At 34.6% G+C, this 72,089-nt stretch overlaps 1 protein-coding gene across 1 annotated transcript; it reads left to right on the top strand.

Annotated features, from left to right (window-relative positions):
• The first annotated feature begins 19,165 nt into the window (after positions 1 to 19,165).
• On the top strand, positions 19,166 to 67,997 carry LOC101048843 (histone H1.8-like). Its single transcript, XM_074395655.1, has 2 exons — positions 19,166 to 19,229; positions 67,381 to 67,997. The coding sequence occupies exons 1-2, from the start codon at positions 19,166 to 19,168 to the stop codon at positions 67,995 to 67,997; spliced, it is 681 nt and encodes a 226-aa protein (XP_074251756.1).
• The last annotated feature ends 4,092 nt before the right edge of the window (positions 67,998 to 72,089 follow it).

The raw sequence follows: 72,089 nt of genomic DNA, 5'->3' as shown, positions 1-72,089 counted from the left end.
ATTTTAAGGATATTTATTTTTATGTAAGTTTCCAAAATATCCTCAAGACTGAAGAATCAAAAAGATCCTTAATTACTTGGAAACCTAGATATTTCATAAAATGCACTTGAGAACTCTACGGGGTACTGCAAATGAAAAAGCTGTGAAGGGAAAACTGAAGTCACGAACTTGCTCCCCTCTACTCACAGCAAAAAACGTCATGTCTTCATTTGTTGATGTATAACAGATTACATTTAGATTGAAGCCAAAACTATCAAAGATTTAAACAATTCATTTTTTTGAAGCATGTCCTTCTTGCATGATTGTTATCCTAACCCTTGGATTAAGTGAACCAAGAGAAAATGGGATGCTCCCTGATGCACTGTCTTTGGCATAAAGAATTTCTTGGGTGCAGCATTTTCTCCAACACCATCTGCCCATTGTAGTCAGAAGATAGTGCCCCTGCCGTTAAGATATCTGTGTTCTATTCTCTAGGACCTGTGAATATGTTCTGTTGTATGTCAGTTTTCTGACCTTAAAGTACATTATCATGGATTTTCCAGGAGAGTACAGTGTAAAAGTAAGAGCTTTTGAATGTTCAATAACAAGGCAGAAAAGTTTGTCTCAGAATCAGAAAGAGAGAGAGAGAGAGAGAGAGAGAGAGAGAGAGTAGAATATGCTGCACTGCTGTCTTTAAAGACAAAGGGGACGGATGTGGTGAGTCATGGCTGTAATCCCAGCACTTTGGGAGGCTGAAGCTGGTGGATCACCTGAGGTCAGGACTTCGAGACCAGCCTGACCAACATGAAGAAACCCCATCTCTGCTAAAAAAAAAAAAAAAAAAAATACAAAATTAGCCAGGCCTGGTGGTGCATGCCTGTAATCGCGGCTACTCAGGGGGCTGAAGCAAGAGAATCCCTTAAACCTGGGAGGTGGAAGTTGTGGTGAGATGAGATCCTGTTACTGCACTCTAGCCTGGGCAACAAGAGTGAACTCCATCTCAGAAAAAAATAAATTAAAAAAAAATAAAAGAGATGGAGGAAGGATCCATAGGGGAAGGAGTGCAGGCAGCTTTGAGAAGCTGGACAATGCAAGGGAACAGATTCTCTGCTGGAACCTCCAGGCCTGCAGATGCACACATTGGAGACCAGTGAAACACCCATTTCATACGTGGGACCTCCAGAACTGTAACATAATTAGCTTTTGTTATTTTAAGCCATGGAGTTTGTGGTTTGTGCTTATTTGTTATAGCAGCAATTGGAAATGACTAGTGAGGTAATTTCTATGGATTTAACCCTTCTATCATGAGCCAATTTTATTAGTAATGTTTTCCCCTCCGTAGCTTTTGCTTATGTTTCTAAATCTCTGGCATTTAGCACTCAAGTATCAATACACAATCAATCTATATCCTCCTCTCTCCGTTTAGTTTATGGTTGTTCTTCTTCCTCCAGGGTTGAAGAGTTTCTTCATTCCATCCAGTTTGCCAGCTTCACTCACTGCTGTACTGGAAAAGCAGCTTGATTACTTTGACAGGGCTTCAACTTTGAAGCCCAGCAATCCTTTGGGGTAATCTCTATGGTAACACATATAGGTTGTAAAATGAGTTGTTGCAACAGAAACCATTTACCTCTCATGATGCCTAGAAGAGCCCCAATGTTTAAAAGCAACGTTTTCAGGCTAGGCACAGTGGTTGATGCTTGTAATCCAGCACTTTGGAAGGCTGAGGCAGAGGGACCATCTAAGGTCAGACATTCCAGACTAGTCTGACCAACATGGTGAAACCTTGTCCCTACTAAAAATACAAAATTAGCTAGGTGTGGTGGTGTGCACCTGAAATCCAAGCTATAAGGGAGGCTGAAGCAGAAAAATCACTTAAACCCAGGAGGAAGAGGTTGTAGTGAGCTGATTGTGCCACTGCACTTCAACCTGGTCTGTAGAATGAAACTCCATCTCAAAACAAAAACAATGTTTTCATCTTTGCTTGCTGAAGGAGTCATGAAGGGAAATGAGAGGAAGATGATAAATACATGATAACAGAATAAGATGAGACAAGAAGTCCTTTTGTATTACTCACCATTATATTGTTAAAAGAAATGTTTTTCTTTTTCTTTTTTTTTTTTTTTTTTTTTTCTAGACCAAGTCTCGCTCTGTTACCCAGGCTGGAGTGAAGTGGCATAATCTTAGTTCACTGCAGCCTCCGCCTCCTAGGTTCCAGTTATTCTCCTGCCTCAGCCTCCTAAGTAGTTGTTATTACAGGCACCCACCACCATGCCCTGCTAACTTTTGTATTTTTCGTAGAGATGAGGTTTCACCATGTTGGATAGGTTGGTCTCAAACTCCTGACCTCAGGTGAACTGCCTGCCTCAGCCTCTCAAAGTGCTGGAGTTACAGGTGTGAAGCACCATGTCAAGCCTGTATTTTTTTTAATTAAATGTTTATTTGCTATATAATTTTTACTTGAGTCAAACTGTTGCCTATAGAAGGAAAACAAAATGAAAAAAGCAATAAATATTCAACTAAGGATTAAATTAAACCTCAGAAACATTTGTTTTAGCAGTATTGCTGTTTGTTGCAATACATTACTTTGGTTTTGTATTGTGGTTAAAATATTTTAAATTATGTTTCATAAGCCCATATTGCAATTTTGGCCTAAATACAATAGATCAGTGAGCTACTGCTTATTAAAGGTGTGTTGTGTTTTGTCATTAAGTGCTTCAGGTGCACTGTTGCATTGTTTTATTTATCTTCACAACCTCCCAATTAGGTAAGTTATATCTTAATTTTTAGATTAGGAAATTAAGGTCTGTAGAAATTAAATATATGGGTCACATAGTTTTTCAATCTAAAACTTTGACTAATGGTCAGCAGCTCACAGAGATTCAAATAGACAGACTCCCAAAATAATCTGAAAGATAGTACATCTATCAATGTAATCCATCATGTAAACAGAACCAATGACAGAAAACACATGATTATGTCAAAAATGCAGAAAAGGCCTTCAAAAATATTCAATAGCCATTTATGCTAAAAACTCTCAATAAACTAGGTATTGGTGAAATGTATATCAAAATAATAAGAGCTGTATGTGACAAACCCACAGCCAATATCATACTAAATGGGCAAAAGCTGGAAGTATTCCCTTTGAAAACCAGTGCAAGATAAGAATATTTTCTCTCACCACTCCTATTCTACATAGTGTTGGAAGTTCTAGACAGGGTAATCAGGCAAGAAAAAGAAATAAAGCATATTCAAATAAAAACAGAGGAAGTCAAATTGTCTCTATTTGCAGATGACATTATTGTATATTTAGAAAACTCAATTTTTTTAGCCCTGTCCTTAAGCTGATAAACAACTTCAGCAAAGTCTCAGGATACAAAATCAATGCGCAAAAATCACAAGCATTTCTATACGCCAGTAATATACAAACAGAGAGTCAAACCATGAGGAAACTCCCATTCACAACTGTTACAAAAAGAATTAAAAACATAGGAATACAATTTACAAGGGATGTGAAGGACTTCTTGAAGGAGATCTACAAACCACTACTCAAGGAAATCAGAGAGGACACAAACAAATGAAAAAACTTTCCCTGCTCATGGATAGGAAGATTCAAAATTGTGAAAATGGCCATACTGTTCAAACTAATTTATAGATTTAATACTATTACCATGAAGCTACCATTGACTTTCTTCACAGAAGTAGAAAAAAAAAAAACTACTTTAAAATTCATATGGCATGAGATAAAAGCCTGTATAGCCAAGACAATTCTAAGCAAAAGGAACAAAGCTGGAGGCATCATGCTACCTGACTTAAAACTATACTACAAGGCCACAGTAATCAAAACAGGATGGTACTTGTACAAAAACAGATATAGAGCAATAGAACAGAACTGAAGCTTCAGAAATAATACCACACATCTACAACAATCTGATCTGTGGAAAACCTGACAAAAACAAGCAATGGGGAAAGGATTCCCTATTTAACAAATGATGTTGGGAAACTGGCTAGCCACATGTAGAAAACTGAAACTGGGTAACTTCCTTACACCTTATGCAAAAATTAACTCAAGATGGATTAAGGATTTACACATAAGACCTAAAACCATAAAAACCCTAGAAGAAAACCTAGGCAATAGCATTCAGAAACTAGGCATGGACAAAGACTTCATGACACCACCAAAAGCAATGGCAACAAAAGCCAAAATTGACAAATGGGATCTAATTAAACTGAAGAGCTTCTGCAGAGCAAAATAAACTGTCATTAGAGTGAACAAACAACCTACAGAATGGGAGAAAAATTCTGCAATCTACCCAACTGGCAAAGAGCTAATAACCAGAATCTACAAAGAACTTAAACAAATTTACAAGAAAAAAACAAGCCCATCAAAAAGTGGGCAAAGGATATGAACAGACACTTCTCAAAAGAAGACGTTTATGTGGACAACAAACATCTGAAAAATGCTCATAATCACTGGTCACTAGAGAAATGCAAATCAAAACCACAATGAGATATCATCTCACACTAGTTAAAATGGATATCACTAAAAAGTCAGGAAATGACAGATGCTGAAAAGGATGGGAAGAAATAGGAATGCTTTTACACTGTTGGTGAGAGAGTAAATTAGTTCAACCATTGTAGAAGACAGTGTGGCAGTTCCTCAAGGATCTAGAACTAGAAATACCATTCAACTCAGCAATTCCATTACTGGGTATATATCCAGAGGATAATAAATCATTCTACTATAAAGACACATACACATGTATGTTTGTTGTGGCACGTATATGTTTATTGCTTTGCTTCACAATAGAAAAGACTTGGAATCAACCCAAATGCCCATCAGCGATAGACTGGATAAAGAAAATGTGGCACATATACACCATGGAATACTTTTCAGGCAGAAAAATGGATGAGTTCATGTCCTTTGCAGGGACACTGCAAACATAATTCTCTGCAAACTAACATGGAACCAGAAAACCAAACACTGTAAGTTTTCACTCATAAGTGGGAGTTGAACAATGAGAACATATGGACACAGGAAAGGGAATATCACACACCAGTATCTGTCAGAGGGCGGGGACAGGAGAGGGATAGTATTAGGAGAAATACCTAATATAGGTGACAGGTGGATGAGTGCAAACCACCATGCCACGTGTATTCCTATGTAACAAACCTGCACATTCTTCACATTTATCTCAGAACTTAAAGTATAATAATGATAATTTAAAAATGCTTATACATTTTTGTAAACTGTATATAGACACATCGTTGCCTTAGCTATAAAAACGCATATGCAAAAGAAATTATTTAATTGTCTACACTGTGGAATGAGGATCATCTTTGATACTTACAGAAGCCACTATCCTGCTTTATTCTTTATATTTGTGCTGGGAATATTGTTCAAAAACATGATGTTGCTGCTCATTGATCTGCCTTACCCAGAATCATTTGAAGGCCGCCACATTTGAAAGGGGTATTCAAAGAACTGTCTGTGAAGCAACATGGGTTCCAGTGAAGTGGTCCACAAGACATGATATGCAGAAATGAAGAAATACACATAGACTCAGACTTCTGCAGCAACCAGGATATGTATTTATACCTACATGTTTGAAAAGTCTCCTGTATTAAATTTCAATTATCAATGAACAAAAGAAGAAAGCAACTGACCTAAGTCTTGAAATTAAAATTAGCTTTATGCTACATTACCAAAAACTGGTCTGAAATTCATACTTAGGTCAATTTAGTTGAAATGCTTATATGCTATATAATGTTCAGACAACCACTACTATATTTATGATTATAAAATTATCTTCCTTTTTTATTAATGTTTTTATAGATATTGTGTAGATTCTGAGAATTTTCTTTTTTCTAACCCAATTATCAAAAGGAAAATTTACAATCCAAATACACTGCCTCTTTATTTTTCCAGATTTACTGTGTTATGGTTGACAAATAAAAATCACTTACAGTATATTTTAAATGTACAGGCTGAGGTTCACCTATGTGTATACATTGTGAAGCAATTACCATAATTAAGCTAAATAACATAATGATCACATAGTTTCAATTTTCTGAGTGTGGTGAGATGCAGTTCAACTCTCAGCAAATTTCAAGTATAAAACACAGTATTTTAAAATTATAGACACTATGCTGTTATGTTAGATGTCCAGAACTTATTTATCTAATAACTGAATCTTTATATTCTGACAATTATCTCTCTAATTCTCCAACCCCTAGCCCATGAGCCCTTAAGACTCATCATTCTACTCTTTGCTTGTGCAAGTTTGACTTTCTCAGAGTCCACATATAGGTGTGATGGGTCAGTATTTATTTTACTCTGTTTAACTTATTTCACTTAACACAATGTCCTACAACTTCATTCATGTTATCCTACGTGGCTGGAATTTTTTTAGGGCTGAATAATGTTTATGTATATATATATATATAATATATAATAAAAGTTATATGTATGTATAATCATATATACATCATATTTTTATATTGTTTAAATCTATGCATCCATTAATAAATTTTAATTTCTTTCTGTGTCTTGAGTATTGTGAATAATGGTACAATGAACATGGGAGTGCAGATATCTCTTTGGCATACTGACTTCATTTATTTTGATTATACATGCAGAAGTGGCGTTGTTGGATTATAGGGTAGTTCTATTTTTAAGTTTTTCAGAAACTCCTATACTGTTTTCTGCTAACGACTGTAACAATGTATATTTCCAATAATATTATAAAGGGTTCTTTTTCCTGGACATTCTCACCAACAGTTCATCTCTTTTGTCTTTCGGTAATAGCCATTCTAATAGGTGTGAAGTGGTATCTTTGTAGTTTTGATTTGCACTTCCCTGATAATTAGTGAAGTTAGATACCCTTCCATAATCTGTTGGCTACTTTCTTATCTTCTTTGCAGAAATGTCTATTGAGTTTATTCCCATATTTCAATCATGCATTTGTGGTTTTTGCTATTGAGCTGACTGAGTTCTTTATATTATTTGGAAATCAACCCTTTATCAGATACATACTTTTTAAATATTTTTTCTTGTTGTATGGGTTGCTTTTTCAATTTGTTGATTGTTTCTTTAGTTGTGCAGTTATTTTTATTCAGAGGCAATTCTATTTGTCTATTTTTGCTTTTATTGTCTATACCTTTAATGTCATATCCAAAATATAATTGCCTTGAGCAAAGTCAAGAACTTTTCCCTTACGTTTTCTTTAGAAGGTTTATGGTTTCAGATCATACTTTTAAAGTATTTAATTCATTTGAGTTGATTTTTGTATATTGTGTGAGATAAGGTTCCAATTTCATTCTTATGCATGTGGATATCTTCAATAGCCCATTCTTTATAATGAGTAGATCATTCAGACAGAAAATCAATAAGAAAATAGCAAAACTTAACACTATAAATGAAATGGACTTGGCAGACGTATACAAAAATTTTCCCTCAACAGCAGAATAATATACATTCTTCTTAAAGGCACATGAGACATTCTCTATGATATATCACGTTAGGCAATAAAACAAGTTCCAACAAATTCAAGATGGTGGCACCTCTTTTGAAACCTAGGCACCATGGCATAGTCCTGAAAAAGCCTCAGTCCTGGGATTAACCATGGGATTTTAGAGATTATCTAAATGGGTATACAATAGAGGTACCCAGGCCAAAGACCAGTTATAATAACAAGTCAGTCACAATAAAAGAAGAAAATAGTCTAGTAATAAGGCAGTAGTTTATTTATTAAAACTGAAAAAAAATCGGAATTATATTAGTAGCTACAGTAGCTTGATATTGATTATACAGCTCTATAATTTTTCACCTTGATTCTGAAAAGTGGAAGACCAGATTCTGCAAATAGAGTTCCAATGAGAGAACTGAAAGTGGTCTGGCCATTACAGCATTCCTCTATGTATGGCTTCTTGGCAACTAGAAGCATGCTTCTACCCAATTAATTAGTAAATTTAAAATGCTAATTTTCAATAATCAAACCATAGAGAAAAACAATATTCAGCTGAATCCAGTGAAAAAACACAGTTGAGAATGTCTTACATTTCGGTCACTTCAGATGTGCTATCCTTAGAGAAGAGGTTTTCTTTCCCTTCTTCTCTCCCTCACCCCTGTCCGTCCCTCCTTCCCTCCCTCACTCCCTCCATCTCTCCCTTCCTTCCTTCCTTTGCTCCTCTCCTCTTCCCTTTCTTTCTTATTTGCCAAATTAAAAATCCAAAATGTCTATACTACTTACTGACTACAAAGTACATGTAAGCAATACCTCAAAGTTAGAAATACAACTACAATGATGAGAACATCCTAAAGGTTTCAAAACATTTGAGATCTGCTGTACATCTCTTGAAAATGTTGCCAGTACCTGAGTGGGTATTTGTAGACATTTTCAACAGTTCTTACTGTTTTCAAGATGTCACATAAAACGACAAAACAAGTTTCTTACCAATGAGGTAATTCGCATTGAAGACATAACTTTAAAGGAAAAGGAAGCTCAGTTTAAGTGGGCAGTGTGGGAGAATAACAGCAGAAAACTAAAGAGCTAGCTAGCTGATGATGCACTGAAGAGGGGTGCTTGAAATTGCTATAGACAAAAGTGACATTCAGAGAGCATGTAGGAGCTCAACTTCAAGCCCAGTATTAACTTTCTGAAAAGACTGCAGCCAACATGCCATCCTGATATAAAGCCTTCAGAAATTAGGAAACTGTTTATCAACTATGTCATGTTACAGCCCACAAGGTAAAGAGGTGAAGAATTGGAGCTACCAACAGTGACAAGAGATAACATATCTAACTTTTAATCTAACATGAATAGTCGCACCGTCAATAAAGCGATTTTTCTCAGTGACCTTCCCAGAAGGCTGATATTTTTATTTACCACTACATGGAGCCACTTTCAATGGAAACAATTCAATATGTTGGGATTAATCATTATTATCACCTGTCTTGGTCATTAAATTACAATACTACAGATATCAAAAATAACCAAAGTGCTTGAAGTCAACATATATAAAGAAAATGCTTATGTATGACTATTATGTAGAATTCTAAGACCAGTAACTCGACACCATTAACAGACAATTTATAACAAATATGATATTTAAGAATATTGGAAAAGAGCCTTTTTAAAGTTGTTAATGACATCTTTAATGCGGCTGTAACAAGATTTCCTCCTGAAAAAGAGAATGGTATATACAGTCTTTCTTAATTACCAGCTAAGACTTTTACTTAGATTTAATTAGATAACAATAATAACAGCCCACATTTCTTGAGTATTTTACATGTATTAACTCTGTATATTAACTCATGTATTAATTTTATATATTAATGTACTTATTATTTATAAAGATAAAAGGAGGCTGATATAGTTATTCATTCCCTTTATTTGCAAGTACACAAAGAGAATAAATAATTTTTGGAAGCCACACATGAGTGACAAAAGGCAGAAACTGCCTATATACCCAGGAAGTCTGATTTAAGTATTGTCAATGTAGCTAATCCATTATCCTAAATATACTCTATGTTGGACCAGTTTTGAAAGTTCTTGGAAAAGAACAAATAAGTAATAAACATAATGCTTTATCCTTTCAGGTACTTTTCTATAATTAATGAGTATTCAGAAATTGGTGGGCCATATGCACCCTATTTTATATTGCTTTACTGGATATTATTCTTAGAAACTAATTTGAAATTATATCGAATAAAGCATTAGCAAATAGGAGGCATAGTTTTTTAAATTGACTTGGAATTAAAAAAATAAATTTTTAGATGGATGCTAGTAATTATTAAAATCATTTAAGAATATGTCATTCTGACCACAGAATAGGAAGGATTGAGACAATTTCCAGGGAGGAGAAAAAGAGTATGAAAAACACCAGAAACTCAGTTACTTTTCTATGATGATCCATTTTATCCCTCTGTTTACTAAGATGTTTTCTTGCCTTCTCAGACCACACAGTATGCAGAAAATGACTTGTCCAGAGCACCAAACTCACATTAATCTGGAACAGTCCCTTAAACTAGAGTGTCCTATGCCTAATTCTCAATCCTGGGAGCAAAGATGTTACTGCCCCTAAATTAATCTAGTCCTGTCCAGCCAAATTGTCCAAAGGATGGAGTCACACAGAAAAGATAAACATTTCCAGGTTAACTTGCAGAGAACAGAAAATAGCTCATTTTCTCCCTATAACAAGATCAAAATATTTTTAAGATAAAGGTGGGCATGAGGCAGCATTTGCAGTAGGAGAATATGTTCTCACTCATGAATGGATGTTGAACAATGAGAACACAGGGACACAGGGAGGGGAACATCACACACTGGGGCCTGTCAGGGCACTGGGGGCTAGAGGAGAGGTAGCAGAGGAGTGGGAATTAGGGGAGGGACAGCATTAGGAGAAATACCTAAGGTAGATGACGGAATGATGGATGCAGCAAACCACCATGCATGTGTATACCTATGTAACAAACCTGTATGTTCTGCTCATGTACCCCAGAAAGTAAGGTATAATAATAATAAAGAAGAAGAATGCTTAATTTGTCTGTCTTAAGCAGACATTTTCTTATAGAATCAAATTTTATTCATTGATTAGAATCTCAAAGCTCCCACAAAATCTCTACATATACAGAAATGGTAATATAATTAAAATGAAGGTTGGCCATAGTGATTTGGTACTACAGCATGATATTGCTAACCCTAAGAATTTTGTCTTTTTTAACAATTCTCATGATTTCTACCTTTTAATCTGGTAACATGGTTCCCTTCCTTAAATTAATACTCTGTGACTTTGATTTTGGTATGACAATGTTGATCCTTCTTTAGGAAGCTGAAAATGATTTTCACCCATTTATGCAGAATCATAGATGGCATAAACTAATACGTCCTGAGATAATAGATACAAGGAAAAAAACTGTTCAAAAGAAAGAGGGCAATCACAGTAGCACTGTCTTATTAACCTGCTTAATTCTATGTGAACGTTCTGTGTATTGTTTTTTGTTTGTTTGTTTGTTGTGCTTCCTAGCTACTCTCTCCATTTCTGTGGCTTGGGTGCTCACATAACATTCAAAGCACTTTGGTCTCAATTTGCTTTTCAAACAAAACCTTCTTTTTAGAGATTCTACCTGGATGCCTGCCCATCCAGTTTGGAAAATAGAAGCTTTTCGAGAGTGACATGGATGAACTTCTTAAACGGAAGCACATAGATTTAGAAAAAAATAGAAAAATGTGATCCATAAGAAGTAAAAATGAGATAAAGTAGAAAGAAACTCAGGAAGAAAAGGGATAAGGGAATTATTAGACAAGGGTATTGGAACAGCCAATACAAATATAAGGCATAGGCCCAAGGAAAAATGTAAATAAAAATATAAACTTTGTGAGAAGAGAAATTAGAATTACAAAAACTTCTATATGGTACTTCTAGAGATATAATAGTTGAAATAGAAATGGACTTCTTGAAATTCATAGATTAGGTGCTTCAGAAGAAAATGTTAGAGAACTTCAAGATGTGTCAATAAAACTTACAGAAAATTGATTATAGAAAAGAATAAATTGAAGAAAAATAAGAGAATATCAAAGGTTGTTTAAAACATATTGAATACCATTGGAGACTAAAACAAGAGTAGGGATAAGGGGAGACAAATAAATATATAAGAAGAAATGTCAGTCAAAAAATATTACCAATTTGAAAACCAATATGTGCACAAAGAAAGAGAGAGGAAGAAGAAGATGGGAGGGAAAAGAGGGAGAGCAGAAGAGAGGAAAAAAGAAGAAAAGGAGAAAATAACAATGACTGCAGAAGACTCATCATACACAGCTTGCATAATGCAATAAAAGTAAAATTTAAAAAAAGATATTATAAAGAGAATAAGACCTTTAGAGCAGCCGGAACTCAAAAGATATATTTCATAATGAAAAAAAGTGAGATTGACAGCAGTGTTCTCACTTGAAACTACACAAGTCTGAAGGCAATGGACCAACATATTTATTGTATCAAAATATATAATCTATCAACCATAAATATCAGTAGTCATCTGAAAATTTCTGATTCCAAACGCCATTCAGTTCTGTCTTGTCAGAGCCACTTGAGATTGGTTTCATAAGTATCTCAAATTTTAGAAAATGTCTAGTGAGAAAAGTTAAAATTCTTGCCAGATCAATCTGCTTGAAATGGGATGATATCTACCAAATGATGTGTTCAAAATTTCACAGTATTACTTAGAACAAATTATTCTTCCACAAAAAAAGTAGACTTAAGGGTAATGGAGAAAAGAGCAAGATTAGAGGTAATAGTCACCAATCATGTGTTTAGCACTGGATTAGGAATCTCTATATTTATGTCTCCTTTAATTCTCACATTAAGCCTATGTAGTAGAAGGCATTCGAGTGTATATTACAGGAAGTTTGCATTTTGAGAGGACACGCGAGGAGTTTACATGATGATCAGCAAAATAGCTATGGTGGTTCATGACACAGCTGGCTATAGTGTAGAAAGGTAAAAAAGCTTCTGAATATGCATGAGAGACCCTTATACTTTCCCAGTGAATGTCAGAGAAAACACAGCATTAAGAGAAAAGGAAAACACATTTGTTGTGTGTAGTTACTTGAAAGCCATCTGCATGTTTCTTGATTACCAGGTATACCAGAATTTATGCTTCACTTATTATTCTACAGAAGGAGACATGAAGGGAGATGAGCAGATCAGTATTTTAACACATATATACCTATTTTTAAAGAAGTCTCATGCTATGCCAAATCAGAATGGTACTAAATAAAATATCAGGCTCATGTTTCATAGCTGGTGCCAACAAAACCCATGGTATCAGAAAATCAAACTTCACCTTTCCCACACCATCTCTTTGTGAATATTTTACTAAGTAATACATTTTTATGGGTCCTTTTCCTCAGCTGTTCTTTTTAAAGTACTTTTTCCAGGGTAATTCTTGCATTAAAGTCACTAGTATTAGTCATTTATATTGGGTTTACATTGTCATTAAAATATTTTGTCACTTGACTTAAGATTAATATTAAGTTAGAGAATGAAATGTTTTGCCTCACTTAAATAAATATAAAAGTAGAGCAAGCCAGTGAATGATATATATTTTTTTCATAATGGCCCTAAAATCTCTGCCTTTTGATGTCAGTGGTACTGCTTCTGTGATGTCTCTGCATAACTACAATATTTTGGGGTTCAATTCTCTACTTATCCCAATGTTCTGGATCACTTTTGAATTTTTTTTTAAGTTTGAAAATCTCAGATGTTAAATGGAGCAACATATTCATTTATATATTTGTTTGTTTATTCATCACCACCCCCAATGATTGTTATTTAAAGTGAATTTATATTAAGGTTAGTTTGGCTTTATGTTAATAAACATATACCCGTATTTTTGCTTTTTATGTTGCCCACTTTGGACTTTGTACATAAGGAAAATAAAGTAGGAAAAATTCATTTAAAATAAAATAGCAAACCAAATACATTGTTTTGTATCTATTATTTATTTTTTCTTTTTCTTTTTTTCTTTTTTTTTTTTTTTTTTTTTTTTTGATGGAATCTCACTCTGTCCTCTGGCTGGAGTGTAGTGGCATAATCTTGGCTCACTGCAAATTCCACCTCCTGGGTTCAAGCAAGTCCACTACCTCAGCCTCCCAAGTAGTTGGGACTATAGGCTCACGCCCCCAAGATCAGCTAAATGTCATATTTTTAGTAGAGACGGGGTTTCACAATGTTGGCCAGGATGGTTTGATCTCTTGACCTTGTGTTTCACTTGCCTTGACCTCCCAAAGTGTTGGGGTTACAGGCTTGAGCCACCACACTGGCCTGTATCTAGCATTTCATCTATTGTCATTCTAATATCAAACATAGACCAGAAGGCCAACTTTTTTCACACATGTAAAATGTCTTATTCAACCAAAACGATAGCTGAGCTACTTATTCCTACAACTGGCCAATGACCTTAAAGGCTTTCTCAAAGTGTCTTGAAAAACAATTATGTTATTTAAAAAGGACAAGTTATCTGAACTTGAGCAGCTTTTCTACTATATATATATTTGCTATGGAACATTATGAAATCTAAAAAAAATTGACTCACTACTTTGTACTAAATATAGAGTTTTATAATCTAATATGATTTCTAAAACCAAATCACTGTAGCCATGTCAAGAAAATCTTCAAGGTACATTTAAATTGAAGCACCAGCAAAATGTGAATGAGCTTAAAAGTGAGAGGTAAAGTAGAACTTTAAATCTTCTTTTTAAAGTACCTCTTCTCACCATATTCTCTTTTAGTCATCAATCTTACACGAATTCATGGTTACTAAAAACAGTGTACGTGAAGGAAGACCAGAAGAAGAATTGTGGCAGACAGTGAATAGATGGATAGGAAAAGCTTCTCCACCTGTACTCCATTATTACTAGTTCTTACTAATATAATTTGTGAAATAATTGAATTTACATAATCTCTAAAAATATTTACCTAATGATGGAGCAAAGTAATTTTCCATTGTTATTGTAAATTAAATTATTTTCATAGATTAATGATAATTTTATAACATTTCATGTTTTTCTTTTAAACTATGACAATTAAAATATTCTGCCGTGGACTTACAAAACTTACACAAATCTAAAAATTACACATGTGCAATTTATTTTGACTAATGAGCATGCAGCAACAAAGTCTATAAAATTTTACCCTCAGTAAGAAGTAAAGTGATATAATATTCAGGGAAGGACAATTATGACCAGACAGACTTGAGAAATGAATCTGCTAATTTCAGCTAAATGGGATAAAGGAAATGACCTTGACAGAAGAAAATTATTGTACAGCCATTACAGTACCTGTGGACCTAAGGCCTAACATATGGCTTAAAAGATAGCAGATAAGATATTCTACTACAGCAATTCCATTTCAACCAGAGCAATCCTTATGTGTTTCTGGACATAGCTGGAATATGTTGTAAAATACCGGTTTGGCATATAGCCACTTAAAGACATAATTACCCTTGAAGGAGCAGAGCATAGCGTTTTAGAATCAATGATGTTATTTGAAAGAAAAGTTTGAGGATATTGGGCTTATTCATTTTAATAAAAGGGCATTATTCTTTTTACAGCTTATTGAAGTTACAGAATTCTGAAAGCAATAGATAAAATTGATTCTAATAAATTATTCTCATCACTCTCGAAGTCAATAAGAGGATAAAAGGATTTCAAAATTGGGAAACTAGGGGGGTTAAAAAGGAAATTTAGGTATAGGCATTTTATTCACAGCATGGGACAAATTGTAACTGAGGCTGTGTGTGTGTGTATGTGTGAATGTGTGTGTGTGTGTGTGTGTGTGTGTGTGTGTGCGTGTGTGTGTGTGTGTGCTACAGAAAAATGAAGAAGCAACAGAGTTTTGGAGGAATATGCAGTAACACATGATGGACTGAACCCACATAAAACCTCACCAATCAGTAGATACCATTGCAATGATATACACTAAAGCCTGGATTTGGTCAAACTAATAAAGCAGAGGACGTTCGTTGTTATAGTAACCTCCTGGACACTCTGTAGAGCAAGTATTTTTCCCCAGAAGTTTTCTCTGCACGGCGATACTGGATTCACCTTAAAACACCCCTTTAATCACTTCATTTCCTTTCAGTGTCACCTTACACTTACATAATTCAATTTAAAATTTTATCTTGTCACACAAACATTCTAAAATTCTATCTCGAAAAGTCTTCTAGAATCCCATTTTTAGCTTCACTTTAGGAATATGTAACAAAGCTTATATATGAAAATGCTGCTCTCTAGAGAGACTCAGGAAAAAAAAATAGGATAAAAAACAAATTTGGAAATTGCTTCGGAGTAAAATATCAAAATGAATGTACTGCGGATAGTTTCCTAAATTTATTTGACAACATCTTTATTATTTATTTTTTTCAGGAGGCCTAAATAGAAACATATCCATAGACTAGTATTCTAGTATTCTATAGAACACATTTTGGTAAACGATAACTTTGGAAACAAGCCCGGATCAATACTATGTTAATAACCTATTTTAGTGTCGTAGAGCCAAAATTAAATTGCAGTGGGGAAAGGAAGTTCTAAACCTTTCCCCATACCTCTAAATGCACTTCCCTTTTTGCACAGTGTAGATAAATTTGCAGACCCTCTAACTAAACTATCAGCTTTAAAATTCCTCGTTTTTTATATTTTTAGCCCTTAGAAGCAGAAAACTCATATTATTGACTATATTCTAATTCCTGATTCTGATTTAAAATTAAATGTCAACTTTAAGCAAATTAAATATATGGTCTTTATAATTTTTTTTTCAGAATGAGCATTGAATAATTATATTATTTTAATAAGAATTTCAATTGTGCATGAAATATCAATAGAAAGCCTATTTTAGATTGCTATAAAAAATAAAATTCTACTTTTAAATACTTTGGCAACTTCTACCCAAAGATTGAAACAATGTTTTAATTGGAAGGTTTCTTATTCAATGTGAATGCCTATAGTAGAATGTTCTTACCACATTATCTGCCAGTCTTCAAGTTGTATGTGTCTTAACTGCATTCATTGCTGAATTAATAATTATATAAATACATAGATTCTCTAAAATCATGCTTTTTATACCAAAGCAAATGTTGATTTTTGAAAACTAGAAACCATTAACTTTCTTTTAAGAAAGAAGTATTTGACAACTTGAGCTTTTATTGATTTAGAGATCATTTATTTTGAAATCCATCCTCCTGATAGTTTTTAGATATTATTATTGCTCCAGAAATAATCCATATTGGTAAGTCTGTTTGCTAAACCTGTTTGGGATTTTCTTCAATATTTCACTGACAGTAGATAAAAATCAAATTTACACATAGTTCTTCAGATGTTCTTAGTGCAATAAAAATATGGTATATGTCAATATAACTGAGAAGTATCTTAGGGTATCTATTTTTTAAATTATTTGTATATTTGTTCATTCCTATATAAGACAGAGTAAGTATGTTTAATAGTTTGTAAGTAAATTCCATAGTTTATGGAATGTTTTAAGGCTTATGAATATTATACATATATATAAAATAAATACATATTTTATTTATATAATAAAAAATATGTAAACAGAGACACTGGATGTTTTTTGTTCATTCTACCAATATGATATATATATATGACAATAGATTATATGTACATTTTTATAGATATAAATATACATATATGTATATATAGGTGTATATACACACACAAACATAGAAAATCTACATTGGTATTAATATTACACAGTCATATAAATATATTTGTGTGTATATATACAAATATATATGTGTATATATATACACACACACATATATATATACACACACACTATATATATATATATATGTGTATATATATATACATATATATAAATGTATATATATATATATAAAATGATAGGAACCTTTCTTATATTCTGTGATGATGAAACCATAAAAAAAATCCTAAACTACTATGGCATATTTTACTTCCTAAAGAAAAAATAAATAAAACTCTAAATCTTTTCCCTGTAGATCACCACAATATGCATGAATACCTTATCATTTCATAATGAAGATGTGGCACGGATCTTAATGCAGTTTATACAGGACAGTATAGAAGACCTGTAGAAATTAGATTTCATTTTGCCTCTGTGAGCCAGGACCATTTGCAAATCCAAAAGCAGTAAAAACTTGCTTTGAATTGAGGACTTACTTTCAAGACAGTCTCATCTTCGCTCTGGGTTTTTAAAGTATGATAGGGAGGGAAAGCCATCTATTAAGCTATCATAATAGGGTATGATTAGCATAAAGTCCAAGCAGAAATATACTTAAAATATTATTAGAAGCAATCAAGGTGAAAGTCGAGAGTCAACAGGAGATAGACCCACTGATTAGAAGCCACTGTTGTATGAAGCAATCTTTTAAAAATGGTTATCAGCTCAACACGGGGCCTCACACTTATAATTCTAGTACTTTGGGGGTTTGAGGTGGTAGAATTGCTTAAGTCCAGGAGTTTGAGACCAGACTGGAAGACCTTGTCTCCAAAAAAAGTAATTTAAAAATTAACTGGACCTGGTGGTGCACACCTGCAGTCCCAGCGACGCAGAAGGCTTAAGTTGAACCAGGGAGGTCCAGGCTACAGTGACCCATGACCATGCCTCTGCACTCCAACCTGGCAACACAGCAATGCCCTGTCTCAAAAATAAAATAAAATATTTAATTAAATTAATGAATCTCTAATGAGCTCAAGAAGTAAATGTATCCCCAAAATGATTTTTGGCCTTGATATATTATGGAAAGTTACCATTGTTGTTTCAGTAGGACTTGCAAAATTTCAGTATGCTATTAATCTTCTATATTCTTTCTCCCTCTGTTGGTAGGAGAGCCAGTTTCTGTATATTTCTGGAGTTATGTGTCTTCCTAGACTCATATCTTGACCAATTCAAACTTCACTGAATTTTACTTTGTCTTTTTAATAAAAAAGAAACATTAAATATTTCATATTCCACTACCACAATTTATTAGTTTGAAATAATTTAAATTTAGGTGCAGAAATAATTTAAATTTATTGTGGTTTAAAAAAAGGTATTATGAGAGTGCAGAAGGTTCAGTTTTATCATCATCATGGCCTTTTTTGATGTGTATTTTATATTATTAATTAATTCATTTAATATTTTGATCTGTTTCCCAAATGAAAATATAAGCTTCTTTATAATGGAAGTGTTTTCTTTTGTTTTGTTTTTTTATATGATGAATCCCTATGGCTGAATCGGTGCTTGATACAGGTAACTATGAATATTAGGTAAAATAAAATAGATTATTGGGAAAGCATTTGCTTAACCCATTTGGGAATCTGGCAAGTATTTCATGTAAATTTAGGAATTAAAAACTATTAATAGAACTTTCAGATGGAATCAATTTTTACGGTCTACTTTGTAGACTATTTCATTCACACAACTTTTTTATTTTTACTATTTAATGGTATATAAAATAAGACCATTGTTGCAGAGGATGTAACCAAGGCTTTAATTCTGCCCTGTTTAAAAGTATAATAATACTCAAAACATGTTTCAAATCTCACATTGTGTTAATCTGTTTTACATTGTCATAAAAGAATACCCAATGCGGGTAATTTATAAAGAATGGAGGTTTATTTGGCTCATGGTTCTATACACTCTACAAAAAAGCATGGCATCGGCATCTTCTGGTGAAGCCTTAGAACCGTGGTCGAAGGTGAAGCAGGTGGGAGCAGGTGTGTCACATGGTGAGACAGGGAGCCAGAGAAACAAGCAGGAATTGACTCTTTTAAACAACCAGATCTTACATGAACTCATTACTACTAATTACTGTGGGGTGGGCCCCAAGTCTTTCATGAGGGATCTACTACCATGACCCAACACTTCCTACTAGGTCTCACCTCCAACACTGGAGGTCACTTTTCAATATGAGATTTAGAGTGTACACATCCAAACCATATCACATACTTTTCACTTTATCATGGTGATCTAGTATAAATCCAGATGTAAAATCAAAATCATTTAACAACTTCTGGTACAAAATAGGCAACCATCAACCACAATGGACACTGGCCTATGTAATGGAGATGAGGATGTCTGCTGCATAAGATAATCATCCCTCAATTGGTAAATCATGGGAAATTCTAGGAAAAAGTTAAAGCTATGGCAAAAGGACACTGTGGAGCTCAGGATAGTGGCTATCTATAAATCTGTATGGGAGTATTCCAGTATTTTGTAAACTGGCAATTAATGCAAAATGGTTGCATATCAGTCATGTAAATGACTGTGTAAATGTCACAAATCACTATGCTACTTACCATTTCTGTTGAATAAAATAGCACAAACATAAGAAAAGGGATTATCTTACTTTTTATTTTGTTGAAATAATAAAAATAATATTCATGGCATTTATTAAGTGCTTTGATTACACTAGACATTTAAAAAGTAATTTATATACATTAAATACTGTCTTGGTAACATCTTATTTTTAATATATTTTTTTAGAAATTTTTTATAGTAGATTTATTTTTTAAAATTCTAAAAATATAATATCTAAGCTTGTAATTTATTTATCCCAGGGTGTGGAACTGATATCAAGTTTTGTTCAGCTGGAGTTCATAAATGTCTTTCCAAATCAGCGAAATAATCCTTGGCATTTAAGGAAATAATAATATCACTTTTCAAGGGAAATCTTTAAATCACTGGGGGAAGCAAACTTCTCCATTTGTCTTTATGAGGACTCCTTACACATTTGAATAGAAGGATGAAGACCAGGTCAGGTAGTATCATCACCATTGCTCTATCAATGAAACATCTTTAGTAGTTGAAAAATAAAAGAAAAAAAATGCTTTCAAATCAGATTGGCATTCTGGGAAATTGGAAACATTAAAAAAAAATACCAGTTTTATGCCAAAACTGATTTAGTTTCCAAACTGTTTTTATTTATTTATTTATTTATTTTTTAAAGACGAGGTTTCACCATGTTGGTCAGGCTGCTCTTGAACTCCCAGCATCAGGTGATCCACCTGCCTTGGCCTCCAAAGTGCTTGGATTACAGGCATGAGCCACCACACCTGGCTCCAAACTGTTTTTAATATCTAAATAAAAGGTAGAGTCACCTGTTTGTTTTTCTGCACTGATTGTCCCCACACATAAAAGTATATTTAATGTGCAAAACTCTGCTGATTTAATGTATTTACAGTATCAATGATAATTTTTATTTGCCAACAGCATATAACTTTGTGTTTTATTTATTGTTTCACATAATACAAATCCATGACCCATAGTAATATTATAAACATCAAGTAGAAACAATTTTCTTCTGACTCTTTTGTAATTAGAAAACACATTAATATTTAAATGGCATGAATTCAGTTCAAAACAGCAAAAATAAAATTAAATATTTTCAATTGCCTATTTATTTTGAGCATTATTCATTGTCTTTCTTAATAACTTTTATAGAAAGTTATTTTCTTGTATATATGTCTTCTTGAACTAGTCTATACCTTACTGATGTATCCCCACCCAAATCTCATCTTGAATTGAAGCTCCCATAATGTCCATGTGTCCTGGGACCGAACTAGTGGAACATTATTGAATCATGGGAGAGGGTTCTTCCCCTACTGTTCTTATGATAGTGAATAAGTCTCCCAAAATCTAATTGTTTTATAAAAGGAAGTACCCCTGCACACACTCTATTGCTTGCTGCCATGTAGGACATGACTTTATCCCTCCTTCACCTTCCACCATGATCATGAGGCCTCCCCAGCCACATGGAACCCTGAGTCCATTAAACATGTTTTTCTTTATAAGTTACCCAGTCTTGGGTATGTGTTTATTAGCAGCATAAGAACAGAATAATGCACTTAATGAATGAAGGAAATTTGATTTATTTACTTTCACATCCCTAGTAGCAAACATATTAAGAACAAAAGCATTTTTTGAACTGAACTGCTTTAATTAAGTTTATGAGTAAAACCACTTATATAGACAACCAGGGAAATGATTCAATTACCCCCCAAAACCATAATGGCACTGAACCTTAATTCCAATAATTATACAATTAATTCCTTTAAAACTTGGAACTATTTTCCATTTATATTTTGTTATGGAATTATGAAATTAGTTATGAAATAATGAGATTAGCTTTTAGACTATGGAATATTTATTTATATTTAGTTATGGAATGAGGTGAACTTTAAAATTTGTGATATAATAAAATAATAAAATAAATAAAATACAACATTATTCTAATATGAACAAGGTCTGCAAAAATAAATGTTTTATTTATTATTCATTTGAATGCAGAGTAATTTTCAAAGTTTTATAGAGAATGAAAAATCATATTAGAGTGAGTATTGATAAATGCCACATGTATTCATCAATTATCTTGGCAGTCATCATGTGGCAGGGATAGTTTACCCTCTAGTTCAAATCAATATGTTTTTGTTGTAAGCTACAACATGAAGTAGTTAAGTGTTGCTTTCAAAACTCTAAAAAGATATTAGTTTACAATAACACACCTAGGTCTGCAACATAAAAACAGGCATTATTCCCTAGGAATAACATGTATCTACTAGATAATAGAAACTCAAGCACAAAAAGTTAAGGAGGAAATATCGGTGGACTTACTCAGTAGGAACTTATGACTTTGATTTGATATATGTGTTTAGAAAATACATTCCAGTAATGTTTGAAATAATAGGAGAAGACATTGTAGAACATTTGTATTTATTACTAGACTGTTGACAGCTCAAAGTTTAATGCCAAACAATTTTATACAACGCAGTTCTCGTTTTTCACAAAGCAAAGTGATAGCAGCATGATTTTGGGAGCATGGAGGAGAGGTTATAACATTTAGCATCCCTTTAAATAGCTTTCAACTGGTCTGCACAAGCCCAATTTTGATTCTGACAGTGCTTATTATTGGCAAATGATACTTGATCAATTCATTTTTCAATGAATAGATTCTTCGTTTCTACCTGGCCTGAATGACATATTCTCTTTAACAAATGACATAGGAAAGAAAAAGATTACTTTAAATTTTACAACCGAGTGATTCCTTTTTTCATGTATTACTGTGAAGAAATAGTTCATTAATTTTAGTGTAATGGGCCAGAGTCCATTATTTCAAAGTATCAAAAAAGAACACATGGATTTGTGGCATTTTAGTTTTTCTTTAATTCAGTTTCCCTTCAATAAAATCTTTAATATCTATAAGTTTAAGCATGCAACAATATGTGTGTAAAATTAGTATCTATTTTATAGTTTTCTATTTAAGGCATTAATATCCTTAAACATTAAAGGGTTTTAAAAATACATCAGCAAGAGGAAAAATGTACCAAATAGAAAAGTAAATTCAACTTATAAACGATTCATTGAGAGTGATATTTAAACTATTCAAAATCAAGCCAAGCATGAGGGTGCATGCCTATAGTCCCAGTTGCTGGGGAGGCTGAGGTAGGAGAATAACTTGAGCCCAGTAGTTAAATACAGCCTGGACAAGATCTTGCCTCCAGATATACATATTTTTTATATAATATAAATATATATTCTGAATATTAATATATATACATGCATATATATTATATATTTAAAATATATATTATATAAAATATATATAAATATAGCTCATTCTAATTAGACAGCTCCTTGTACATTTTAAAGATGCATATATCATATATATAAATGTAATTAACCTGCCTCTAAATATGTTATCTATTAATACATTATTATATATAATTTATATACGTATGTTTAGAGGCAGAATATATTATTATATCTGCATATATATATATGTATATTTAAAATTGTACAAGGAGCTGTCTAGTTAGAGTGAGCAACTGAGGAATGAAAACTAATTTGGGCTAAAACACTTTACTAGAAAAAAAATACTAATTACAGTAAGAAACTATACTAATCATGTGATCCATTATCAAGATTTGAAGCATAATGTCCCAAATCAGCATGTCTATAGGAAAACTCATAGTGATGCGTCTCTATTGAAAATGCAAATATATGTCCCAGAGATTCTGGTATATTGTATCTTCGTTCTCATTGGTTTCAAAGAACATCTTTATTTCTGCCTTCATTTCATTATTTATCCAGTAGTCATTCAGGAGCAGGTTGTTCAGTTTCCATGTAGTTGTTCAGTTTTGAGTGAATTTCTTAACCCTGATTTTGCACTGTGATCTGAGAGACTGTTAAGATTTCCATTGTTTTGCATTTGCTGAGGAGTGTTTTACTTCCAATTATGTGGTCAATTTTAGAATAAGTGTGATGTGGTGCTAAGAAGAATGTATATTTGGGGTGCAGAGTTCTATAGATGTCTATTAGTTCTGCTTCATCCAGATCTTAGTTCAAGTCCTGGATATCCTTATTAATTTTCTGTCTCCTTTATTTATCTAATATTGACAGTGAAGTGTGTCTCCCACTATTATTGTGTGGGAGTCTAAGTCTGTTTGTAGGTCATTAAGAACTTGTTTTATGTATCTGGGTACTACAGTACAGGGTGCAGTATATATTTAGGATAATTAGCTCTTCTTGTTGCGTTGATTCCTTTACCATTATGTAATGCCCCCCCCCTCCTTTTATCTTGTCTCTTTTGATCTTTGTTGGTTTATAGCCTGTTTTATCAGAAACTAGGATTGCAACCCCTGCTTTTTATTATTTATTTATTTTGCTCTTCATTTGCTTGGTAAATCTTCCTCCATCCCTTTATTTTGGGCCTATGTGTGTCTCTGCATGTGAGATGGGTCTCCTGAATAAAGCACACCAATGAGTCCAAGCTAATTAAAACACAGATTTGGAGAACATGATTCTGTAATTTACACTGAAGATGTAATACAATATAATACAGTAACCAAAATACCCTGATTGGAAATAGGTTGGGTAGACAAAAAGGACTTAAGAGGCATAGTTGAGTTTAATATTTTAGAAAAAAAAAAGTAAAAAAAAAGAAACAAGGAAACAAGGAAGGAATGAATCAAGAGAGAAAGGGAGAGGAAGGATAGAGGGGAAGGAAGGAGGGAGGGAGGGAAGGAAGGAAAGAATGAGGGAAGGAAGGAAGGTAGTTAAGTAGGAAGGAGGGAGGGAAGGAAGAAGGAAAATAGGGAAGGAGAAAAGAGAGGAAGGGAGAAAAGGAGGAAAGGGAAGAAGGAAGAAAGGGAGGGAGGCAGAGGGAAGAAGTAAATTTCTGACCTTTGTTGTTTCATAGATATTCTTTAATGCTACATAATTCCTTGCTATTTTCTTTTTGTTATATGCTTTATATAGAAATTTTTTCTTCATGTTTTTCATGCAGTGCTGTAAATCTTCCAAATTTTTTATGGTAAAACATTTTGTAATTTCACACATAGAAAGATCTATTAAGGTACATAGTATGTGTTTTGAGATGACTCAGCTTCTAAAAATTTGATGGTGGTCCACGGTACCTTAAGGAGTTTTCTAACTATAAAAATTGTTTACCTGATCTTTAGATTTTTTTTTTCAGTTTAAAATTTGCCTTTCTATCTCATAAGTTGTCTGTGAATAGTAAATCATTTTTTAACAAATAACACATACTATTATTTTTCTTGTCATTTTTGTATCTTTATTCCATAAAAGACAGAGAAACAACTATATTTTCTTGTTTCCTGTTCAAAAATAGAGAAAAATATGCAATGATCACTTTAAAGTAGATTTTTATAGCTTTGTTAGAGTAAATTTTCTGAATATACAGGAAAATGCACTTGTTTAACTATATGATTGGGTGGGGGTTGACATATGCATACATATATGTAACCAATGTCTCTCTTAAAGAAGTTAAAATAGTTTCCATTTATTATTTTTATATGGGAAGCATTATACATACATTTCTATAACACTCAGTGCCCACAAAATAGATATTACATTCACCAGTTTACACGACAAGTAATCTTGTCTGAGAAAAGTAGATGGTTTGCTTCTGGTTTAAAAATAATAACATTAAAGTAATAAAATTTAAAAGAGAGAGAGAGAAAGAAGAAAAATATATTTAAAAACAAGCTGTTTTGCCTACCTACTTCTGTTTGACCCTAAATACCTTGCTCTCTCAATTACATCAAAAATCCCACCCAAATAATATTTAAAATTAATATGCAGTTTGTTCAATTATACAAATCATGATGGCAAATCTACTCTTTAAACACATTAATTAACTCTGTTTTCTTATTTGCTTTAAGTTAAATTAAGCAAAGAGGTATTTTAATCAGATATTATGTAGTTCTTGTTTTCTGGATCCAGCCTCTGATGTGGTAGCATTGTGTGACCATTACGCACCATTCGAATTTTAAAATATTGTTGCTAGAAATTAAATCTAAATGTAATTTAGTTCTTTTTCTAAAAAAGAAGAATTTATTTATAAATTGACAAGAATTAGTCATAATTGCTCTATGGTGCTTGTGGGTTTTTATCTATTTTGCTGTAGCTTTCTTGAGAGTTACTTGCATAAAAACTGTTAAACGTAAAAGTTTAAATCAAATTATAATTTTAAGGGTGCAATTATTGACATGTCTCTGCTTTAGGTTGTAATCAATTACACAATGAAACAACTAGTCACCATTAAGTGTCTGAGAACTTTGGTGCAGCTTTTTTCTTTATCTCTGGGCTTCTAAGTATGTTCTATGACTTTTTACAATGCCGAAAGAGACAAAGCAATCTGCTTCTCTCACTCCACTCCTATGTTCTGCTCTTCTTTACCGGTATTTTGACCTTTGAGTCAAGTACTCTCAAGTAACAAGATAATGAAACTACAAGACTAAGAAGTCTTCTTGACTTTTTGATAGTGCTCTGTCTTTGGTACATCATTATGTCTTCTAGGACAGCCGAGTGTTTTACAGTGCTTTAAATAACAACAATCTATATTGCTGACTCATAGGCAATTCATTGCTCACCATGAACATCACATAACAAATAAGGGAATCACAGCAGAGAGCTCTAAAAAGCTATGCTGAGAAAACAGTCTGCCAAAGCAGTAGAGTCGCATGCAAAATGCATATTCCTCTAAGACCATCAACTCTTGGTTAATACCATATATACAAGTAATTTCATTTTTTAAAAGTGATTTCAACATTTGGGATTTCTGTGTGTTCAATCATCCTACTAAATACTGGCAAACATATTAATATATAACTGCCCAGCTAGAAAGCAGAGAGACAGAAGCAGTTTCAGCAACACATGCCAAATGACAAGTTGCCCAGGAATCTCTTAATTTAGGCTTACTTCTCAATTGAGTTTTTAATTATGCTTATATTGTACCAAGGATTTCTTGAACTGAATTAGGATATATAAGACTCTTTAGGTAAGTGTATTTTATATCCAAAATAGGATTAATAGAAACATAAAACCAATAATACAAATGACTAAGTATTATAAGTGCAATTTAGATATACTATTATAATAAATGTATTGTTCATAGTATTTCTGATGATGCAATGACACAGATAACTTATTATGTCATTAATTTTTATAATGTTCAGTCATTGAAAACTTAATATTTACCACTAACTGTAGCAGATATTTTATCTTCACAAATGTGTAAAATTGGTTCCATTATTGATATTTTGTAATTGGAAATTTTCATTTCAACAGGTAAGGTAATTTTTATTTTATCAGAGTTTAAGCTGAATCATTTCTGAAAATAAAGACTATGATCTTTCTGCTAAGCTAGTATATCTTTCAAATATGATAATATTTAAATTTAATTATTATTCTTTACTTCTCAAGATTTACTTTATTTGCTTTACATGATATAAAAATAAAATAATGCAATAATAAGAACAAAAATGCACGAGATTATAATAAGAACTTTGCATTTCTACTCTCTCTGTATTTTATTTCCAGGATACTACCATATTATCTGCAGTAATATCACATTTCAGGTTGACCATTTTTGACTTTTCTAATTAGGTTTGGTTTTGAAGAATCTAGTATTGAACTGTATACATCTTTACAATAGCGTATTTATAATGCCCAGATTCTTCCTGGGAAATGTATGAGATATTTATTAACATAGCTTCATAGGTCAATATACTATTATTAATCATAACATTAACTATACCCAGGGAATGTTTTGTAATTTATCTATAGCTTATCTAATAAATTAATAATTTTACTTAATCATAAAGACACTGAATTAATATATCTGAGTTTCATATTGAGAAATGGTCATTAGCACTCTTATCACCCATGTTTTGCAAATATATCTGATTTTAGCTAGGCCAGCTTTATAGCTGAAAAGAACCCATTTTAATTCATTCTAAGAAAGAAATTATTTTAGAAAGCACACTAAATATCAGACATTTCCTACAAATTAAAAGAATGAGGAAATGTTTGTGATCAGCAAAAAAACTGCTCATTAAAAAATCCATATATTTATTAAAAACCTGATAAGCTTGTATTCAGTCCTGTCTAAGACAGTTCCAAACAAACATTATATCCAAGTAAATAGTCAGTTTTGTTTATTTAGGAAATACTGTGTTGTGAAGGTAAAAGTACACTCAGAGAAAATGCATCATCTAGCATATTGTATTGAAACCTAGTGCAGAGTTAAAATGCAATAGTTATCTTCTTGATCATCAGAAGAATACCAGATATCCATAATCAAAACCACTTAAGATGAAAAGCAATTTGTGCTGGGTGTGGTGGCTCATGCCTGTGATCCCAGAACTTTGGAAAGTAGAGGCAGGTGGATCACTTGAAATCAGGAGTTTCAGACCAGCCTGGTCAACATGGTGAAACCCCATCTCTATTAAAAATACAAAAATTAAGACAGGCACAGGGGTTCATGTCTGTAATCCCAGCACTTTGGGAGGCCGAGGTGGGTGGATCACAAGGTCAGAAGGTCAAGACAATACTCACCAATATGGTGAAAGCCCATCTCCAATAAAAATACAAAAATTACCCAGGCATGATGGTGTGTGTCATAGTCCCAGCTACTATGGAGGTTGAGGCAGGAGAGTAGCTTAAATCTGAGAGGTGGAGGTTGCAGTGAGCCAAGATCATGCCACTGCACTCCAGCCTGGGCAACAGGGCAAGACACTGTCTCAAAAAAAAAAAAAAAAATACAAATACAAATACAAAAATTAGCCAGGAGTGGTAGTACACCCCCTGTAATCCCAGCTACTCAGGAGGCTGGGACACTTGAACCCAGGAGGTGAAGGTTGCAGTGAATGGAGATCACACCACTGCACTCCAGTCTGGGTGACGGAGTGGGACACTGTCTCAAAACAAAAACAAAAACAAAAACTATTTGTTAACCAACCATGACAGATATGTGTTAATTCAAACAGCTATATTAAAAATACCTTAGACTGGGTAATTTAAGAACAACAGAAATATATTGCTCACTGTTCTGGAAGCTGAAAAATCTAAGACCAGGAAACCATCAGATTTGTTATCTGGTAAGGGTTCCTTCTCTGCCTCATAGATAGTGCCTTTTTGCTACACCTTTGAATGGCAGAAGGGCAAAGCTGTCTCAGGCCTCTTTTATAAGAGCACTAATACCATTTATGAAAGTTCTGCTCTCATGACCAAATTATCTCCCAAAGGCCTAAATTCTTAATATCATCATCTTGATGTTAGGTTTCAACATACAAATTTTAGGGGGCCATAGACCATAGCAATGCATAAGAATTAAGGCCACCCATTAAAAAATGAAAAAAGGAAAGGAAGAATAAAAAATTATCCAGGATGCTTTTCTAAGGGTGAATGAGGGTGTAGTAAAGATTAACACAAATGAGAACTAGTAAAGTTTGTCAATAACAGAAGGATTTTGGAAATGTGCATCAATATTGAAGACATGATAAAGTAAACTGTAGAATTTCAGAAATTTAAGACTTCAAGTTTAAAAAATAATCAAGAACATGAAACCCTATATTTCTACTCTCAGATCATTAAAAGATCATAACAATTCTGTTACTTTCTCTGCTTGTTATTATGATTATTATTATTACATGTTTATACAAATAAATAGAAAAATACTTAAACTGAAAAAAAATGTGTTAACAAAAATGTATGTGTTTAATAAACAGTTTAGGAAGCAAAACTTGAGAGAAGTATATATGACTCACATCCAGACTTAAGTAGCTTGAGAGAAGAAATACATACAATGGTATAGATAGGGTGGATGCTACCTGCTGCCACTCAGAGGGAAGGCAATCAGATTGATTTCCAGAGATCTGCTTCAGCAAGCAAGACAAAAAACAACAACAATAAAAGGAAGAATATAGGATAAATGGATAGATGTGGCATCATAGAGGTGCACCATTAAGAATTTCTTGCAATAAAGAGCTTGCCAGTCCACCGCAAAGAGAGCATTTAACTGATAGCCTTCAACTACAGAACCCAAGGAATCAATTGCAGTGGTTAAACTGAGGCCATGTTCTTCCCAAGCAGCCAGGATTTAATGACTGCTTAAAATGAGAGTGATAGAATCCAGGCATTCCTTCCCAGCATGGGCCTCCTCTGTAGCAACTGTTGTCTCAGAGCTCCCTAACAGACTGGCCAAAGCTCACTCAGAGCTGCACTACTATCTGGGGCTTGCTTGACACTCCTTCCCCTCAGACCTGTATTATCTGCACGTTTCTCATCTACTCTTGTTCCTTCCCCTTTTATCTTTCACAGATATTATAAACAAGATTTTCTTGTACCTTTAACTTTGTCTTGATGCCTGCTTCCAGGACACAACTGACTCAAAGGGCTTCAAAAGAGTAGGCGATAGAAGGCTCTAAATGTGATTTTCTGATACTATACAGAACACATTTTAACACACCTCATGTATATTGGACTCAAGAAAGTAATCCAAGGAGACCGTCTATAAGCAAAAGAACTTACACTCAACAGAAAAACAGGAAGCTAAGAGAGAATGCCATCAGAGATAAAGCAGATGCCACTGGACCATCTCCTGTTTCTTTCTCATCATCTTCTTCCAAAGGTGCTTCTTCAGGACCTAACCATAATCAGAACTACTGGAACTACTATCTCAAAAATCAATCAGTTTGGAGATTCTTCCATACTCATTCCTGGGAGAAACAATGGTGTTTTGAGGAAGGAGGCTATTGTTTATTGCTTGATATTAGCATGCTTACTAGGATGTAAGCTCCACGGGGCAATCATTTCTGTTTGATTTTTTTTGTTCATGTATGATGTGTGCTTACAATAATGTGTCATGTATAGAAAGTGCTGGGTATTAGTTAAATGAGTATCTTTTGGTACGTGATTTTAGGCAGTATGGGGAAGTGCAACTGAATTTGGTTCCTTAATACCCTACATGAGGTACATTTTGAGTATTTTTTTAGTTTTTATTTTTATTTATTATACTTTAGGTTCTGGGGTACGTGTGCAGATTGCGCAGGTTTGTTACATAGGTATGCACACGCCATGGTGGTTTGCTGCATCCATCATCCATCATCTACATTAGGTATTTCCCCTAATGTTATCCCTCCCCAATATCCCTACCCCCATTATCCCTCCCCTAGCCCCCCACCCTCCCGACAGGCCCCAGTGTGTGAGGTTCCCCTCCCTGTGTCCATGTGTTCTCATCGTTCAACTCCCATTTATGAGTGAGAACATGTAGTGTTTGTTTTTCTATTCTTGAGTCAGTTTGCTGAGAATGATGGTTTCCAGCTTCATTCATTTCCCTTCAAAGGACATGAACTCATCCTTTTCTTGTGACTGCATAGTACTCCATGGTGTATATGTGCCACATTTTCTCTATCCAGTCTATCATTAATGGGCATTTAGGTTGGTTCCAAGTCTTTGCTATTGTGAACAGTGCCACAATAAACATCCATGTGCATGTGTCTTTATAATTGAATGTTTAATAATCCTTTGGGTGTATACCCAGTAATGGGATTGCTGGGTCAAATGGTATTTCTAGATCTAGATCCTTGAGAAATTGTCACACTGTCTTCCACCTGGTTGGATTACTTTACACTCCCACCAACACTGTAAAAGCATTCTTATTTCTCCACACCTTCTCCAGCATCTGTTGTCTCCTGATTTTTTAATGATTGCCATTCTAACCGGCATGAGCTGGTATCTCAATGTGGTTTTGATTTGCATTTCTCTAATGACCAGTGATGATGAGCTTTTTTTTTTTAATATATTTGTTGGCTACGTAAATGTATTCTTTTGAAAAGTATCTGTTCATATCCTTCCCCCACTTTTTGATGGGGTTGTTTTTTTCTTGTAAATTTGTTTAGTTTTGTTTGTAGATTCTGGATATTAGCCCTTTGTCAGAAGGGTAGATTGCAAAATTATTTTTTCCCATTCTGTTGGTTGCTGGTTCACTCTAATGATAGTTTCTTCTGCTGTGCAGAAGCTCTTAAGTTTAATTCATACAGCTTTGTCCAGGAGACATGAGGGAATAGCACAATAGAATATATACTGGTAGACAAAGTGAAGCCATCTGGAACAGGCGAGGTTGAGACTAAGTACTTTCCTGAGTATGAGACTGATAAAGTGAGAGATAGCCAGAAATCCACATGAGGTTGTACATGAAAACATAGCACATTTGTTTTTAATTTGAGCTGGGAGCTGTTTTCAAGAAATTTCCTATACAAAAACTTTGAAAGCTTTTTATCATAACATGTATGTCACGATATTCCAGAATCTGATTTCTTTCTATACAGTGATATCCCTAAACCTCTGCTTTGAACTGCACATTTTAATAATACAAACTATAATTATCTTCCCACATCTAGCTCGTTTATGTCTATTGGATTTTTAATTGTGTTTTTCATTTTAAAGGCATTGTAAATGTTAAGTCAGTCCTGTTAATAAATTTAGTTAAATAAATCCAACGTACAAAAACACAAACTTATATACATAATCCAAATACTAGTTTATGTTTGCTTTTTGGAAACTTGATATATTTTCTTGTATAAACTCTGTTATTTATTATTTAAATGTGTTAAATAGCAAACATTGTCAAAGGCGTCAGTCCTCATATTCTCCAGCTTTACTCCTAGCAGTCCCAGGACCTATTCTATAAAAATATGGGAGTATACAAGCAAATCCTATGTCACAAATGTGGGATAAGATATGTATGCATCACCAGAAGGTGGTGGGAAAGTGAAAATCTTGTTCTTGTATTAAGGGATAAAAAGAATGAAAGGCAACTGGGCTAAACATTAAGTACTCGCAGAATTACTAAACTTTTCTCCCAAATCTTGCCTTATTCTTCAGACTGTAAAGCTAGAATTAAAATTCTATATTAGATATAAACTCTCAGATCACTTTTCTAGACATTCTGCTTACCTGCATAATTATTGCCAGCCTTCTTCAGCTGCGGGGTTGATATTGCCTTTAACCACATTTCAGTGATGCATCGAAGTACATCTACTGCCCTGAAGCCAAAATACACACACTGAGTATACTGTCAGTAGACAATAGGTTCTATGTCATACCACTTCAAACATAGGAAATTGAGGCCCTGCTATGTCATAGAATTCTGAAGTTCAATGAATCCTATTCTTTGAACTTATAGATCTTATAAAATAATTGGCATGAAGATATACACAGATTCAATCCTATTTATTCTCTAATTTTATATCCTTTATTTCAAATTTGTTTTCTTGTTAAGATTTATTTGCAATCACCTAATCGATGCTCAAGGTGCTTTCATGGTAATTTGTAGCAAGCACAGAACTGAGGTGGAATAACCCTCTAATACTGTAAACATGTTGGAAACAACAGCTATCACACTGTAAACACAACTGTACTTTTTGCAGTCTGTTTCATTACATATTTATTTCATGTTTGTGCCTTTGATTAGTGATCTCATCACTTAAAATGACCTCAAATATAGTGTTGACGTGCTGTCTAGTATTCTTAGCACAAGAAGGCTGTGATGTATCTTACAGAGAATATATGGGTATTAAATAGCCTTTGTTCAGGCATGACTTACTGTACCATTGCTGTGAATTCAATGTTAATGAGTCAATAATATGGAACATACAGAAAAATGAAATATTTGCCAATCAGTATATGAGGCTGCACAAGAAAACGCTGTGAAGACGATGAAAAAGTGGTAAAATTTGTGGATTCGTAAAACGGAAACTGATTAAAAAAAAAAAAGAAAGAAAAAAGTATAGTGAACATTGTTGTGAGACTGAAGAGGAAAGTATATGGTCATTTCACCCAGAGGCAAGAAAATGTTAAAGCCCTCTTGGTTAGTGCTGACTGACTCGTATGTCTCAAAAGCCAATGCAGTGTGAAAAATGTTGAGTTTGCAGGCAAGGTAGATTCTGTTATGCAGGAAATGGGTCAGGTGGAAGAACAGGTTTTCAACATTGATGAGGCTGGCTTGTTTGATAAGGATATGTGTTTTAAAAGAAACTATGTAATACAAATGGAGTGTTGGTTGATAAAATGTGTGACCACAGGCTTGCAGAAACCTCACTGTATTTCTCCTTGAAGCTGTGGTTCAGTACTTGCTAATTCAGTGTTCATGGGTGTTTTATAAAACAACTACTGTGAAAAAAATCAGTGGACTGTACTCATTCATTACACACACACATGCACACATACACACACAGGCACACACACACACACACATACTACACATTTGTATACATATAGTAAGTAGATAATATAGGAATAAGGCAAGTGAAAATACAGAGAGATGAATCTATTATTTGGAGCAAATGAAAGGAATATTTAGCTTCTTTTATTATTTTCACACAACTAAGCTAGCAGTGAGTACGAGTTGCTGGCCTCATACAATTTACTTTATAATGTGGAGAAGCACAATCATCTAATAAACAAAAATAAGGTGTTAAACAATAGCTATGTCTTTCAATGAAAGAACTAAAACAGTGTGAAAATGACTAAAGTTACATTCTATACAATATATAATTACAAAAGGACCCTTGTAGGGGGGCATATTCCAGCCAAGATATAAAAATTTAGAAGCCAGCCACATGAAAACTTATCATAAAAATATTTTTTCTATATGAGATTTTGCATTTAATTTTGTATAAATGCATATTGCCAATTCAGACATGAATATTTGAAGACAGAGTCAGTACATATCGAAATAAGAACTGGTTTCTAAATATTTCAACAAATGAAAATATAAAAACACATTTATTATATCAACTAAATTGTGTCAGTAAGATTAATTAAACAATTACATGATACAGAAAAGGAAATAAATTTATGAAAATGTCTTTCCTGATGCTGAAAAACTGACAGGAATTCTTATAGAAATTTGTACATTTTAGGTTTGTAGTTTGGTAGAATCATTATAGAAATAGCTTTTCTAACATTGCCAGTGATTCTGCTTCCAATTCAAGCCAGAAGCAGGAAATAAAAAGACATACAAAGAAGAAAGTAATGAATAAAGTTAACCAAACTTTGAAGCTTTCACATTTGATTTAGGTCAACCATGAATTTTAGATGAATACTTGAATCACAATTCATCTAAATTAGGTCATCCATCCCTGGTGACGCATGTATTTCAGAAATTAGCATTGACTTTCAAGTGATTGAAAACATTTCTTTGAAACTTTGGAAGCGTTTCAAATAATTAAATATCTAAGTTTTATTTCAGATAAAAATTATAAAATTGTATTCCAGAATTAAAAAAAAGATATCTGAGTATATTCCAAAGTGTAATATCTTGATAGATCACAATATTAATTACTAGCATTCTAACATTTCCTTGCATTACGTATGTCATATCATCATATCATATCATTAGTTATTAATATCTTATTTTAGAGCAGGCTAAGGTATAAAGTAACCCAAACTTCTTCTTTTTCCATTCGTTAAACATGGTCAAGCTATGTAATACATTATAATGACACTTAAACGAGTATGCTTGTTTGATAATAATCAGGTTTCTGTCCATGAGAGCCCCTTCTAGCTTTTCTCCCACCTCACTAACCCTGGCCCAGGAGAAGGAAGATGATTTTTTTAATTGGTCAAATTTAGGAGTTAAAACTGACGTTTAGCACTCCTTCCTTGCCCCACTGGTGAGGTCAATCTGTCTGGACACAGGGCAGTTTGTTCAGCTCTACAGCATGGGCTAGGTTCAGTAACGAGGTACTGTTCTGTGCAGAGGCCTACATTTGTCCAGTTCTGTCTCTGCTTGGGTGTGAGAGCCTCCCTATTTCAAAGATGAAGTCCCAGGAAGCCTATTTTACTTTATAAATATAACAATATCTCCCAAAACTTACATCTTGATCTCATTTTTCTATGCCTTATTTCTCCATATGCCTTGTATCTTTCTTTTTTTTATTGCATTTTAGGTTTTGGGGTACATGTGAAGAACATGCAAGATTGTTGCATAGGTACACACATGGCAGTGTGGTTTTCTGCCTTCCGTCCCCTCGCCTGTATCTGTCATTTCTCCCCATGCTATCTCACCCCACCTCCCCACCCCCCTGTCCCTCCCCCATTTCCCCCAAACGGACCCCAGTGTGTAGTGCTCCCCTCCCTGTGTCCATGTGTTCTCATTGTTCAACACCCGCCTATGAGTGAGAACATGCAGTGTTTGATTTTCTGCTCTTGTGTCATGCCTTATATCTTTCCATGCCTTATTTCTCAAATAGTTCTGAAATCAAGATGAAAAGAACGGATATTATCTACTAACTTTTAAAACACCCAGAAATATGAAATCACTTTAGAAAGGGATAAAATACAATAGAAAGGAGAAGGCATAACATTTGGAGTCAGAGAGCCCTGAATTCAAATCTCAGCTGTACTGCCTCTTGGGTAGCAATGGGGCAGTTACTTACCTTTTTAAAATCTCAGTTTTCCAAGTACAAAATGGAAATACTACCAGTTAACTTCAGAGGCTTTTGTAAGATTGAAAAATACTGAAGTTAAATTTTACAAGACAAAAAAGGTTCTAAAGGAATGCTCATTATCAATATTAATATTATATTTATTTTATATTGACACTTTATAAATGAAGACTTATTTAAAAGTGATGATATAGCTAAAGATTTTTAGTTGAGATGATTGTAGTTGGTTTTCTCCACTGTCACAATCATAATCAATTCTTAATGTCCGAAGAAAAGTATCACTATTACATTAAGAAACATAAATAAATAAAATCCATTTCAGTTTGTGAAATCATTACAAAATTCAATTTATTTGAGACAGATTAAATACTTTGCATCAATTCAATCACTAAAAAACAGATAGTATCTTTTTAATTTTCTTGATATAAATTTTGACATTAATTTTTTACCTCTCATCTTTTCTTCCACTCCCTATTCTTCCACTAGCACAAACAAATTACTAATATGTACAGTTATTTCTAATGATATCATTAGAAATGAGACAAACTGACCACAGGTCTTGAACAATAACAACAACAAAAAATGTAAGAAGCTACCAAATATCTTCTCAAAGTGAATTCAGGATTTAAGCACATTTTTCCAGTGGTTTCCCACCTTGCTTCTTAACTGTGCATTTACTACTCAGGCAGTAGTAAATAGTATGAAGAGGTTTTTTTTTTTTTTTTCTTCTCCTCTTGATGAGCAAATGAACACATTTGAGCTAAGGAGACTCAGGTGGTCATATCCAAACAAAATGAGATAGTGTATATTTTTTAAAAAGTTAAAAAATGTCTCTAATCTAAAACTATACTAATAAAAGAGGTGGCTTAATAACAAAGTTTGCAGTGTGTGTGTTTGCAAACATCACAAAATCCTATGTTAAATGTATGTTTCATAAGAGCCTCCCACTTTTAACACTCTTCAGGATTACAAATTTAATTCAATAGAATGCTCATTCTCTGACTGGTCTTTAGCCTCTTTCAACATTTCCCCAAATGTCCTGCAACCCTAGAGGTGATTGATTTATTTTAATCAGTAACTGTCTTAAAACAAAACAACAAAACAAACAAACAAAAAAAACTGTGTCCAGCTACTTTCAAAAGTTCCTCACTTTCTTATTTCCTGAGGTAGAAAAGGAACCACTTCACATTTCTTTTTTCTTTTTTTTTTAATTGCATTTTAGGTTTTGGGGTACATGTGATGAACATGCAAGATTGTTGCATAGGTACACACTTGGCAGTGTGGTTTGCTGCCTTCCGTCCCCTCACCTGTATCTGTCATTTCTCCCCATGCTATCTCTTCCCACCTCCCCACCCCCCCACCCCTCCCCCATTTCCCCCCAACGGACCCCAGTGTGTAGTGCTCCCCTCCCTGTGTCCATGTGTTCACATTTCTTTCTGAGGTGTAAGAAAACTTGCACGGGCATGTGAAATGACATACTCCATCCCCCATGATTTTGGTTTTTGCCTTTTCCCTTAAACACTGCTCTAGTTTTTATCTAGCTCTTTATCTCTCTGCAGTCTTTCCTTAACAATTACAATCTATATTTTTCAAGCCTCCCTTTCAAATCCTGGAGAGTTTATTCTTGCCTTTTAAAAATAATTATCAGACAATAAGCAACTGTAACATAAACCATCCACTTCTAAAATTTCAAGATCACTAGGTTTTGATGAAGATGGGGTTATGTAAATATTATTGTAATATCTTTTCTCTGACACCACGTGTGTGGCCTTTTCCGATATGAGATGCATGTCCTTTTTCCGACAATTCTCCAACACAAACTGGGTTTCCAACAATTACATTCTGATGCTTTGTGAAGCTAGCCCAGGCCTCACAGGTTAAGGGTTCAACCCTAAAGTCAGCCCACACTTCACAGGCCAGCCAAAATTGGTGTATTATGCTACCCACCCTTTGGATCGACTGACTCACAGAACTGAGGAAAGTGTTCTACTTACTTTTTCAGTTTATTATAAAGCATACAATGGAGAGATAGACAAATTGATGATACCGGTAAGGTAAGGTATGGGGGTGGGGCAGAGCTTCCAGGTGCACCACCGTCACTGTCCTAGCACCTTATATTCTCCAACCCTGACCCTGTTATTTCAGGTTTTATATACGGTCTCATTGTTTAGGCATACTTGATTCAATCATTGGCTACTAGTGATCTCAGTCTGTCTCCAGCCCCTGCCCACTCCTAAAAGTCAAGTCCTGGGGCTGATAGATCCATTCTTCTAGCTACATTGTTCGTTCCTCAGTGACTAGCCCCCATCCTAAAGCTATCTAGGGGCTGCCAAGAATCACTTTATTAGCATGAACTTAAGCTATGGTTGAAATCATCTCATTATTAATAATAAATGGTGTGCCTATAATTTTCTCAGGAAATCTTAAGGGTTTTAGGAACTCTGTGCTAGGAACCAAATAGGGAAAAATAACCAAATATGTATATATAACCACAATTAAAAAGGCTAGCATTTATGCATTTTCCCTCCGAACTCTCCTTCCTTAAGTATTATAGAGAACAGTTTTAGCTGACTTTCTAATATTGAAGACTGATTAGATAACTGAAAAGTTACTTAGCTCCCCATTAACTTCTTCTTTCTAAGTTGTGGTAATGATAGTTTGGCCTGTCTCCCAGATATTGAGAAAGAATAACGTTTTAAATTTGTTGACTTTGCTCTTTTCTTAGCAGCTATCTATGAAAGGTCAATAAACAATTTTAATTACAGTCAGCTCTCCATATCTGTGGGCTCTGTACCCTTAAATGCAACCAACCAGGGATTGAAAATATTTAGAGAAAAAACTATATCTGTACTGAGGATGTACAAACCTTTTTTTCTTGTCATTATTCCCTAAAAAATATAGCATAACAGCTATTTATATTATTTACATTGTATTAGGTGTTATAAATAATCTTAAAATGATTTCACATATACAAGAGGATATGCATAAGTTATATGAAAATACTATACCTCTTTATATCAGAAATTTGAGCATACATAGATTTTGATATGGGAGTGGTCTGTGAACCCAATCCTTCAATGAATATGAATAAATGACCAGACTAGAAAAATAAGATTTGGGAATTACTTGTGTATTACTTGTGTATCCAATTTGATAAACTATATTAGATTACTACTTTTGTTTTCTGAATGTATGCCTTTTTATTTTTATTTTTTGCAACCATGCTCAAAGCCATTTTAGCAAAAAGGTATCTGGCTTTTGTTATATTTCACAAAGCACTAAAAATAGACTTTAATATAGTAGATTTTTTAAATAAAAAGTCTATTGTATGCATTTACTATCATCTATGTACACAGCATTCCATATAATTTAGAAGAAACTTTTTTTGTGAATTTATACTTGAGTAATGAATTAAGTAAAAGAAGAAAGAAAGGAAAGAAAAAAGAGTATGTGAAGAAAAATAAGTACTTTTCTAGTGGTTATTTTAAAAATAAATTATTTAAATACATTGGTTCCTCTATGCAGAAAAGGTGGACTAGGGAAGAGGTTAAGAGCTACAATATAAAATTCTGATTCTATTCCCAGCCTCATTAATATCCAGCTGTAAATCATATGCCAATATGCATTTTGAGCTCCCTTGTAAGGAAGAAATATGGGTGATAAAATGTTATTTTTTTTTTTCAGTGCAAATGGTGAACCTTCACATGGATTTGTTACACATTATTAATCCCTCTCCTTAGGAAACAAACAAATGAATAAACAATAGAAAATTAATATATGATAACACTGCAAGTAATTTTGTGTGATTGTGATTATGTAATGATGAAAATGAATTATATGAGCATAAATTTTTTCATAAAAAATTGTTGCTTTTGTTTAACAAAAATCATATTTATTTGCTTAATTTCTTACTATGGTAGCCAGCCTCCAAGCTGGCCACTGATAATCTCAGTTTCCGTGTATTGATGACTTTCAGTAATGACCTTCTATATTTTCTAAAACCTGACCGTGTGGTCAATATTTTGAAAGTGATGATGTGTGGCTGGCACAGAGCAGTCATTAAAGGCATTGCAACTTTCACCCTGCTCTCTTGGATTCCTCCTTCCGGAGAAAGCCTGGTGGCATGCCATGAGAACACTCAAGCAGCCCCATAGAAAGGAATATACGTGGAGAGGTGCAGAGGTTTTCCACCAGCATCCAGCAAGAATTTTCTGGTGATGTGAGAGAGTCACCTTGAAAACAAATATTTTGGTCTCAGGAAGGCCCTTCAGTGACTGCATCTCCAGCTCATCTCTGAATGCAACCTCATTGTGACCCTTCATCAGAAGCACCAGTCAACGTACTCCTAAGTTTATAACCAACAGACACTGTAAAAACAATAAATAATGATTACTGTTTTAAGTCACTAAGTCTTGAGTTAATGTCTTACATGGTCATACAAAGTAAAACATTTTTTTAGGTTAAATGTTTCCTGTTCTGACAACAAACATTTTAAGATACATTTACTTTTGTAAAGTTTTTTTTTTTTATCTTTTTTTCTATAAGAGTTTGTCACCATAAAGAAATTTAAAGATAATTCATTCCCATGACTTACATTTTCAAAGACGGTAAACATGATCACTGCATATATAAATACATTACAACCTTTGTACATACATAACATACATATTTGGACACATTCAACAACACACAATACTTTTATCTCTACTATGCATTCTATTACACTTAATATGAAGACTTTCTATAATCACCGAATACCTCTATTTGCATATGACTATTCAAATTAGTATAAGGCTCACTCATAATTACCTGTTTCTCCTATGTCTGAATTGGATTTGAAAAATATTTGGTTTGGCTCCATAGTTAGAATACTATGGTCTTATAAAGTGCCTGATATATTTATTTAATGATGTAACAAAAAACAATTACATATAATTTTTATTTCTATTAATTAAATATTTTCATATAGTATTAATTATGTATGTACTATTAAATATTTATTTGTCTAGCAACACTTTTTTTTTTTTTGAGATGGAGTTTCACTCTTGGTACCCAGGCTGGAGTGCAATGGCACAGTCTCGGCTCACCTCTGCCTCCTAGGTTCAAGCAATTCTCCTGCCTCAGACTCCTGAAGAGGTGGGACTACAGGCTGCCTCACCATTCCCAGCTAATTTTCATATTTTTAGTAGAGACAGGGTTTCACCATGTTGACCAGGATGGTCTCAATCTCTTGACCTTGCGATCCACCCTCGTCGGCCTCCCAAAGTGCTGGGGTTATAGGCATGAGCTACCATGCCCTGCCAGCACTTTAATATTTATTGATTGATCGCTTTTTATGTAGTAGCACTATAATAAACACTGTCAATAAAATGTTGAGAAAAATACATCCTGTCTTTTTATTTTCTTTTTTTAATTGCATTTTAGGTTTTGGGGTACATGTGAAGAACATGCAAGATTGTTGCATAGGTACACACATGGCAGTGTGATTTGCTGCCTTCCTTCCCCTCAGCTGTATCTGTCATTTCTCCCCATGCTATCTCTCCCCACCTCCCTATCCCCCATGCCTCCCCCATTTCCCCCCAACATACCCCAGTGTGTAGTTCTTCCCTCCCTGTGTCCATGTGTTCTCATTGTTCAACACCCGCCTGTGAGTGAGAACATGTGGTGTTTGATTTTCTATCCTTGTGTCTGTTTGCTGAGAATGATGGTTTCCAGATTCATCCATGTCCCTACAAAGGACAGGAACCCATCGTTTTTGATGACTGTGTAATATTCCGTGGTGTATATGTACCACATTTTCCCTGTCCAGTCTATCATCGATGGGCATTTGGGTTGGTTCCAGGTCTTTGCTATTGTAAGCAGTGCTGCAATGAACATTCGTGTGCATCTCTCCTTATAGTAGAATGATTTATAATCCTTTGGATATATACCCAGTAATGGGATTACTGGGTCAAATGGGATTTCTATTTTTAGGTCATTGAGGAATCGCCACACTGTCTTCCACAATGGTTGAACTAATTTACACTCCCACCAACAGTGTAAAAGTGTTCCTATTTCTCCACACCCTCTCCAGCATCTGTTGTCTCCAGATTTTTTAATGATCGCCATTCTAACTGGTGTGAGATGGTATCTCAATGTAGTTTTGCTTTGCATTTCTCTAATGACCAGTGATGATGAGCATTTTTTCATATGTTTGTTGGCCTCCTGTATGTCTTCTTTTGTAAAGTGTCTGTTCATATCCTTTTCCCACTTTAGAATGCGTTTGTTTGTTTGTTTGTTTTTTCTTGTAGATCTGTTTTAGTTCTTTGTAAATTATGGATATCAGCCCCTTGCAGCAGGTGGCATCACACTACTGGACTTCAAACTATACTGCAAGGCTACAGTAATCAAAACAGCATGGTTCTGGTACCAAAACAGAGATATAGACCAATGGAACAGAACAGAGGCCTGAGAGGAAACACAACATATCTACAACCATCCGATCTTTGACAAACCTGACAAAAACAAGCAATGGGGAAAGGATTCCCTGTTTAATAAACGGTATTGGTTTATTTAATAAACTGGCTAGCCATGTGCAGAAGGCAGAAACTGAACCCCTTCCTGACACCTTACACTAAAATTAACTCCAGATGGATTAAAGACTTAAACATCAGACCTAACACCATAAAAACCCTAGAAGAAAATCTAGGCAAAACCATTCAGGACATAGGTGTAGGCAAGGACTTCACAACCAAAACGCCAAAAGCATTGGCAACAAAAGCCAAAATAAACAAATGGGATCTAATCAAACTCCAGAGCTTCTGCACAGCAAAAGAAACAGTCATTAGAGTGAATTGGCAACCAACAGAATGGGAAAAAATTTTTGCAGTCTACCCATCTGACAAGAGGCTGACATCCTGTCTTTTTCTTAATAAAACTTATATTCTACCATAGTTTTGTATTGAAAAAAAAAAAACAATTACATAAATATATAATCTCATAGAGCCAAATAATTTTCTTTTCTGAAAAACTGAATAATCAAAGAATTACTTCTTGCAGATGCTGATTAAGAATAAACAAGGCATCATGCTACCTGACATCAAACTATACTACAAAGCTACAGTAATCAAAACAGCATGTTACTGGTACCAAAACAGAGATATAGACTAATGGAACAGAACGGAGGTCTCAGAAGGAACACCATACATCTAAAACCATCTGATCTTTGACAAACCTGACAAAAGCAAGCAATGGGGAAAGGATTCCTATTTAATAAATGATATTGGGTAGCCATAAGAAGAAAGCTGAAACTAGATCCCTTCTTTACTCCTTATTCAAAAATTAACTCCAGATGGATTAATGATTTAAACACAACACCTAACACCATAAAAACCCTAGAAAAGAAACTAGGCAATACCATTCAGGATATAGACATAAGCAAGGACTTCATGACTAAAACACCAAAAGCAATGGCAACAAAAGCTAAAATAGACAAATGGGATCTAATTTAACTTCAGAGCTTCTGTACAGCAAAAGAAACTATCATTAAAGTGAACTGGCCACCAACAGAATGAGAAAAAATTTTTGCAATCTACCCATCTGACAAAGGGCTAAGAACGAGAATCTATAAAGGAATTAAACAAATTTACAAGGAAAAAAAAAAACACATCAAAAAGTGGGGGAAGGATACGAACAGACACTTCTCAAAAGAAGACATTTATGCAGCCAACAAACATGAAAAAAAAAAAAAAAAAAAACCTCATCATCACTGGTCGTTAAGAAATGCAAATCAAAACCACATTGAGATACAATCTCATGCCAGTTAGAAAGAAAATCACTAAAAAATCAGGAGACAACAGATACTGGAGAAGATGTGGAGAAACAGGAATGCTTTTACGTTGTTGGTGGGAGTGTAAATTAGTTTAACCATTGTGGAAGACAGTGTGGTGATTCCTCAAAGGATCTAGAACTAGAAATACCATTTTATCCAGCAATCTCATTACTGAGTATTTACACAAAGGATTATAAAACATTCAGTTATAAAGACACATGCACACGTATGTTTATCGTGGCACTGTTCACAATAACAAAGACTTGGAACCAACCCAAATGCCCATCAATGATAGACTGGATAAAGAAAATGTGGCACACATATACCATGGAAAACTATGTAGCCATAAAAATGTATGCATTCATGTCCTTTGCAGGGACATGGATTAATCTGGAAACCGTCATTCTCAGCAAACTGACAAAGAACAGAAAACAAAATACCACATGTTCTCACTCATAAGTGGGCATTGAACAATAAGAACACATGGACACAGGGAGGGGAATAGCACAAACCAGGGCCCGTAGGCAGGTGGGGGACTGGGGAAGGGATAGCAGGGGGAGGAACTGGGGAGGGAAAACATTAGGAGAAACACCTAATGTAGATGACGGCGGGAATGGATGCATCAAACCACCATGGCAAGTGTATACCTATGTAGCAATCCTGCCCGTTCTGTTCATGTACCCCAGAACTTAAAGTACAGTTTTTTAAAAAAAGAATATATATTTAAAAATCAGAAACACACACAGACAAAGAAAAGAATGAATGAGGCAAATGAGAAAAGGAAGTAGGTGATTATTACAGTGTTCATAGGAGTAGAAGAGTAGGCAACAAGGTATTAAATATAAAATGTTAAGAGACTTGGTTTTAAAAGATGTGAATACTATAAATAATAAATAAATTGACTAAATTAAGTATAATAAAGTATTTTCTTAAAAACAGCAAAGCAGAATGGTGTCAGACAATGCATACAGAGATAATTTTTCCTTCATTTGGAAAAATGTTACCAAAATATAATTAAAATAACTCTTGGAAAATTATAAAGTGGTATAATCTGATAACTTTATATATTATTTTGAATTCTTAGTTGGAAACAAAAGATCAATTTTTGCTTGTTTAAACAGAAGAAGAATTTTTAAGGCCCATTAAGTAGATTGTATTATCTTCAGGAAAGTCAAAGTTATTATACCAGATCAAGAAAAATGTAATCAGAATCATAACCAAATCACCCAATCAGTAAGCCAACTCACAAATTCATGCCACCTCGTATAGGCACAGGCACCAAAGCTCATGTTACAGAACCTGGAGGGTTAGATTTCAATGATAAAACATTTTCCATTGATACCTCTGGGAAACTGATAATTCTTAACCAGACGTTACCTCAAGTACCAAAAACAGTCAAAAAAGTAGCTAATTTATAGCAATGCCCTCTTTCTCATTAGACTCATAAAAGTATCTCTGATTGTCAGAACCTGGATTACATGCTTGTATCATAGGTACAAAGAAAGCTAAAATGTTGAATTTTATTTCCCACCTTGAGAATGTGATATTCATATGGGAATTTCTTCAGATAAAAGGAGAATATGTAAAAGATGCTACAACATAGTGAGGGAATGTGTTCTCTTTCCGGGTCCATGAGAGGGCATAGCTTTAAGGGCAAGAATTTCCCCTGCGCCGTGCCGCCCTCCCATCCCTCTCCATCAGGGAGATTCAACCTTTAGGTTTGAATTTCCCGGGTGTGGGAAAAAACTAAAAGTCAATCACTCCAGCGGAAGTTCTAAGGAACTCCTTTCATTGGCCCAGGGTGTTGGAGAAGGTGGGAGTTTCTTCCAGAATAAAAGTTTGTCCTCCTTAACCTGCGCCGGATTTTCCAGCTTTCTGGAATCCCCTCCCACAGGGTGGGAGCTCTCTCCAGGACTTTCCCCTTTGGAATCCCCTTCCACAGTCTTCCTGGAAGCTTTCTCTTCTCCTTTCCTTCTCTTTTCTCTACCTAAATAAATCACCTTTCTGCAACAGTTTTTTTGGTGCGATATTCACTTTGCGAGCATACGGTGCAGCTAAAGCGGCTCCACTGCTTATTCTTTAAGAGATTGGAGGCCAAGAACCCACAATGATGACCGGCATCCAAGAAAAAAACCCAGTTACAATAGAAAAAATGCAAACTGCAAATAGGTTAGAGGCAGAAAATTGATTTATATGAAGAAGAAAATATTTAAATTGGTTCTTGAAAAATCGAGAAGATTGGAACATATAGATCCAGAAGGAGAAATAACTCTGGGTAGATACCAACTTCACCACACATTATATATGAATTTAGCTTTACTTTAATTTGTCCTTTTATGTATTTAATTGATTGGTTGATTGATTGATTGATTGATTCCCAATAGTATTCCAGACATTGTTGTAGGGGAAAGAAATAAAACAGTAAATATCCACTATAAGGGAGCTTAGAAATTATATATTAACAAATAAATATGTGATAAAAACAAAAGATAAGTTCTATTTTTAAAATTGAGCTCTAAAATGGAAAGAGAGGGAGAAGTAGGGGTGTCCACATTGTCATTAACGGTGGACAAAAATTTTGTAAGAACTCTTCTTCTGCAGAATAAGTAGACTCTGGATAGCATTCACAGTTTGAGATAATAGTCTTACAAGATCTAAAGAAGGTCTACATATAATTTTACACAATGAAAAAGAAAGATTTATATGCGGAATTGAAACAGTGGCTCCTAGGAAGTGGATATCTGAAATAATCAATGATCATGCCCCTGCAGCAGTTTGCCAGCAATGGTATTACAATCCATATAATGAAACTTAGTTAGGTCTGGTTTGTATGTAAGGCATGTTCATTAATCGTAGGTTCAATCCAGCGAGGATCCTCAAGGAGGAATAATGTGATTCCTATAACAGTGGGGCCCTTAGCAACTCAAAAGTAGTACATGCAAGTTTTCTCTGGAAGAAGATTTTCCCATTTAGATCTGTGAGTCTCCCAAAGAGAAGGATAAAGTTCTCAATTCACTTTCAAAGGATATTAAAAATCCTTTCACATTCAAAGTTCATTTAAAGCAGATGAGAAAAACAAATCAATGTAAGGAGCAATCATCAAAAATTTAAACCTGAAAATATTAGAATAATTAGATATGGAATACCAAATTACTCTGAATAAAATATCTGAAAAAAATTTTATGACACATGGAGAAATGTTCAAATTTCAAAATATTATGATAAATGAGCAGATAAAAAAGATTTTTAATAAAAAATGCATTATGAATCTTTTTTTTAATCAATAGGAAATACAGAATATTAGAGACAGCCAAAAATTAATTAACTGGAAGTTATTACCAAACAATTAATCTATACTGAAGCACAGGAAAATATAAAGTTGAAAATATAAAGATGTTATTGAGAGGTATTCAGGAGAGATTGAATTGAATTGCCATCCAATGGAAGTTTCAGGAGGAAAGACAATAGCTACGCATTTGGCAAAATTTATGACAAATGTGAATCTATAAAATAAAAAAGCAAAATGTGTCAAAAAAGATAGCAATAAATAAACACATGGCTAGGTTAATGATAGTTAAAGTGTAGAGTAATAGAGACAGACGTAAGTGCTTAAAAGAAGCTAAAAAAGTTTTCTTTAAACGTCACATACAAAGAATGGATTTTAACCTGACCACAGACGTTTTGGCACAGACGTTTTGGCAGTAACAATGGAAAACATATGCCGTGGAATCATATTCTCAAGGTTTGAGAGAAAGTGACTCACAGCCCAGAGTTATTTATACAACAAATCACAAAAGAAGGTGAAGTAAACAAAAATATGTTGATGAAAAAATAGCTTATTTGTAATGTGGCTTACAGTCAAGATAACTGGAAGTAAAACAATCACAAAATGTGAACTTAAGAAGAAAGCCATTGAGCACAAATAGCATAAGGTACAAAAAGAATGGTAAACAAAATAAAAAGTATTAATTAAATGCAAATATCCACTGTCAGTAGCAATAGTAATTATTATTATCTAATTTATAAATTTAAAAAGAAATAACTAAAAATATTGAGAAAATAACATGTATGTTGAAAAGAGGAAATCATAAAGTGTTTTGGCAAACCTTATACTGTTCATAGGAATGGTTAAAATGTTATTTGAATTATTCATGTAAATGTATATGGTGAGCTTTTAAAAGTAACTTCCTGTAGAGTAAAGATTGGCAAACATTTTCTGTAAATGTTTAGCCTTTGACACTCAGATCTCTCTCTCAGCTACTCAACTATGCCATTGTAACTTGAAAGCGGACAGAGACAATATGTAAGCAAACAGACATGGTTATGCATCAATAAAACTTGACTTACAAAAGAGGTGTTAAGCCACATCTGCCTGCCTAGAAAATAGATTTTGTATCTCTGCTCTAGAATATAAAATAGAAAAACCAGTAGACAGAGAATAAACAAGAAAGCATCGAATAAGAAAATAAAAATTATAACAGTAATAAGAGCTCCATCAATGCAAAAGATGGCATGAACATTAAAAAACACAAGCCCAGAAATGTAGGACTAATGGACATTATAAAGTCAGTTGGTAAAAGTAAGCCAATGTATTAATAAACCAAATTGAAACTTCTTAGTTAAAATATAGGTAACCGAAAGTAGGAGGCAGAAAAACAGCTATTTCCAGGAAGCATTTCTAAAGGACATACTAGGAAATGTTGAAAGTAGATAATGGCATGAGGTTTCAGGGATGAGGATGATTAGCATGGTGCTTGCCGTTTTATATAAGGTTTGGGACTTTCGAGTTAACGCTGGAAGGGTTAAGACATGTGAGAATCTTAGGAAGGCATGATTGTACTTTGAAATGTGAGAAAGACATGAGATTTGGGTAGCTGGAAGCAGAATAATATAGCTTGGATGTTTTTTCTTTCCAAATCTTAGGTTGAAATGTAATTTCCAATGTTGGAGGTGGGGCCTCATGTCAGGTAAACTGATCATGGGAGAGGATCCTTCACGAATGTTTTAACATCACCCAGTTGGTGACAAGTGGGTTCTCTTTCAGTTTGTTCATGCAAAATCTGTTTATTTAAGAGTCAGGGACCTCCCTGTGCTGTTTATCGTGCTCCTCCTCTTACCCTGTGACATGCTGGCCCCCTGTTGTCTTCTGCCATAACTGTAAGCTTCCTGAGGCCTCACCAGAAGTAATTGCCAGAGTCATGCTTCCTGTAAAGTCTGAAGAACCATGAGCCAATTAAAAATTAAATTAAATTAAATCTCTGTTTTTTTTTTTTTTTTTTTTTTTTGAAATTACTCGGCTTCAGATATTTATTTATAGCAAAGCAAGAATGGCCTAATATGCTAGGCCTGAGTAGATACCACTTTATAGTCTCAGTTTCTCCTTGGAGTCTACCCAAAAGCACCAGCAACTGCCTTTGAAGATGATTTTAATGATGCTCAGATCTAAAGTGCCTTTCATTGATATCTTGCCATCATTAAGCTGCTTAGCTTATGCCATGCTTAGTCCCTTGGTTTCAAGGAGCTTGATGCTTGGGATTGACATTCAGAGTCCACTGAAAGAGAGTTTCTCCTGCCACGTGGTCACTATTTCCTTAATAATAATAGTGAGGATCTTGAGAATCTTCTCCATGGGACCTTGCTCATCTGTGACTTCTAGGACAGCTCATAATTGTACTTCTCCATGAAGTACAAACTATTATTATGCTCCAATACAATAACTTGAACATCCTTAAAGCTGCCAATGGGTGCCTCATTTGTGGCTTTAGAAGTACTCATATGGTTAGTTGTTGATGTAGAGATCCTTCTTTTGGGCTCAGATATTCTTCTCTGAGAGTGACAGCAGACTCAGCCCTGTCAGCTTGTCAGCTTACCACGCCAGCATTACTGCTGAAGAGAGCTGTGCATGATCTTCTCCTGTGTAGGAGTCATAACCACACACTGGCATTGTCCCTGGATACCAATTAACACATCTTGCTTACTCATTTGGGTAGCCCCTGGCACAAGCAATGCCCAGCAGTGTGGGGTAGCTCTTTTTGGAGATACATGGTGCCACCTGTGAGTAGTTGTGTAGCCAGCAGTTTCCGAGCCTGGAGATGAGGCCCTTCTTGAGTGCCTGGAATGACAAGACTTTCTGTCCAGAGTACGGAACTCTGTAAACTATCACAGACTCCTCTGCTGAAAGCAGGTCTCATATATCTATGAATCTTTCAATCTGTTCTTCAATGCATCCTCCACTGTTATCCAAGAACTCATGGTCATTATGTCTGGTGCTACCTGCACCTCCAGTGAATCCATGGATACCTCCAGCAGGTCTTTCTTCGGGTCATCATAGATGCTCATTTTTTGCCCTGTTGCCATTAGTCACATATTTTTTTTTAATCACAGCAGGATGCATATCTACATACATGAGCTATTCTTTAGCATAGTTAGTCCCACTGTAGCTGCAGTAGATATAATCGTTGACCCTGGAAATGATTTCAAGCAGCTCAGTCACTGGCACCAGGTGCAGGCTCCCAAAACAAACTATGTTCACACTCCTTGATCATAGTGATGACATACATAATAGCTCTCAAACGAAGGGCCTATTTAACATCATGTTGCCATTGTGGTTGGCAATTTGGTAGTTGTAAAAAGGCAAAAGTAAAATAAATGACGGACACATAAATACATGTTTCTCTTCTAGAAAGAGGTAAATACATATATTCTTTCATTCTCTTAGTAATAGTTTGTAATGATCAATTTTTATGTGCCAACTTGATTGGGCTAAGAGATATCCAAATTACTGGTAAAGCTGTTTCTGAATGCATCTGTGAGGACATTTTTATAAGTAATTAGCATTTAAATAAGTACACTATGTACAGTGTGTTATTGAGTACACTTTCAATAATATGGATGGGCATCTTCCAATTCACTGAGGGCCCACATAGAAAGAAAAAGGCAGAGGGGGGATGAGTTAGTCCTCTCTGCTAGAGCTGGGCAGTCTGCTTCTCCTGCCCTTGGCCATTGGAGTTTCTGGCTCTTGGGTCTTTCGACTGGGATTTAGGCCATTGGCACGCCTGGTCCTCAGGGCCTTAGGTTTGCATTGGAATTGTACCATAAGCTTTCCTGGGCCTCAGGCTTGCATACAACAGATAGTGGGATTTTTCAGCCTACATAACCAAATATTTCAATTCTTCGTAATAAATCTCTTTCAAAACATCTATATGTGTATATATGCATGTATGTATTTATCTTTCTGGCTATCTAATCTATCCCATTGAAGATACATTACAAGAAAGTATTTTGGGTTCTTAGCTAACTATCCTGATAAAGGCAAAATACTGAAACAACATAAAACAACAAAAAAATTCTCCTTTTATAATTAGAAATACATTCTTTATCTTGTTTTCAAGATATTGTGTTTGTTCTAGTGTGGGACCAAACATACTTTGAATTTGAACGTCTGTATGAAAAGACCTGACAAAGATATAAAGAAGACAAAACAACCAGAAAAAAATCTTTTAGTGATATAACACTTTTTATTAAAGTTTACCAAAGTAATAAATTTCCCGCAATCTCAAAAGGCACTGAAGGTTAGTTTTATTTTTTAACTGCATTTTCTTCATGACAAAAGTATTTATAATTTATAGCACTGATTTAATTTTGAAAATGGAAACTGACTTATGTGAAATTTTATGCAGCAAAGGGAGGTGGATTTTTAAGCTAAAAAATACGTATCACAAAGATGAGAAAAATAAAACATTCTACACTTTTAAAGTTTTACAGAAAAGCAGAATCAATTATAATCTAAGTAAGTAATATTTTTGTTGTAGAATCCCAGAAAGTAATCTAATCTAAGTAATATTTTTTGTTGTAGAATCCCAAAAAATAATCTCCACAATCCAACAAACGAAAGAGAGCAGTTCTCACGTTCTTATAAAAATGGAAAAATTTAGGATGATAAGGGATACATAAATTAGAGTACTAAAAAGTGTGTCTTATTAACAAGTTCCTAAGGGAGTTCATGGCTTAGTCATCTGAAGAGTTCTTTTTATATAAACCAACATACTTCATTTTTGAGATACAGAATTCTTCTTTATATTTATATAACCAAATAAGGAAAACTATTATTTCATGTAAGTGAAAGTTCTAGGAATAGATTTGTGATTCTATATAGGGCTGGATATAGCTGCATAAAGGATTTCATCAAGATTAACTGTTTCTGTTTCTTTGTGTGGGTGTGTCTCTCTCTCTGTCTCTATCTATCTCTTTGTCTCCCTCCTTCTCTTTCTCTCTCTGTCTCTACCCCAACCCCTACTTCTAGGTTCTTTAAATTGGCTTGATTTTCGAGCATTCTCTCACTCTTTTTTCTTTCTTTTTTTTTAATTGCATTTTATGTTTTGGGGTACATGTGAAGAACATACACGATTGCTGCATAGGTACCCGCATGGCAGTGTGATTTGGTGCCTTCCTCCCCATCACCTATAGCTGACATTTTCCCCATGCTATCTCTCTCAACCTCTCAACCCACTCCCCCATCCCTCGCCTATTTCTCCCCAACAGACCCCAGTGTGTAGTGCTCCCCTTCCTGTGTCCATGTGTTCTCATTGTTCAACACCTGCCTATGAGTGAGAATATGCGGTGTTTGACTTTCTGCTCTTGTGTCAGTTTGCTGAGAATGATGGTTTCCAGGTTCATCCAGGTCCCTACAAAGGACACGAACTCATCATTTTTGATGGCTGCATAATATTCCATGGTGTATATGTACCACATTTTCCCTGTCCAGTCTATCATTGATGGGCATTTGGGTTGGTTCCAGGTCTTTGCTATTGTAAACAGTGCTGCTATGAACATTCTTGTGCATGTGTCCTTATAGTAGAATGATTTATAATCCTTTGGATATATACCCAGAAATGGCATTGCTGGGTCAAATGGAATTTCTATTTCTAGGTCCTTAAGGAATAGCCACACTGTCTTCACTCTTTATTGTGACATTGGCTGGCAATATCTACCTCCAACAAGCTTACCATATCTAGGATTCAAAGAGCTCTAGTGAATATCCGGGGTTGTCTCTTTGGACCACCCAGGATCAGTTGTCTAGTCTTAAATTAATTGTGTAGGATATGAAACACAAATTGTGCTGGCTGGCATCTTGCATCATCCCCTAGAACCACAAGTGTGGTATCAGTCTATTTTATAACACACAAGCCTAGAATTTGGGGAGGTGTTCCCCAGATAAAACAAAATTGCATGATGTTGCCAAAAATAAAGGAATGAGTATTTGGAGAGAAAACAAAACAAAAAAAGCATAAAAAATGATTGCTAACTATACTTCCACTGCCTCTAGACTATTTCAAACTGGAAAATATTTCTTAGTTTTTACACAAAGTAAGTATACTGATTGTAATCTAGTCTTTCTTTGGCAATGTGTGTGTATGAGTGTGTGTGTATGTATTGTGTGTGTGTGCATGTATGAGTTCCTGTCATCCTAGATCTTTCTGGAGACATTTAGTAATTGAAAAAGTTAATTAAAATTATGACATTTTAAGGGTTAATAAAATTGTCCTCTGGGAAAAATGAGTGGGAATAAATGAAGTCCTATTTAGGTTTATCCTCAACTCAGACTCCTTATGCTTGAAGTCATTAGTGTGATTAGAGTTTTAGGTAGCCTGTATAAACCAGTAGCCTAGCAAAGTACATTATAAAAAATTTGAAAAATAGAAGGTTCAAGAATGGGGCAACGTAATAATACAAAGCAATCTGAAAGCAATGTTTGACAATTAATATATACCATTTGCTCTCTGTAATTTTATTTTCATAGTTTCTTTGGAAATTATATTTTTCAAAATAGTTTCTTTAAAAAATGCCCTCATAATATTTCAACCACACACATTCAAAGGGTGTTCATAGGATATTGGTCTCAATACACCAAATAAAACATATGCGTATTAGTCTTGTCCACATCATTCCTATCTGTGTTATTAAAGAGTTGAACTGTAATTTGAATTTATAAAACTAATGTTGCTTCTTTGGGACTTCAATATGTTTATTATCTGAAATACATAACCTCATTTTTCTAATCACACAAAAAAGGGTGTTCTCTGTTGTCTGCTTTCCTTAAGGATAGTAGTAGATGTGTGGATAAAGTTGCAAATGAAGAACACAGACAGGAAAGTAAAGATATGTATTTTTTATCTACCAAAAAAGCATTCATATTCTTAGCATCCTCTGATTTTCTATTTAAAATTAATCTCCCTTTCACACCTCAAAATGTCAGCACTGTCTGTTTTAAGAGCTGATGCTACACTTTAAAAAATATTTATTTTATTGTTGTTTTTTAGCTCTTTATAAGAAAGAGAATGTAGAAAACATTATTTTGATACATACTTCTTGTCTTTATATTTCTGGCATTTGATATGTAATATAAAATAAAAATTGTCTAAGTTTAAATTATTTTAATGATTAACACTTATTCCTTTTTTTAACACAGAAAAACATCTCTTTTTACTCAAATCAGCTACATTGTCCTTAAGTCTTCAAATATCTCCTACAGACTTATCAGACATTGGGGAAAATAAAAAGGTATTCTCAATGAAAACTAAAGACTCGCTAGAGTGAGACTAACCTATGAAATATTCAGCAAAGTAAAACTATGTTCTAAGTCTACCTGCTCAGAAATCATCTCTTCAAACTTAGAAGTCTTCAGAAGAAAATTTACTATATATAACTGTTGGTGAAATGAAACTTTTGACAAATTAAATTTAACAGAGTTTAATGGAGCAAAGAACAATTCACTAATCAAATAGCACTCAGAACTGGGGTAGGTTCAGACCAACTCTACATTCCATGGCTGCCAAATTTTCAGATAATATTTATGGACACTAAAAGAACAGTGACATAAGGAAAATGGAAGTGAGGTACTGAAACAGCTGGATTTGTTGTTACTGTTCAGTGTTTGACTTATTTGAACACATTTTAAACAGTTGTCTACCTGTGATTGTCCAAAACTCTGTGATTGTTAAAAGAGTAGTGTATAGTCTGTTTCCACATCCAATTAGGTCATTGTACCTGCAAAAACTTTTAGGCAAAAATTAAAGTATGTAAGAAGGCCTCTTTAGTCTAAACATAACTTAACATTATAAAAAGCCAATATAAAAATGATAAACTCAAGACTTTCAGTGGGTCCAAATTCATTATGAAATATATATTAAAAAACAGAACACAAAACATTAATGATGTCACATATGAATTACTTCAACAAAATTTGTTGGGAACAATGACATGTATTTCTATACCAGTTAGAGGTGATTACCAACATAAGGAATGTTAGCTAAGATTGGAAGCACTCAAATCAGGAATTCACATTCTAAAGGTGTTTCATTTATATTTGAAAAACTCATCAGGAATTTATACTCCAAAAGTTATAGAAAATGGCCTATATAACTTCATCAAACTCTGCATAGAGGAATCAGTACTTAGTCGGAGTAATCGTAAACATAATTTTTTGTGAGTGAAGTAAATTCAGTAAAGTAGTTGCTTAGAATATCCATATGGATCCTGATATTCTTATAAAAGACAACGTAAGAGTTCAGCAGACCCTACAGTTTGGAATGTATGAAATTAATCTCTAGGTCAAGATTCCTGGTTTGTCTTGTGTCTACCATTCTCTAGGTATTAGCATAGGATTCTGTTGTTTGATTCCAATAGATACTGGCTTGACCTGCCATCATAAGTTGGTTCTGCCTGACTCAAACTGACCGATTCTTTATAAGATACTTGTCATAATGTCTGAGGACAGAGGAGGGCAGTTTAGGAAATCAGATTATGTGATGGATTATTGCTTCTTTTCTAGACGTTGTACTTCTTTTCTTCTCTCATATATGTATTGGTATCAATGTAAGCTTACTCCCATTTATGCCTATTGCCTTGTTAAGAGGAGACATAATCCCATTTATATCTAATTGTAGGAAGTAATGATATTTACCACAGAACCAGAGACTTGTTTGAAGCACGACTTTTTTTTTAGATATTCACAATAATACTATTTGTAGATTTGAGAATTTGAAAGTTATCGATATTGAAAATATTAGGTAAGTACTTTGTTTATATCATCTCATTGAATCTTTGTGAAATATAAAATTCAGTAAGAAGTATTATCTTGTGAAAGACAAAATATACCAGAAAATGGAGACAATTATATCCAGGCAACTATAAGAAAAATATTTATTAATGAGGAGGAAATAGTAATGTGTGGTTTTATAGAGTCAGGTAAACAAAGGAGGCATTCTGAGTTCTTATGAACTTCATTAGGGAGAAAGGAAAAGCATCTTCTCTGAGTCTTTGGGGAAAGGTAGAAGTGGGTTTTACCTCAGAGTATTCAAGTTGACCGAAACAGCTTCATATTCCCCCCAGAATAACATTTTTTAACAGATATCTCCTTGAATATATGCCACTGATATTTATTTCTTATTTATTGTAGAAAACTAATAGTTGTGGATTCTTTTTCTGTGCCTTTGACATTAAGTCTTCTTATAGCTTCTTGCCCATTTACAATGCAGGCATGTCTTTCTTAAGGACTTGGAAACCAGCCCTTAGAACTGCAATTGTCAAGAAAAGTAGAGTCCCTCTCTGTGTCAATTAAGGAACGAAAGTGTCCTTATCACATTGATCAACCTTCCCTCTAATGTCCTCTAGTACTTTTTCACGAGCTTACCCTGGAACTTAAAATCTCTCCTCTTTTGTTTCACTGAAGTCGAGTTCAGTCTCTCTCCCCTATTGCAACAGTCTTTTATAAAGTCTTCCTTTACTGATTATCTTGCTATGGTGTAATTTTTCTCTGACCAGAGCAGAGATACTCCTTTAGAAAATAAATGGTGAGTGGGATATTTTAAATGTTCGATTTGTTGCTTTCCTAGGAGCACATGATTCAGGTGAAATTCATCTTTATCTGCCAAACTTGGCAGAGAAGTATGAAATAGAAAACAATCCAGGCTTATGAAAGGAGAAATCTACTTGAAAGGATTATATTAATAGAGGGAAATATACTATTGTAACACAGAGAAAATACCTGCAGTAAAATCTGAAAGTTAGACAGAAAGGAACTTTTATTTTATACAGAAGAGGAATAAGGCTAGAAATAACTGGATATAAGAAAGGAGAATAAATAGGATAAATGGGTGAGTAAACTTTGAGGTCAGTCTATTCTAGCAAGATGCCATTTAAGAGGAATTGCATTCTCACATAGGCTTAGGATAGACCAAAGTTCAGAGCCTGGTGGAAGGAGAGAATTTATCTCAAAGATTGATGAACAAAGCATTTCAATTTGATTGAGCAATGGGAAACAATAGTTCAACTAATAAATATAAGGCTGTGTCTGGCCTTGTTATAGGTAAACAGATGGAGCATCAAAGTCATTCTGTGCACGTGTCCTTGTAGTAGAATGATTTATAATCCTTTGGATATATACCCAGTAATGGGATTGCTGGGTCAAATGGGATTTCTATTTTTAGGTCCTTGAGGAATCCACGTGCACACAAATGTTCATTGCAGCACTGTTTACAATAGCAAAGACCTGGAACCAACCCAAATGCCCAACGATGATAGACTGGATAGGGAAAATGTGGTACATATACACCATGGAATATTACGCAGCCATCAAAAACGATGAGTTCACGTCCTTTGTAGGGACATGGATGAACCTGGAAACCATCATTCTCAGCAAACTGACACAAGAGCAGAAAATCAAACACCGTATATTCTCACTCATAGGTGGGTGTTGAACAATGAGAACACATGGACACAGGGAGGGGAGCACTACACACTGGGGTCCGTTGGGGGGAAATGGGGGAGGGGCGGGGGGTGGGGAGGTGGGAAGAGATAGCATGGGGAGAAATGACAGATATAGGCGAGGGGACGGAAGGCAACAAACCACACTGCCAAGTGTGTACCTATGCAACAATCTTGCATGTTCATCACATGTACCCCAAAACCTAAAATGCAATAAAAAAAATAAAATAAAGTCATTCTGGAACACAAAAAGTATGTGGAGGTGGTAATTCTTAATTATTGCTACTATTTAGGATCACAGGGCACCACTAATGTCCAATATCATTAAAAAAACTTAGGTTCATATTTGCTTAAAATCCTGTCAAAGGCTTACAGTTATTAAAAGAAGTTGTAATGTGAACCCTAAGCACTATTCTCTATGAATTCTTAAACTTTAAGAGCAATCAGGCAAGAAAAAGAAATAAAGTGTATTCAATTAGGAAAGGAAGAAGTCAAATTGTCTCTATTTGCAGATGAAATGATTATATATTTAGAAGACCCCATTGTCTCAGCCCCAAATCTCCTTAAACTGAAACTGATAAGCAACGTCAGCAAAGTCTCAGGATACAAAATCAATATGCAGAAATCACAAGCATTCCTATACATCAATAACAGACTTAAAGAGAGCCAAATCAAGAACAAACTGCCATTCACAATTGCTACAACGATAATAAAATACCTAGGAATTCTACTAACAAAGGATGTAAAAGACCTCTTCAAGGAGAACTGCAAACCACTGCTCAAGGAAATAAAAGATGACACAAACAGATGGAAAAACATTCCATGCTCATGGTTAGGAAGAATCAATATTGTGAAAATGGCCATACTGCCCAAAGTAATTTACAGATTCAAGGCTGTCCCCATCAAGCTACCTATGGCTCTCTTCACAGAACTGGAAAAATCCACCTTAAACTTCATGTGTAACCAAAAGAGAGCCTGCATAGCTAAGTCAGTTGTAAGCAAAAAGAACAAAGCTGGAGGAATCACACTACCTGACTTCAAACTATACTACAAGGCTACAGTTATCAAAACAGCATGGTAATGGTACCAAAACAGAGATATAGACCAATGCAACGAAACAGAGGCCTTAGAGGCAATGTCACATATCAACAACCATCTGATCTTTGACAAACCTGACAAAAACAAGCAATGGGGAAAGGATCCCCTGTTTAATAAATGATATTGGGAAAATTGGCTAGCTATGTGCAGAAAGCAGAAACTGGACCCCTCTCTGACTCCTAAAATTAACTCCAAATTAACACTAAAATTAACTCCAGATGGATTAAGGACTTAAATATAAGACCCAACACCATAAAAATCCTAGAAGAAAACCTAGGCAGAACCATTCAGGACATAGGCATAGGCAAGGGCTTCATGACTGAAACACCAAAAGAATTGGCAACAAAATCAAAAATACACAAATGGGATGTAATTAAACTCCAGATCTTCTGCACAGCAAAAGAAACAATCAGTAGAGTGAACCTGCAACCAACAGAATGGGAAAAAATTTTTGCAATCTACCCATCTGACAAAGGGCTAATATCCAGAATATACGAAGAACTAAAATATATTTACAAGAAAAAAACAAACAAACCCATTCAAAAATGGGTGAAGGATATGAAAAGACATTTTTCAAAAGAAGACATATATGAAGCCAAAAAACCTATGAAAAAATGCTCATCATCACTGTTCATTAGAGAAATACATATCAAAACCACACTGAGATACCATCTCCTGCCAGTTAGAATGGTGATTATTAAAAGATCTGGAGACAACAGATGCTGGAGAGGATGTGGAGAAATAGGAACATTCTACACTGTTGGTGGGAGAGTAAATTACCTCAACCATTGTGGAAGATAGTGTGGCGATTCCTCAAGGAACTAGAAATAGAAATTCCATTTGACCCAGCAATTCCATTACTGGGTATATATCCGAAGGAACATATATTGTTCTATTGTTAAGACACATGCACACGTATGTTCATTGTGACACTATTTACAATAGCAAAGACCTGGAACTAACCCAAATGCCCATCAATGATAGACTGGACAAGGAAAATGTGGCACATATACAACATGGAATACTATGTAGTCATAAAAAAGATGAGTTTGTGTCCTTTATAGGGAAATGGATGAATCTAGAAACCATCATTCTCAGCAAACTGACACAAGAGCAGAAAATCAAACACCGCATGTTCTCACTCATAGGTGGGTGATGAACAATGAGAACACATGGACACAGGGAGGGGAGCATCACACACTGAGATCTGTTGTTTGGGACTAGGGGAGGGACAGTGTGGGGTAGGGAGTTGGGAAGGAATAACATATATAGAAATACCAGATACAGGTGACGGGGATGGAGGCAGCAAACCACATTGCCATGTATGTACCTATGCAACAATCCTGCATGTTCTGCACATGTACCCCAGAACCTAAAGTGCAATAAAATATATGTATAATAAATAAATAAAATAAAAAGAAAGGTTTGAAGGAATTTTCATGGTTGCATGAACAGACAGTTTGAAATAAACCGTGGAAAGAGCCAAAATAACTAGATTTTGGAGGATTAGATACAATCTATGAAACAGAGCAGCGCTACATTCAGAAAGAGGTTATTTCTCATATTTGAATGTTCATAAACCTTTTAAGACATATCACTTTTACTTTTGTATTATAACTGTATTCGTGTCCTACTCCTTCTTGCAGCATTCCAACTCTTTAAACATATGAACTTTGTCAAGTTTATTATCATATGTCAACATGGATTGTGTGGCACATGTATAAAAGCATTTGAAAGATCTTAACAGTCAAAGGGAAGTTAACAAGTCCATTATTACCAGTTCTTGAAATTTACAATTTCTAAATGCTATTGCCTTATGGAAATCTACCTATATATTTTGAAAGAGAGTATACACTCATTACTTTAAGACCCCTAGCATATTTTTATTTCTTAGGACTTATCAATGTTTGCAACCTGTAACACTTTAATGTGCTTATTTTCTAAACTATTTTTGGAGTTGTTAAAAGACAGAGACGATATCTTTTAAAGTGAATATTTGTCAATGCAAAGCCCTTATTACATTCAAAACTTCAACAGACTTCAGCACCAGTGGTTAATTTTTCTTTTTGTCTGAAGTCAGACACCTTTGTTCTTGCCCAGAGACAATGCAAAATCTTCAAAATTCTCAATGTGCCTACACAAATTTGTCTACCTCTTTCTTTGATAATTACCATCTCTACTTTATTGAGAACACTGAAGCTATCTAATATCATCTTCTCCAATTTTACCTATTTTTTAAATCTTTTAGAAATATCGAATTTACAATTACACTCTATGCTCTCATAAATTTCTTCATTCCTATTATCCTTAAAAGGGAAATAAAAAATAATGAATGCTCTGGTTATCTATCTCCAATCCATATATAATCAAACCAGTCTCTCTTTCCATCAATAATTTCTTGAATGTAAGTGAATGAGGAAATGAGTGAGGGAATATAGAAAGAGAAGAGAAGAACACGAGTACCAGAACATATCAACATTTAAAGCCTAAAAGAGAAGAAAAAGCCTTTTTTTTGGTAAAATGGTTATAATTGCAACAGAAATGCAGATATGAAAAAAACAAGAGAAACAGAGAAAGTAATGATTACAACAATAATGACTGTCATTCACTAAGCACTTCAAGTCAGAACATCAGGCAGGCATTATGTTGAATACTTAACACAGGTACCACCTGGCCATTAACAATATAATTCACAAACATGGGCCACCGTTTTTAACTACAACTGTGGGAAACAGAGAAGAATAATAGGTTGCTTTTGCTCTCCAGAGACCGTAAAAATTTCAGAAATAAACCTAATAGAGAAACAAATATAAACTTAATTCATTCATTGCTGCATTTCATTGAGGCAGATTGAAATTTCTATCAAATATTAGAGAATGAAGTATCCAGCATTTAGTGATTCCAAGAGAAATGAGACAAGGGATCATAAAAGTTAATGTGATTTAACACAGTTAATTATAGAGGAAATTCTAAGAAAATGTAAAACGTGAACATGAAAATAAAAGTTGGAATGATCAGGATCTACCATCTTTGAGTTGGGTGTCATAGTTCCTGCAAGATGACAGATGTGGTTGAAAAGTGATAAATAAATATGTATAGTTTGGTTGTGCCCAGAATGAAAATGCTAAAAATATCCATAACATTTGCTCTTTTTGGAGGTCAGACAAAACTTAAGACTTGTGAGTTTGTGTTTAGTCACAGAAGAACTAATTTATCTCAATTAGAAATTATGCCAAAATATGAATCATAGATTTTCAATAAAATATGATTAGGAAATAAAAATTGGAAAGAATGCATAATGTATACATATTTTTCAATTTATCACCAGAACGAACATCGAATATATTTCTTATTTAAGATATCAGAATCTGATGCCTTTATTACTTACCAGATGAGCACACTACATTTTTCATAAAATATAACCTAATTATAAAGAATCTGAAGTTTTGGAACAAAATGGTAACTGCATACACCAATATGGAATTGCATTACATGTCATATAAAAAGGTATTTGTCTTTGATATTCCCAACTTATATGACAATTTTAAAAACTAGCAACAAAAATTGTTTTCAAACTTCTTTAGTTGTATTTACCTACACTTATTATAAAGGAGCATAAAATTATTGACTATGACTAATATTTTTAACAGTGAAAATAATTAATTTTAAAGAACCAAACATAAACAAGGTATCTAAAAATTTAATGTTAAAAATATGCTTACATTTAAATTATGTATAATTTTTTCAAATAATTAAAAAGTATTTCTATAAACTAACCAACTTACCCAAAATTGGACTTGTAAAGCTGGAAAATATTAAGAGAATATATTATTGTCTTCTCAAAATTATTGCTTTTAATGAAATGGATTGTGAAGCTGATAATATTAATTTTAGTGCAGTTCACTGTATACTTTATATAACTTGAATATACTATTTGTTTAAGAGGAAACCACATTTTTTTGGGTGACAGAGAGAAGGTATGGAGTACAAATGCAGACAAGTCTATTTTATGTAAATATTAAGTACTATTTTTGTGTAATAAACTTACAGGTTTAATAATAATATATAGAATTTCATTACATAAACTGAATTAAAGAAAGCTATTTAAATTGACCAGTACAATACATCTAGAAGGTATAAAAACTATGTAATATTACAATCTCTGTGCTACACTGCTTCCTTAATGTAGCATTTTAAAAACAGCCATATTAGCAAATTGCTCATTGAAAATTATATAAAAGAGTTCATTTTTAGTCTTTCAGAGGGACCATTTCTATACACTTTAATGCATACTGCTTGGAGTCACAAATCTAGGCTCTACATATAATACTGAATTATGTCAGTGACTTCAAGATGTCATTAGAGCTATTTTTTTTTCTATTTTTTGTCAATAAAGATAAATACCTTGTATTTCAGAGTCTTCTTTTTTATATGGTGTTTCATATTTCCTAGCAGCTATCACCTTCAAACCCCACGACACATTCCCTAGATTTGCTTAAGTTTACATTAATTCTTTGTCAACCGGAAGTATGCAACATCACTGAAATTCTACAATACAATTCGAAACTCTGTTACCTTCTAGGTTTTTTCTCATCCTCAGGCAAAATGTTGATTGTCTTTGTTATTTACAATGAAAGAGAAAGAGTTGAAGGAGTTAAAGGGATGCTATGATTTAAGACTTGGCTTCAAATTAAGCCAAGGGATTTTGTGGGTGGATCCATTTGGGAGCCTTCATAATTAGAAATTGGGAGTAAAGATTTTTCTCTAGAAGTTTATAACAGACAAAAACATGAAATGACAGTAGTTATTTATCATTGACTGACTACACAGGAGAATTTGCACAATGCCTGCAACTACAGTCTATAGAAAATTTCTTTCTTCAACTTCGTAGAGCTAAGTGTTTACAAACATTTTATAAACCAAAAGATGAGACCTATTTTCATTATGATTTCTCCACTCAGCATTTTTTTTCACATAAGGCCATTCAATCTGACATATGTCAGAGGCAATTAGCAGTCGCTGCTAACAGAATACCTGCCCTACTTAGCAGGCATTTCTTGTTCCTCATTAACCAAATTATGTTCAGGTCATACATCATATCTCTGACAATAATGCCCCTTTCATGCTTAATTGGTTAAATAAATGTGTAATTATGGAAATATGCTAAGACACTACTGTAAATTCTTATAACCATGACATTTGCCTGATATAGGTTGGGATGTTATTTGATCTACTGTAAGATATAAAACACTAAAACCTAATGTAGCATTTGTTCAATGTCAATGAAGAGCCTTCCAGATGTTAATAACATTTTCTATAAAATGTTAGAAAATTCAGTCAATTTTGTTCTGAATATTTTATTAAATGAAGACATAATATCTTTGTTAAAAATATTATCACTAACAACAAGCACAGAAAAATAAGTTTTCACTAAGTGGGGAGATTAAAAATTTGACATATGGCAATTAGTAGAATGTATATCTTACTGTGGGATATTTGCAGCAATGTCTCCATTCTCAGAAGATTTCAGATTATAGCAAATGTTGAATCATTGAAAATTATGTTAGACAAAAAGGAAAGATATTAACAATTTTCTTAAAATTCTCTCCAACTTTTTTCTTTCCAATTAGCACCTTTCTGATGAGTGTTAACAAAATGAGGCTTTGACATAAATTTTCAAAAAAGTTTCTAAACCTCTCTAAGAGTAAAATAAATGACATATGGCAAAATGTTCACATGGTAAACATTTAAATGTATTAGTTTTTAATGTAAAGTACTTTTTGAATATTAGGTATCAGTTATGCTACATAACAGATACATCATTAATGACAAAAATTGGTTGGGTTTATCTAAATACCTGATAGAAGCCTGAACATGCATTGTCTGGAACTTGTATAAAGTTCTATTACCAAAGACATACATATTCTCTTTCATTTTCCATCATTCTAGATAGGGGTAGGAAAACTTAAGAAACTAGATAGAAATATTTTAATAAATCCAAGACATATAGTCTCCATTATAACCACTCAACTCTTCTTTTGACACAAAACATCAGCTCTCCTTTACAGCACAAAAGTAGGCTTAGGCAATATGGAAAAATGTATTTATGACTGCAAACCCATGCAAATAAAACTCTATACAAAAACAGGTGATTAACTGGATTTATCATGTGCTGTAGTTTACCAAGCCTTGTATTAGAGTGTACCTTCAAGTTCAACTTATGATCTAAGATGGCTGTTCTAGCTCTAGACAACATGTAGATAACAGAACTAAAAAAGAAAAACACAATAAAATAGAAGGATACCTGGGTTTTCTTCTCAGTTAAATTAGCTCCCTTTAAGTTTATTTTCTAGCAAATCATACCCACATTTTTAATTACATCTTTGCATAATGAAGAATGTGGCCTATCTTCATCCTGATTGCTAAGAAGTAACCAGTAAATATTTGAAATAGAGAAATTGGCTTGTCTTTGCCCCTGGTTTCTGGGAACTTATCTCTAAATCTTTGGAATTTTTCAAAGTGGCAAGAAGTGTGGTCCCCTGGGACCAAATCTGATAGTTTATGTTAACAAGATGTCTCAGGGAGAGTCCCTCATCGTTTATGCTATCAAGATGATGCCAATGAGGGTTGTCCATCAGAGAAAGATCAATCATGTGATTAGAGGGTTGAGGCTTTGATTCATATGATATCATCCCAAACTCCCAGGAGGAAAGAGGACTGGAAATGCAATTCACTTACATGGACAATATTTAGATCAATAAGGCCTAAACAATGAAACCCCAATAAAAACTCTGGACACCAGTGCATGGGTGAGTGTCTCTGGTTGGCAGTAGTCTGCATAATGTCACTCATTTTATTGAATCTTTTGTAATAAAATGTTAACCATAAGTTTAGTTCTGACCTGAGTTTTATGAGTCATTCTACCAATTTTTTGAACCTGAGAGGACATTGAAAACCTCCAAGTTTTTTTCACAAGCTGGGCCCCTAAATTATTGTCTAGTATCTGAAGTAAGATGAGGAAAATACTGTGGAGAACTATGCTCCTAGCTTCTGAGGCTTGGTCCAACTCTCAGCAGTTTTTGACAGAAGTCACTGCAATCTCATTTACCAAAACTTAGTCACTGGGCTAAATTCAGATTCAAATAAAACTTTTAAATTCAGGCTTGCCATACAATCACTAGATAAATGTTGCCTAAATGTCAGTAGTTATTAGCTAAATATTCTGGACTCAAATTTGAAATTGTTGGCCACCTTCTTACAAAAGACTAACAGAACCAATGCCATCATGGTTTATTTTTGGGTTTGCTTTAGTTACCACAGGAAGAGCAAGACTACACGGTTATCCTAAGACTCCTGGTATTTAACTCTCTTCATAAGTCAGATGAAAAAATAGGAAATGGCTTATATTTCTATAACTATGCCTAAAAATCTGCTTCTGTCTATATCTGCTTTCAACAGTCTTTTCTATTAAAAACAAGAAGTGTTTTCCCTATTTAAAAAAAATATATTATCTTCTTAGTTTCTGGATCTCATTCCTTGTAAATTGCCAGAGACTTTGCTTTACAAATGTGTGTATTCTCTCTATCATAATAATAATCTTCTGGCATGCAAATATCCCTTCTTATCTTTTATTAGACAAAATAAAGCGAAATGCAAACCTGAATTTTAAGCTTCCACCTTTCTTCAATTATTGCCCCATTTTCTGACCCGCTTCGTAGTATAACTTTTATCAAATTTGTTTGGATGTGATGCTTGTGTTTCTGTCTTCCTACTTTTTATGTAGATTTCATTTCTACCAATCTATTCTTGTAATATTGTGTAAAGTGATATTGTGCCAAAAGCATACACATTACACATGTCTCTTTTTTTGAGATGGAGTCTTATTCTGTTACCTAGGCTGGTATGCAGTGGCACAATTATGGCTCACTGCAGCCTCATACTCCTGGACTCTAGCAATTATGCCTCAGTCTCCTTAGTAGCTGGGACTACAGGCATGTGCCACAATGCTTGGGTAATTTTTGAAATTTTTTATAGAGAAGGTATCTTGCTATGTTGCCCAGGCTGGCATTGAACTGTGTACTCAAGCAACTCTCCTGCCTTGACCTGCAAAAGTGTTGGGATTACTGGTATCAGCCACCATGCCCAGCCTATACATGTCTTCTTTTCCTCTAATTTCACTGATTTTTCATCTTAGTTTCCATTACCATTGTCCCTTTCTAATCTTCTTAATCTATGGATGCAAGAGAAACTCCAACAATTCATTCTTAACGTTTTTGATTATCTCCATACATATATTTTTACTAGAAAGTTTTTACCAAACCTTTCTTTTAATACAACACCAGTAGAGATGATCAACACATTTCAGCTACAACGCTAACATTTCTTCTGAACTTTAGCCTCATTTTAAGTGACCTATTTGCCTCCTTCATTTATATATCTAAGAGGCCCCTCGGAAAGTGGGCGAGGCCAAGGGGAAAGTCCCCAAGAAACCAGATGAGGCCAAGGAGGAGCCTCCCAAGGCAGGCAAGGTGAACAAGGCAGCCAAGAGGCCAGCAGAGGCGCAGAAGTTTCCTCTCAAGCCAGGCGCAGCCACAGAAAAAGCTCGCAAGCAAGGCAGCAAGGCACAGCCAGGCGAGGCTCAGAAGGTGCCCCCCAAGCCAGACAAGGCCACGCGGGCCCCTTCTAGTGCCAGCGGGTTCAGCAGGAAGGCAGAGGCCAAAGGCAGCAGGAGGAGCCAAGGAGATGCTGAGGCCTGCAGGAAAACCAAAGCTGGGAGTAAGAGTTCAAGACCCACGGTCAGCAAGGTCAAGAATGGTGCTGCTTCCCCAACCAAAAAGAAGTTGGTAGCCAAGGCCCAGGCCCCTAGAGGGGCAGCTGCCCCCAGGGCTGGGCAGGGGCTGAATGCCAAGGGTGCTTCTGCTAAGGCCAGTGGGTCCAAGGTGGTGCCTGCACACCTGTCCAGGAAGACAGAGGCCCCTAAGGGCTCGAGAAAGGCTGGGCTGCCCATCAACATCAAGTCCTCATCATCCAAAGTGTCCAGCCAGAGGGCTGAAGCTTAGGGCCGGAGGCAAGGGTGGAGAGACACCTAGCCTCTGTCCTAGTTTTTATTGTTTAACAAACCCCTGCTCTATTTATTTCATTGTAAGCTATTTACCAATAAAGACTTGTGTTTCTTTTCCCCCCTGCAAAAAAAAAAAAAAAAAAAAAAAAAAAAAAAAAAAAAAAGAGAGATATCTCAATCTAGTTTAGCAGAATGTACAAAAACAGAGTTTGGAATAGCCCTGCAACCAAACCTTTTCCACTCCTGTGTTCATCTCAGGATTATCAGAATCGTTTTCATTTCCTGTTGAAATAATGTATAAAATACTGAATATTTTCATTTATCTCCATCTTGACTACTCCCACTTTAATCCAAGCTACTTTTGTCTCTTGCATGTGTCATAATATAAACTCCTCTTTCATCTATTCAATCCTATTATCTATTCTTTACAATTTGTCTTTTTAAGTTAAATCATATCAAACTACTTGTTTGATTAAAACCCACTAATAGTTCTTCCAATTGCAGTTAGTATAAATCAACGTTCTTTTTTATGTCAGAGACAGGCCGGTATATCAGGTTCATGCTTACATTTTCCTATCTTTTCATTTTCTTTTGACTCACCATATTCAAGTCACAATAGCTTTTCTATTATCTATACATGTCAAACCATTTCTGTCTCAAAGCCTTTGCAGTTGACAGTTTCTATGTGAAATATTCTTCAGATTATTCGTGCCTGGATCCTTATCACCAACTCTGTCTCAGTTCAAATGTTAGAACCTCTCAGAGGCCTACCCTGCCCATTAATTTATTTAAAGTGGCAGGACCTTCCCCAATTATTTTGTAACGAATCATCTTGTTGCTTTTTCTCCTTAGTAGTTGTCACTAAATGTATTTATTTTACTTTTTTCCTCTGCTAGAATATACAAATATATACAAATACATAGTTTCTCAGAGTGTATATAAATAATATAAACATAATACTCTATCTAGAAGATATACTATATATATATATATATATATATATATATATATATATATGCAGATTCTGATTCTGGTAGGTCTATGGTTGAACCTGAAAATGTGTATTTCTAACAGTCTTCCAGATAGATTACATTAGTTGAGGACTTTGATGTCTCCTTTTAATTTTGTATATATTCTCTTAGAAGGTCATCATACTTTATCAATCAGGGTTTAGTTGCTGAACTGAGTATAACTGGGTTAAGCAGTGGGTCAAAATTGCCTTGCAGACTCACTTTCCTAATCATACAAGCCTATTTAAGCTTCCAGGAATGACTTCCAGAAGCTCACCTCACAGGCACACTCCAAAGCAGTGTCTTGTACTACAGGATCATTATGTTATCTGTGGACAGTGGAACAAGTCACCACTCCAAAGTTGCTGTCTTGGCATGATCTAAAAAATGGGAAAATCTCAATATAACTTCTGAAAATACCGCTACATTCAATTTCTGGTAATGGGTGGCTCATGCCACCTTGCTTCTCTGCTTCTTGGATTCTTTTTCAAATCAAGCCCTACACAGTTACATAAAAATAATATTTAAACTCCCACTTGCAAGGAAGTCATATAATTTAGCTTTTAGTTTTATAAGTTACACAATACTAAAAGACAAAGCGGGAGATCAAAATGGGTAAGAGAGTTAATCCAACTTATTTGCCCCAAATAGCCCTTGAGGTAGTGCTATTTGTGCCTCAGCAGCCTAATATAGTTTTCACTGAACTATGTTTCATGATTTTAATTTGCTTTGCCTTTATTTTTTCACTTTGGTTTACATATGACTCAAGTGAGAATAAAGATGGGTCTCAGAAGGAAAAAAATAATAATTAAATGTAAAACAGAATGCCCACTCTGAGCACACCCCTTCCCACTAACAATCTAAGTTTGGTATTTCAGTCTTAGAGTGAATTACATCGTAGGAGGATTCCTCATTCTGTATGCAAATATCCATCTAGCTACCCAAATCCACAAGTTTGTCAACACAAATTTAAATAATGCTGCTGTAATGAGTTACGTAAATTGCATAATATAGGACTAATCTCCACAAGACTCCCCTCATGTTAGACAGCATCTGAAAGTTTTGGGTTTCCCCAAGGCCACCCTACTTTATACCAGCTGATCATGAAATCGGACTTGTTCCTGCAGCTACCCTCAAATTCAATAATTTACTAGAACAACTCAAGGAATGCAGAAAAGCCTATACATACAATAGCAGGTTTTGTTATTTTTTAATAACAGGAAGACACAATTTTATGCCAGTGAAAAAAAGAGACATATAGGGTGAAGTCTGGAAAGTAAACTAAAAAGGGATCTATGTCCTCAGGGACAATTATCCCCTTGTCATCTTTTTGTGACTCTGGCTGCCCAATGGGTTCTTCCTGTGCACTGCACAGACAAAATCAGCTCACCAAGACCATGGCATTGCAGTAAGGAAAGAGTTTATTTGACGTGAGGCTGGCCGCGCCTTTCAAGACATGGAGGTATAACTCAAGTCAATCTCCTCAAAGGCTCAAAAGTTAGGGGATTTTCCAAGATAGTTCGGTGGACAGGGGCTTAGAGTAGGGAGCATGCTGACTGGTTGTGTTGGAGAAGAAATCATAGGTAATCAAAGCTGTGCTTTTATGCTAAGTCAGTTCGTGAGTGGGGGGCTACAAGGCTGATTAGTGGGTCCAGATGGGGTTATTCAGTGGTCAGAAATGCAAGCACTTTGGCTCACCCTTGTAATCCCAACACTTTCGGAGGCCGAGGCAGGCAGATCACATGGCCAGGAGTTTGAGACCAGATGGCCAATGTGGTGAATCCCCATCTCTAATAAAAATACAAAAATTAGCCAGGTGTGGTGGCGCTGCTTGCTGTCCCAGCTAATCAGTAGACTGAGGCAGAAGAATCTCTTGAACCTGGGAGGCGGAGCTTGCAGTGAGCAGAGATCACCTCACTGCACTCCAACCTGGCGACAGATGAGACTCCGTCTCCAAAAAAACCCAAAAAAAGCAAAAACCTGAAAAACACCTCAAAAGGCCAATCATAGGTTCTCCGATAGCAACGTTATCTGCAAGAGTAAATTGAGAATGTTACAAATCTTATGACCTCTCAAATTATGGCTGGTAATTATTTAGAATTTAAGCCACTTCTAACTTGGTAGTATTTAATTAGTTTTACAAGAAGAGTTTAGTTTTGGGGAAGGGCTATTATCATTTAAACTACAAACCAAATTTCTCCCAAAGTTAGTTTGGCCCAAGTCCAGGCATGAGCAAAGACAGCCAGTCTGTGTGAGAAGAAGCAAGACGGAGTCAGTCATGTCAGGCTTCTCTTACTGTCATATTTTTGCAAAGGTGGTTTCATGACAATATGCATGGAGTACTGCCAAACCGGGAAGCTCATTTGAACTTTCATCTTCTTAGCTTTTATTGGAACTTCATTAGACAGGCACAGTTGATTGTATTATTATCTACATGGGTGACCAGCATCCCAACCCTTGAATCACATGGTCGGTTTTACCTTGAAATTTGCTAAGAGAGTAGTTTTCAAGTGTTCTTATGACAAAAAAAGTTACTATGTGAGGTGATGGGCATGTTAATGTACACGTACATTAAAACATTACTTTGTGAACCTCAGATAGGTATAATATTTATTTGTCAGTGTAACTTGAAAAAAAGTTGGAAAAGAAAATGATTAGGTGTGGCTGACGATGGTTCTTTGCTTGGTCAAACTTTAGTCAGGCTCCTGAAACTTCATCCTCATCTTGTACTTCCTTGTAAGATCCAGTTTTAACTGGATCAACAAACTTTACTAAATCAGTTCAGCAAGAACTCTTTACCCTTGATATTTGATCACCCTTGACAGTTGATTGGGTTCCTCATCTTCCACTATCCTGTGATGATTTCTGATCATCCTGGTCTATCTTCAGCAGAAATTCTGTTAGGTGAGTTTAGCCAGAATATTTTTCACTTCTGAAGTCTTCTTTTAGTAATTTTCCATCCACCAACTCTCACCATGCTCCGTAGATGTAATTTCCCACTTGACTATTATATATTTGGCATTGAGCCTGATCTTTCTCACCCACTGCAAAACTACATTTCCGTGGTCCCTATGTCTAAC

Source organism: Saimiri boliviensis, chromosome 3 (assembly GCF_048565385.1).
Source record: "Saimiri boliviensis isolate mSaiBol1 chromosome 3, mSaiBol1.pri, whole genome shotgun sequence".
NCBI classification, from domain to species: Eukaryota; Metazoa; Chordata; class Mammalia; order Primates; family Cebidae; genus Saimiri; species Saimiri boliviensis.
The sequence above is the reverse complement of the archived record's forward strand: the minus strand, read 5'-3'. Positions and strand labels throughout refer to the sequence as shown.

Excerpts from the sequence above, each read along its gene's own strand:
- LOC101048843 (XM_074395655.1), top strand. The coding sequence starts at position 19,166 with ATGGCATCGGCATCTTCTGGTGAAGCCTTAGAACCGTGGTCGAAGGTG. Across the intron at positions 19,230-67,380 it reads GGTGAAGCAGGTGGGAGCAG|AGGCCCCTCGGAAAGTGGGC; the intron begins GTGTGTCACATG and ends TATATATCTAAG.